Raw genomic sequence first — 61,081 nt, 5'->3', positions numbered from 1 at the left:
TTGCACACATTAAGTTAATTTCCCCTGGCCCCTAAATAATGGTCAACATGCCCCTTTGATATTTTTTTTTTCATATATTTTCTTCTTTTCGACCGGGGAAATCTGTTGGCCTTCATTTGAGTAGGTGGAATAGTAATATCTTAACTACTATAACATGTTACGTTGATTCTGGAGAAGGTCCTCAAGCAACCACCATATGCCCTTGTCTCTATGTTGGTCTCATTACTCCTATCTCATCGCCCTTCACCTATAATTCATGCAGCCAATGGTTTTGTACATATCGTTTTCTCTATATATATTCATGGCTACAAGCATTTACCAACAACACAAATTATTCACATCCTAAAGCATTCAAAATTCAAAATTCTCAAGACTTTTCTTAAAGAATTCTCTCTCAAATCAATATAGAAATGGGTTTCATTTACCTGGTATCAGAAAGTCATTATTTGCAGCAAATCAAGCATCTTTAAAAGCTGTGGATGTGCCAAAGGGCCATCTTGCAGTCTATGTTGGAGAGAAAATGAAGAGGTTTTTGATCCCTGTATCATACCTGAACCAATCTTCATTCCAGGATTTGTTGGGTCAAGCTGAGGAGGAGTTTGGATATAATCATCCCATGGGTGGCCTCAAAATTCCATGCGTTGATGTCTTCCAACGCATAACTTCTTGCTTGAATTGACAATAATCTCACACTTTAGGAGACTGACATAGAGTAGTGGAGACATTTTGTACAATAGGCATTTTGTCAACATCTAAAGATCTCCTTTTCTCAAGAAAGAGCGGGGAAAGACCATTAGAATGAAAAATTCATATTACTTAGAACATTTCTTTTTATTGTTAACACTGTCAATACTATATATACACATATACCCTTCAATATCAGTGTTCTAAGCAACAATACTTTCATAGGTCTCTCTCTCAGGATCTCTGCATGCACGCCTTACTGCTTTTCTCTTCTTCATGTTATGGGGTTTTGATACCTATATCTAATAAGCCATAACTCATAAGTCATAACCATATATGACTCATTTTTAATTCAATCGTAATTATTTTAATTTATACAAGTACAATGTACAATATTGTGTTCACGCAGGGGATATAATGATATACATGACCTATAGGAGGAATCAATGCTTAAAAAGATAAGTAGAATTGTAAACATATAGTATAATGGTGTCCAGATTTTATAATTATGCAGTAGGGTAAGATGCTTGCATAGCTATGCCACAGAGTCCTTCCTCAGAATCCACACCCCTTTGCATCCTAATGTAACCTTCTTCACCCCACTCAGTTCCCCATGAGTTCTTAACCAACCAATATTCAGTCCCATCATTACTAACACCATATCCCACAGCAGTGACACCGTGGTCCAACTCAGTTCCACATGAACCAGTGAAGACACCGCTCTTGTAAAATTGAAAGTCAGAGCCACTGGCATCAATGGCTACGGAAACTGGTTGATTGGCCACAGCTTTTTGCAGTGCCTTCTCATTGTTGGCAGGGACATCCTCATACCCAGTAATAGTAACAACATCGTTGGCTGCTTCATTTGCATTGCACTTTCCATCAACACCCTTATAGGGGTAGTTGGCTTCGGTATTGAGTCCATGATTTTGGATGACGAATTTAAAAGCATCATCCATAAGACCACCTTCACAACCTTGGTCCACACCCTTTGTGTCACAATCAACAAGTTCTTGTTCCGACAAAGATATCAATTTTCCAGAAGTCAGTGCATGAATTCCTTCAGTTGCTGCAACAGCAGAAAAGGCCCAACAACATCCTACGAAGTAAATCAACAGTTAGAAAATCCTTCAATATCATTTGAATTAGTAAATGAATTATCATACACTTACCACATTGACCTTGGTCCTTGATGGGTGTAACTGCTCCTTTTTGCCTCCAATCCACTGTGGATGGTACTGCTGTCACATTTTCATACTTAAAAGTGGTTGTCCTAATGATTGAGGAACACATATGCCCCTTGAATCTATTTCTGGGTGCAATGAACTCTTCGTTAGTGAGGTCTGCAAATTGATTAATGGCTAGCTTGTAACGTTTATTGGCAGCGTTGTTGAAAGCTTCAATGTAATTCACATTTTCCTTAAATATCCTGAAACGCTTTTCCCGTTCCTGAGGGTCCTTATACACCTTGCCGTAACGAGTCATCCATTGCTCATGCCTCTCATACATGGATGCATCTTGGAGACTGCGACATGTGACTTGAAAAGCCAAGAAAGCCATGCAGAGAAGCATTGCCAATGAAATATGACAGAAATGATTTTTGGCAACCATGGTAGCTAGCGTAGTGAGCGAGGCAATTATGGAACAATTACTTGAAGTTGATTAGTGAAATGTAAGATGTGTTGTGCTGGTACCCAAGATTATTTGTGGTATTTATAGTAAAGTGAACGTTGAATGGTAAATTAATCTTCTTGGTTTTCAACTCAAATCCGAAAGCATCTTTCTCTAAATGTACGTACAAATGAGAATGTTTGGAATATGACTCTTGTATTGTTTGCATATGCAGGTTAGGTACTCCGGACAAATTATTTGTCAAGTGTATAACGTAGAGTTATAACTGGCATACGGTGGCAGAGTAGTTTTCAAAGTGATGCCTTGTGTTGTGCGTATTGGAAATGTTTAGAATTACAAAAATCAAGCTTTGAAAACTGTATTGTCTCATGTGCATGCATATTTCTATAAGGCATACCGAATAAAAACGGCCAATAAATTTTAACCTGTTAACCATATTATGAATCTAAATTTTGGGACTTTTAAACTGCCACAAATTGTGTCCACCTTACGTCCTACTATCGGAGTTTTTTTTTTACTCAACTAACAAAGTTAGTGATAGAGGTTTGTTTTGACTCATTTTCATAAATGAACGTTTTTAAAACGAGAGACTAAAAGTGTAAAGGACAAATCAATAAATAGAGGGGCTAAAAATATGTTTAACTTAAAAACCTTTAATCTTGATCTTTTAGTAGTTTATTAGATGATAGTTGATAGTTGATAGTTTTAGAGAATTGTTTTAGAAAGAAGGTTATGTCACCAACCTCTCAATGGTGGTGAATGTTTCTACATTACTTTAGGTCTTTCTAGAGTTTTTATGATAGATTAGTATCATGATAGTTATAGGTTCTTCTATCTTATACATACACTTATAGTTCTAGATTGTTCTACCATATTAATACATATTATAGTTCTAGATTGTTCTACCATATTCATACACACTATAGTTCTAAGATATTCTACTATTTTCATACATATTATATTTAAGAATATTCTAGAAATTTGTAGCAATTTCAACACTCCTCCTTGATGCAAATTTCTATGACTCTGAACATAGTCCATAATTCTTCAAATCTTGGTCTCAGCAATGCCTTCGTGAATATGTCTGCAATTTGATCTTCTGTTCTGCAGTAATCGAGTTTGATCTCTTTAGTTGCTTCAGCTTCTCTGATAAAGTGATACTTGATTGCTATGTGTTTTGTTCTGCTGTGATGAACTGGATTCTTCGCCATTGCAATTGTTGATTTGTTGTCGCAGTTGATTTTAGTAGGCTCATCTTGTTTTTCTCCCATGTCTTCAAGTATCCAACGAAGCCATATAGCTTGACTCGTTGCTTCAGCAGCTGCCACGTACTCTGCTTATGCTGTTGATTGTACTACTGTAGCTTGCCTCTTCGATGCCCAAGAGAATATTCCCGATCCTAGTCAAAAAGCATAGCTAGAGGTACTTTTCATGTCATCTGCCGAACCTGCCCAATCACTGTCGGTGTAGCCAAGTAATTATGAGTTGGTTTCGGTAGTATACCATATACCGAACTCTTTTGTTCCTTGTAGATACCTCAAAATTCTTTTTCTTGCTCCAAAGTGTATTTGACTTGGGCTTTGCATGAATCTTGATAGAATACTTGTAGCATACATTATGTCAGGTCGTGTAGTTGTCAAATATAGGAGGCTTCCAATTAGACTTCAGTTTTTGGATGCATCAGCTTCTGGTGCTCCATCATTCTTCTGTAGTTTCTCATTTGTTATGAGTGGAGTAGCAACAGGTTTGCAACCATACATCTTGAATTTCTTAAGTAAGTCTTCTGTGTATTTCTTTTGCGAGATGAATATCCCTTCATTTCTCTGACTTACCTCTATGCCGAGGAAGTAACTCATCAAACCAAGGTCGGTCATCTCAAAGGTCTTCATCATGTCTTCTTTAAACTCCATCATCATCTTAGTATTGTTTCTTGTATAGATAAGATCATCTACATATAGAGAGAGTAAGAGAGTGTACTGACCTTAAGCCTTGATGAAAAGTGTAGGCTCACTCTTGCTCCTCCTGAATCCTCGATCCATGAAATACTGATCGATTTTGCTATACCATGCTCGAGGTGCTTGCTTCAAACCGTAGAGTGCTTTTCTTAGTCTTAACACTTTGCTTTCTTTGCCTTCAGACGCGAATCCTTGTGGCTGCTACACATAGATATCTTCTTCAAGTACGTCGTTAAGGAAGGCGGATTTGACATCTAGTTGATGGATACTCCATCCTTTTTGTGACGCAAGAGCTATTAGAGCTCTTATGGTATCAAGACGAGCTACTAGTGCAAATGTCTCATTGTAGTCAATTCTGGGTTTCTGTATGGTGCCATCAGGGTTGAGCTTTGTCTTATGGACCCACTTAACCCCAATGATATCTTTTCCATGGGGACGATTTACTAACTCCCATGTGTTGTTTTTCTCGATCATTTGTATCTCTTCTTCCATTGCCTTGACCCATACTTCCTGCTTTGATGCTTCTTCAAAGTTTCCAAGTTCAAGTATGGCCAAGTTAGAGGTTTCATATATGTACACCAAAGATCTTACTCGTCTTGGAGTAGACTCTAGTGATGATAGTTCTTGATCTTGTTGTTGTGGTGGAGGTGAAGGTGGTTCACCTGGGTCTTCTTCCTCAGCTTCTTCTTGAGGTAGTTGAGCGGGTATAAGAACGTTCTTCTCCACTTTTTCTTCATCCCAATTCCAAGAAGCGTACTCATCAACTTTAACATCTCAACTGATGACGAGTTTCTTAGTTTGCAAGTTGTAGACACGGTAGCCCTTAGAGATATTGCTATACCTATGGAAGATACCACGTATAGTCTTGTCTTCAAGCTTGTGCCTCTTCACGTCTAGAATATGAATGAAGCATATAGATCCAAAGACCCTCAGGTGCTTTGCTGATGGCTTCTTCTCGTTGCAAGCTTCAATTGGAGTCTTGTCTTTTACAGACTTAGTTGGACATCTGTTGAGTATGTAAACAACTGTGTAGACTGCTTCAGCTAAGAATGTGTTAGATAGTCTCTTCTCTTTCAGCATCGATCTAGCCATTTTCGTAACTGTGCGATTCTTTCTCTCGGACACTCCATTTTGTTGAGGAGAATATGCAACTGTAAGTTGCCGCTCAATGCCTTCATCCTTACAAAATCTTTCAAACTCGCGAGAGGTGTACTCTTTGCCGCGATTACTTGTTAGTACTTTTATCCGTTTTCCACTTTGATTTTCAGCAAGGGCCTTGAACTTTCTGAATACTCCGAAGACGTCTGATCTTTCTTTTAGAAAATATACCCATGTCATTTTAGAGAAGTCATCAATGAAGAGTATGAAGTACCTGTTGTTCTCAGGTGATGGCGTCCTCATTGGTCCACAGACGTTCGTATGTATCAGCTCCAATAGATCTTTCGCTCTCCATGCTCCGCTTGTTGAGAAAGGAAATCGGTGTTGCTTACCAAGGAGACATCCTTCACACACTTCATTGTTCTCCTTTATGCTTGGAAGATCTCTCATCATACTCTTCTCATGTAACAACTTCAAGGCATGTGTGTTGAAGTGGTCAAATCTTTGATTCCATAGCCATGAATCATCAACTTGTACCTTCATGGCAATGTTTGTTGCATATTTTAAGTTTAGAGGGAAGCTTCTATTGCTCTTATTCATCTTTACTTGGGCTATCTCAGACCTTTTATTTTTGTTGTCTAAGATTTTGGATACACCTCCTTCAAAGTGAAGTGTGTAGCCTCTCTCCATCATTTGGCCAATGCTTAGAAGATTTTCTTTTAGGCTGGGAACTAGTAAGACATCATGGATGAGTCGTGTACCTTTATCTGTCTCCATCATGACAGTGCCTTTGCCTTTTGATTCAACCACACTTCCATTTCCCAGTCAAACTTTGACTTTGATAGACTCATCAATGCTTTTGTAAATAGTCTCATCCTTGGCCATGTGATTGCTACATCCACTATCCAAGTACCAGCTTCCTCCCTTTTTTATTGAGTCTTGAGTGGCATAGAACATACATTGTTCCTTATCATGCTCCTCTGCGATATTGGCTTGATGCCTATTTTTGTTGGGACAATTTTTCTCTACGTGCTCGAACTTCTTGCAATGGTTGCATTGTGGCATATTACGGAACCAACAATTTTTCTCTGCGTGACCTTGCCTTTTGCATATATTGCATGGAGGATTTTTATCTGTTTTGTTCTTAAGGAAATTCCTAGAACCTTCTCTTCTTCTGGAAGTTTCTCCATAATTTTTCTTTCCTCCATTTTCTTTGTTTTGGGGCTGAAATTTAAACTTTGACTAGAAGACATTTTCAAGTGTATCTTCTTTATGCCTATACAGTCTTTGCTCATATGCTACAAGAGAGCCCACAAGTTCAGTCTCTGATAGAGTGGACAGATCTTTGGTTTCCTTAATCGTTGTCACGATTGGGTCAAATTTTTGGGGCATAGTAATTAGAATTTTCTCAACAATTTTCTTGTCAAGAATATCTTCCCCAAAAGCTCTGATTTGATTAACTATTTCTTTAACTTTAGAATAGTAATCTTTAACTGTCTTAGACTCCTTCATCTTCAATAGTTCAAAATCTCTTCTTAGAGATTGAAGTTTAACGGTGTGACACCCTCTACCCCTCACATATATACTAATAAAGGAACAAAAATTCAAATATTAATTAAAAGTATTTTTAAAACATTTTTAAATACAAATCTTTCAAAGGGGTAAAAGGCTTACATTCACTTTCTTCTACATCATATTCAAACTTGTCCAAATAAATAATAAAGTTATCTTGGCTCAAACAAGGTCGTCTAAGCTTCATACAATTAATATAGAACCTATATCCTTATGTCACATCCTATCAGAGCGTTGTGTTCCCTGTCCTCAAGCATGAGGTTCTTCATAGTCATCCACCTATTCATCTGCTCCCCCGAACACAAAGTTCAAGATCATCACAGGATCCAAACACAAACAGCAAACCGGGAGTGAGTTATCACATTCCTAACTACTAGAGAGAAACAAGACAACATATAGTAGCCAAATACAATTTACTTAGCATATCTCACATTATTTCATCACTTTGTCATTCAAAATTCACTTTTCAATCATCAATCACAATACACAAGAATCACAGACTCCGATCAAGACATAATAACACATCAATTTCATAATAAACAATTAGCAAGCGTATGCAACAGTTATGCTAAGACTCAAGCCTATATGCAATGTGGTACCATGTTAGTGAAAAACCTCGTCGGGCGCCTAGGAGTACATGACAAGACAAACCACACACAAGCAAGTCAAGTCACTCTCACTAGGTAATATCATAGGGAGACCAGTCAGGGTCACAGTGTTTTACGAGAATGCTCCAACCATATAGGATCAACATAGGCTTAAAGGAGCACTCAAACCATGTGACCCCCAAGGCCTACACTCCGAAGAGTCCGTCAGGGCCTCTCCCTCCTTATTCAGGTCCAACCCAGAAAACATTTTAGCATACAGACTCTATCTATGAATTGTACAAAACACACGACTCCTCAATTGTTCTCAAAATAGTCTTAACTCGTCGCCCTAAAAGGGACTTAACATTAACTCGTTCCTTAAAGGGACTTAACATTAACTTGTCGCCCAAAAAGGGACTTAACATTAACTCGTCTCCCTTAAAGGAACTTAGCATTAACTCGTCGCCCTTAAAGGGACTTATAGTCGTGTGATTGTACAATTCATAGTTAATACTCAACGCACACAACATCTCAATCACATACATACACAATTTATCATATACACTCGATCTCAATCCCAATGGTATAATCTAAAAATAGCATGTTATCACATCTCATGAATCATATTCACTTTACCTATGAACTATGCAATATACACAACTACTCAATTGTTTTCAAAATCATTTTAACTCGTCGGGTTCCCACAATGGATCTCATCACAATACTCGTCACCCTTAAAGGGTCTTATAATTGTGTGATTGCACAGTTCATAGTTCACAACTCAATACACACATCTCATCTCAATACACATGTATTTCATCATCCGTCACATGTTCAATTTATCACATAATCACAGTTTGAATCATCATTTCATAACCTCAACATAACAATTTATACAAAAGATTTTATCACAACATGGGGTGTAAAATCCCTGAAATAGTTTCTCACAATTCTATCAAAATCAATTAATCTAATTCATGGGTTAAACACAAACACATCAAGAACACTCAAGTTTATCAATCAATTCTCATCAGGACATCAATTGGTACATAGAACACAATAATATTGTATTTATAATCATAAAGAGAAAATTATAATTCAATAAACATCCCAGAATAAACCCAAATTTAGTTCTCTAAGGATCCCTACATATGTTCATTCTAACCCCTAATTGCGGCATCTCTAGCGGTTTCCTAAGATTCCTCCAGTTATTCCTCCGATTGATCTGATAGAATTCCCAAACATCAGAGAGACGGAGAAGAGATTGAAGCCTCCACTTGTACTGTCTTCATGCGATTCCTTTTTCTCCCTCTAAATATGTTATATCGAAAATCCCAACGGTGAAATCTGCGCAATTGAATTTCAAACAAGATATCCAAATTTCATGAAAATCCAACGGTTAACAAAACCATAATCGTAGTTTTACTGAGACCGTTTTGGATTTCTGTGGGAAAAGAGAAAGCTACGGTGCGAAGGATATTTCTCTTAGCTTTGATATGTGTTTGCAATTCCCAACGGTGAGAGTGCTCGAAATTGGGTTTCGAACGTGGTACTCAAATTTCACAACGATCGAACGGTGAATGAGTCTGAGATCATCGTTTTTAGGAGACAGGTTTTGTGGGCTGTGGGAAAAAGAAAGGGTTTTGGAGAGGAGAAGAGAGAAAACGAAAATGAGGGAAATAAGAGGCATCGTCAGTCTAAAACTGACCTAACATTGCTATTTATACCTAGGGTACACACAACTTATTATTACTCTATTTATTTATTTTTAATGTTTTATAAAAAGAAACTCTATTTTATTCCCTATCAAATGAATAAATCAAATATTTTTTTTCTTCAAACCATTATTTCTCATTATTTATTTCTTTATAAAAACATGATCATTTTTTTTAAAACTCTATTTATTTATAAATAAAAATTCTTTTTAAATTAGTTTATGAAAAATGGGATGTTACAAACGGCACGTACCTTAACACTTCCTTGAAACTCCTCTTGCAATGTGTTCCACGCTTCTTTGGCAGTCTTAGCTCCCATAATTCTTGGGAAAATTGAATTAGTCACCGCTTGATGCAAGGTGAATAACGCTTTTGAATTTTTCTGTTTATTTTTCTCCAACTCTTTTTCTTGAGAGCTGAAGTATCTGCAGGAACGGTAAAACCTTCTTCTATTATGTCCCATAAATCTTGAGATGAAAAATATGTTTCCATTTTAACACGCCAGAAATCATAATTTTCACAATTGAAGATAGGGACAAAAATAGTTGACGATTGAGTAGTGTTATCCATAGCTTAGAAAAAAATATTATTGGAGTGGGTTAATAATATAAAGGAAAATTTTGAAGTAGTTGGGAGGATTTTGGAATGGTAGGTAGGTAATATAACTACGTCCAATGTATGACCGAACGTAGCTCTGATACCACTGCTGATAGTTGATTAGATGATAGTTGATAGTTGATAGTTTTAGAGAATTGTTTTAAAAAGAAGACTATGTCATTGATTTCTTGGATGATCAATTACAACATACCAATTGCCTATTTATAGGCTCAAATCACCAACCTCTCAATAGTGGTGAATGTTTCTACATTACTTTAGGTCTTTCTAGAGTTTTTATGATAGATTAGTATCATGATAGTTCTAGATTCTTCTATCTTATACATACACTTCTAGTTCTAGATTGTTCTACCATATTCATACACATTATAGTTCTAGATTGTTCTACCATATTCATACATATTTATATTTAAGAATATTCTAGAAATTTGTAGCAATTTCAACACATCTACAAATTTTGAAGTTGCTTGGCTAGCTGTGAATGATGCCCATCGAATAGAAGGTAAACGGAAACCCATTTTTTTGCTTGATTGAAGGCAGAAAAACAATCTCAAATTTTCAAAGAATGAATCTAAATGCTGAAGCCTCAGGATTGCAATGGCATGTGTTGTTTGTGAAGCCAAAGGATAGTGTATATATAGTTTTTAAGATTTGGAAATCCAATTCCTAGAGAGAATGACTGTTAAAGGATGGGGGGCATACACATGGGTTTGTCTTAAGTGCCTTTATCAAGAATGATAAATTAAAGCCTTATCAAACAATGACCATCAAGCCCTCCATTTATTACCAATTGAGACGTGCCTAAACATAACGTTTTGTTTATCAATTATTTGATATTCCATATTTTCTGGCTCATGAATTCATAAGGCAAAAAATAGCAAGAGATCATTGGTCATTATATCTCTCGGGTTTGAGATTATAAATCTATTTCATTTCAAGCGGATTAACTAGTGAACGAGGGGTAGTATTATGTTAACTATTGATATTTTGACAAAATTTATCAAGGCAACACCATATGCCCTTGTCTCCCTTGGTCCCATGAGTCTTATCTCATAGCCTTCAGCCCTCCCCACAATAATTCAGTTATCCAACGATTTGTTAGAAATTCTTTCATCTATATATATTCATGGCTGCATGCATTAAGGACAAAAAAATCATTCACATCCTAAAGCATTTGAAGTTCAAAAACTTGTTTCTTATATACAAGTCTATCTTGACATTTCTCTTCCCAAGTCTCAACGCATACAACAATGGGTTTTCGTCTTCCTGGTACCAGAAAGGCATCATTTGCTGCAAACCAAGCATCTTCAGAAGTTGCGGATGTCCCAAAGGGTTACCTTGCAGTCTTTGTTGGAGAGAAAATGAAGCGGCTTGTTATCCCCATTTCATACTTGAACCAACCTTTCTTTCAAGATTTGTTGAATCAAGTCCGGAATCGATGAAGATGGTCTTCTACCATAAAGGGTCTGTAAATTAAGGTGACATGCTTATGATGAAGTGATGGGCTGAGTTGTACTGAAAGTTCGCTGGGTGGAAATTGGGGTACAAATGTAAGTATTGTTTCCAGCAAAACATTTCAGGTAAGCCTCAAGACTTCTGTTCACCAATACAAACTAACCATCGATATTCGAGTGGTGGACCATGCTGAATTTAAGAGTTTTGCCCAGGACTGAAGAAAGTTCTTACAAGACGATACTAAGAATTAGATTATATTGAAGGGCAATTATGTTAACTGTTTGACTCTTGAAACAAATTTTTTAAATTGTTGCTAGGATATGCTGTTATGCTATTATGCTGTTTTTAAATTTATCTTCTATTTTTTAGGCAACAACCCATAGGAGTTTTATCTATATATTTTAGCATCTCTTTGTAAAAGGTACTCTGCTTTCCAGATCAATAAAACAACCTTTCTTCTGCAGTTACAAAATACACTGAGTTCCTTTATCTTTTAACCCTTCGTATCTTTCTAAAAACAACAAATTGGTATCCTGAGCCTTATTCTGAGGGATCTGAGAGATTGAGAGAGCCCATACACATTCAAAACACAAACACACATAACCTGGTTAGAATGAATCCAGAAGGTTCATCCATTCCACTTACACTTCCGTTGTTTGATGGTAAAAGTTATCATCTCTGGGCTTTTAGAATGGAAGCCTATCTCAACGCAAGTGATTTGTGGGAAGTTGTTGAAGATGTGTACGAAGTCGAACCCTTGCCGGACAATCCAACGGTTGCTCAAATAAAAAATCACAAAGAAAGGATGCAGAGAAAGTCAAAAGCAAAAGCAACTTTGCTTGCAGCAGTTTCATCCACCATTCTAGTTAGAATAATGACACTAAAAACAGCCAATCAAATTTGGGATTTTTTGAAACAAGAGTATGAAGGAAATGAAAAGGTTAAAGGCATGCAGGTGCTGAATTTTATCCGAGAATTTGAGATACAGAGAATGAAGGAATCAGAAATGATTAAGAAATACTCTGACAGGCTTCTTGGCATAGTCAATAATGTAAGGCTCCTAGGTACTGAATTTTCAGACGCTAGAATTGTTCAAAAAATTCTAGTCACAATACCTGAAAAGTTTGAAGCCACAATTGCATCTCTGGAGAATTCAAGGGATTTGTCAAGCATTACATTGGCAGAATTGTTGAATGCACTACAAGCACAAGAACAAAGGAGGCTTATGAGGCAAGAATGGTCTGTTGAGGGTGCCTTTCAAGCCAAATCACAGAATTACAAAGGAGGCAAAAATAACAAGAAGAAGCAGAGCAACAACAAAAATGGCCAAAACAGCAATACACGTGTCTTTTCACCTTGTCCTTATTGCAAAAAAAAATAATCACCCACACAACAAGTGTTGGTGGAGGCCAGACATAAAATGCCACAAGTGTGGTTAATTAGGACATGTGGAAAGAATATGCAAGACTCAACAACAACAACAAGGAGAAGCCAAGGCTGCTGAAGATCAGCCTATGGAGGAGCAGTTGTTTGTAGCATCATGCTTTGCAACCAACACCACTACAGAGAGTTGGCTTATAGACAGTGGTTGCACAAACCACATGACTTATGATCGTGAGCTTTTCAAAGAATTGGACGAGACAACTATTTCCAAAGTTATAATTGGAAATGGAGCACTCATTGCAGTAAAAGGTAAGGGAACGGTTGCAATTAAAGGCCACTCAAGTTTGAAATTAATTTCTGATGTATTATATGTCCCTGAAATTAATCAAAACCTTTTAAGTGTTACTCAACTGCTGGAGAAAGGATATAAGGTGCTGTTTGAGGACAAAAACTGTGTGATTAAAGATGCAAACAACATAGAAATGATCAAAGTTCAAATGAAAGGCAAGAGTTTTGTCTTGGACTTGATGAATGAGGAGCAGCAAGCAGCTGTACACAAAGAGGATGATAATACAATGCTTTGGCACAAGAGATTGGGGCACTTTCATCATGCTGCACTACTTTTCATGAAAAAGAACAACATAGTGAAAGATATGCCAGAATTAGACGATTTACCTCCAACATGTGTTGCTTGCCAATATGGAAAGCAAACCAGACTTCCTTTTCAACAAAACAAGACTTGGAGGGCTTCACAAAAGTTGTAGTTAGTACACACAGATGTGGGAGGACCCATGAAAACACCATCATTGAATGGTAGTAAGTATTATGTTGCATTCATTAATGGTTATTCAAGAATGTGTTGGATTTATTCTATGAAGTTTAAATCTGATGTTGCTAACATCTTTGTGAAGTTTAAAGCTTGGGTTGAAACTCAAAGTGGATGCAAGATGCAGGTGATCAGGTCCGGTAATGGAACTGAATATACCTCTGAAAAATTTAACAAGTTTTGTGTAGATGCAGGCATTGAACATCAATTGACAGCACCATACACTCCACAACAGAATGGTGTTTTCAAGAGGAAAAACCGAACAATGATGGAGATGACAAGGTGCTTACTTCATGACAAAGGGCTACCAAAGGAATTTTGGGTAGAGGCTGCACCCACATCAGTTTTTTTGCTGAATAGGTTGCCAACAAAAGCTTTGCAGAAAAAGACTCCATTTGAAGCAAGGCACAACTACAAACCAAAGCTAACAAATCTGAAGACATTTGGCTGCCTATGTTTCTCTTACATACCTCAAGTAAAGAGAGACAAGCTTGACAAGAAAGCAGAACCTGGAATTTTTGTAGGTTATAGCTCAACTTCAAAGGCCTACAGAATCTACCTACCATAGAGCAACAAAGTAATCATCAGCAGGGATGTCAAATTTCTGGAGTCAGATAGTTGGGACTGGAAAAATGATAAGAGGTCCGAGTTTCAGGAGGAGAATGAAGATGTTGATGAAGAACCCATAAGAGGAACCAGATCACTTTCAGACATCTGCCAAAGGTGTAATGTTGCTGTGATGGAGCCTGAGGGATATGAAGAAGCTACAGCTGATCAGAAATGGATAAATGCAATGAAAGAGGAGCTTACAATGATTGAAAAAAATAAAACATGGGAGCTGGTGGACAGACCTAACCACAAGAAAGCGATTGGTGTCAAGTGGGTTTATAGAACCAAGCTCAATCCGGATGGTTCTGTAAACAAATACAAGGCAAGGCTTGTGGTTAAAGGATATGCTCAAGTGTTTGGTGTTGATTTTTCAGAGACTTTTGCCCCAGTTGCCAGGCTAGAAACCATAAGAATGTTGGTGTCTCTTGCTGCACAAAAAGGTTGGATTATACATCAAATGGATGTGAAATCAGCCTTCTTAAATGGATACTTGGAGGAAGAAATTTTCGTTGAGCAACCTGAAGGGTTCGTTGTTCAAGGGAAAAAGGAGAAAGTATATCGATTAAGGAAAGCTTTGTATGGTTTGAAACAGGCACCGCAGTCATGGTATAGCAGAATTGATGCGCACTTGGTGAACTTAGGCTTCAAAAAAAGTTTAAGTGAATCTACTTTATATGTGAAGAAGACTGATGGTGAAATACTTGTAGTATCTCTATATGTTGATGATCTATTGGTTTCGGGAAGCAGCGGGGAGCATATTGACAAGTTCAAGGAAGCAATGAAAGATGCTTTTGAAATGACAGACCTTGGAAGGATGACATTCTTTCTCGGTATGCAGGTGTATCAAAAATAGAATGAAATATTTCTTTGCCAAGAAAAATATGCAAATGAAATTCTCAAGAAATTCAACATGGAAGGGTTCAAACCAATTGCAACTCCAATGAATCAAAATGAGAAGTTTTGCAAAGAAGATGGAGCTGAAAAAGTGGATGAAAAGCTGTATAGGAACCTTATAGGTTGCCTAATGTATTTAAGTGCATCAAGGCCCGACATCTTGCATGCAGTAAGCTTGTTATCAAGGTACATGAACTGTGCTAGTAGAATTCATTTTCAGGCAGCAAAAAGAGTTCTTAGATATGTTAAGGGCACAGTTGATTTTGGAATAAGATACAATTATGTTAAAAACTTCAGACTTCATGGTTATTCTCATAGTGATTGGGCTGGATGTGCTGATGATATGAGAAGTACTTCAAGTTATCTTTTTAGCTTTGGTTTTGGAATTTTTTCATGGTATTCAAAGAAACAGGAAGTAATAGCTCAATCCACTGCGGATGCAGAATATGTTGCTGCAACTGCTGCTATAAATCAAGCTCTCTGGATCAGAAAGCTTATGAATGATTTGCATATGGAACAATAGGACAGTACACAGATATTTGTGGATAATCAAGCTGCAATTTCAATTTCAAATAATCCAGTGTTTCATGGCAAAACAAAACACTTTAAGATAAAACTCTATTTTCTCAAGGAGACACAGAAGGAAGGAGAAGTGAAATTAATTTACTGCACAACAAAAGAACAAAGTGCTGATATCCTAACAAAGGCGCTTCCTAAAGATAGATATGAATTCTTGAGGCAGAGGCTTGGTGTATGTTGTTCCAGAGTCAAGGAGGAGTGTTAACTGTTTGACTCTTGAAACAGATTTTTTAAACTGTTGCTAGGATATGCTGTTATGCTGCAGATATGCTATTATGCTGTTTTTAAATTTATCTTCTATTTTTTAGGCAAGAACTCATAGGAGTTTTATCTATATATTTTAGCATCTCTTTGTAAAAGGTACTCTGTTTTCCAGATCAATAAAACAGCCTTTCATCTGCAGTTACAAAATACACTGAGTTCCTTTATCTTTTAACCCTTCGTATATTTCTAAAAACAACAAATTACAACAACTAAAGCTACTGATTCTTAAAACCAATGAAATCTTTCTTTCTAAAATCTTTCTTATTTTAATTAAAATCATTGGAGGTGTTATGCCAAATTGAAAGCTGGTAATTAAAATGATTTGGCACCATGTGTTACCACAGAAGGCATTGAAAACTAGCTATACAGAGATGGGACTTCAACTTATAATGCCCACAGATTGAGAAGCACCATAGATACGCGTCTCATGTGACACTACTGAATTATATATTTCAATAAAAAGGTGTATGAATGGGGCCATGAATTTTAATTTTATGTGTTATTATAGAAAATAAAAATCCTTAAATTCCATCCCAAATTAATAAATTCAAGTTTCTCTTTGGTCCTAGCAAAATACTAGCTATTAACTTTTTCCTAGTCTGTGAGGTATCTGGGACGGGCTGCTATATGTTGTGGAATTCGGTTAGATTCTATCATATATTTTTTTTCATTCCATCAATAAAAGTCAATTTTTTTTTTCAGCAATAAACCTCAGTTCTATTTAAAGATAGAAGTAAACCACAAACATAAATACTTAGAAATTGAATTCGTTGTCATTACTCAAAAATATCTTTACAGGCTGAGAAGACACCAATTGTACAAAATGTCTCCACTAATCTAAGTCAGTCACCTAAAGTGCGAGACTTATTGTCAATTCAAGCAAGAAGTTATACGTTGGAATACATCTTCACTACAGGGAATTGTTAGGCCACCCATGGGATGTTCGTATCCAAACTCTTCTTCAGCTTCATTCAACAAGTCTTGGAATGTAGGCTGGCTCAAATGTGATATGGGAATCATGAACCGCTTCTGTTTCTCTCCAACATACACTGGGAGAAAGCCCTTTGGAACATCTTGTTGGTAGTTGGTTAGATGATAGTTGATAGTTGATAGTTTTAGAGAATTGTTTTATAAAGAAGGTATGTCATTGATTTCTTGGATTAATCAATTACAACATACCAATTGCCTATTTATAGGCTCAAGTCACCAACCTCTCAATGGTGGTGAATGTTTCTACATTACTTTAGGTCTTTCTAGAGTTTTCATGATAGATTAGTATCATGATAGTTCTTGATTCTTCTATCTTATAAATACACTTATAGTTCTAGATTGTTCTAACATATTCATACACATTATAGTTCTAGATGGTTCTACCAATATTCTATAGTTCTATATTGTTCTACCATATTCATACATATTATATTTAAGAATATTCTAGAAATTTGTAGCAATTTCAACACACCTCCTTGATGCAAATTTCTGTGACTCCGAGCATAGTTCGTAATTCTCCAAATCTTGGTCTCGACAGAGCCTTCGTGAATATGTCTGCAATTTGATCTTCTGTTCTGCAGTAGTCGAGTTTGATCTCTTTAGTTGCTTCAGCTTCTCTGATAAAGTGATACTTGATTGCTATGTGTTTTGTTCTGCTATGATGAATTGGATTCTTCGCCATTGCAATTGCTGATTTTTTGTTGCAATTGATTTTAGTAGGCTCATCTTGTTTTTCTCCCATGTCTTCAAGTATCCTACGAAGCCATATAGCTTGACTCGTTGCTTCAGCAACTGCCATGTACTCTGCTTCTGTTGTTGACTGTGCTACTGTAGCTTGCTTCTTCGATGCCCAAGAGAACATTCCTGATCCTGGTGTGAAAGCATAGCTAGATGTACTCTTCATGTCATCTGTCGAACCTGCCCAATCACTGTCGGTGTAGCCAAGTAATTCTGAGTTGGTTTTGGTAGTATACCATATACCGAACTCTTTTGTTCCTTGTAGATACCTCAAAATTCTTTTTCCTGCTCCAAAGTGTATTTGACTTGGGCTTTGCATGAATCTTGATAGAAGACTTGTAGCATACATTATGTCAGGCCGTGTAGCTATCAAATATAGGAGGCTTCCAATTAGACTTCGGTATTTGGATGCATCAGCTTCTGGTGCTCCATCATTCTTCTGTAGTTTCTCATTTGTTATGAGTAGAGTAGCAACAGGTTTGCAACCATACATCTTGAATTTCTTAAGTAAGCCTTCTGTGTATTTTTTTTGCGAGATGAATATCCCTTCATTTGTCTGACTTACCTCTATGCCGAGGAAGTAACTCATCAAACCAAGGTCGATCATCTCAAAGGTCTTCATCATGTCTTCTTTAAACTCCATCATCATCTTAGTATTGTTTCCCGTGTAGATAAGATCATCTACATATAGAGAGAGTAAGAGAGTGTATTGTCCTTGAGAGTTGATGTAAAGTGTAGGCTCACTCTTGCTCCTCCTGAATCCTCGATCCATGAAATACTGATCGATTTTGTTATACCATGCTCGAGGTGCTTGCTTCAAACTGTAGAGTGCTTTTCTTAGTCTTAACACTTTATGTTCTTTTCCTTCAGACACGAATCCTTGTGGCTGCTCCACATATATCTCTTCTTCAAGTACGCCGTTAAGGAAGGCGGATTTGACATCTAGTTGATGGATACTCCATCCTTTTTGTGGCGCAAGAGCTATTAGGGCTCTTATGGTATCAAGACGAGCTACTGGTGCAAATGTCTCATTGTAGTCGATTCCGGGTTGCTGTGAGTAACCCTTAGCTACTAGCCTTGCCTTGTATTTCTGTATGGTGCCATCAGGGTTGAGCTTTGTCTTATAGACCCACTTAACCCCAATGATATATTTTCCATGGGGACGATTTACTAACTCCCATGTGTTGTTTTTCTCGATCATTTGTATCTCTTCTTCCATTGCCTTGACCAATACTTCCTGCTTTGACGCTTCTTCAAAGCTTCCAGGTTCAAGTATGGCCAAGTTAGAGGTTTCATATATGTCCACCAAAGATCGTACTCGTCTTGGAGTAGACTCTGGTGATGATAGTTCTTGATCTTGTTATTGTGGTGAAGGTGAAGGTGGTTCACCAAGGTCTTCTTCCTCAGCTTCTTCTTGAGGTAGTTGAGCGGGTATAAGAACGTTCTTCTTCACTTTTTCTTCATCCCAATTCCAAGAAGCATACTCATCAACTTCAACATCACGAATGATGACGAGTTTCTTAGTTTGCAAGTTGTAGACACGGTAGCCCTTAGAGATATTGCTATACCCAAGGAAGATACCTCGTATAGTCTTGTCTTCAAGCTTGTGCCTCTTCACGTCTAGAATATAGTATATAGATCCAAAGACCCTTAGGTGCTTTGCTGATGGCTTCTTCCCGTTCCAAGCTTCAATTGGAGTCTTGCCTTTTACAGACTTAGTTGGACATCTGTTGAGTATGTAAACAGCAGTGTAGACTGCTTCAGCCCAGAATGTGTTAGGTAGTCCCTTCTCCTTGAGCATCGATCTTGCCATCTCCATAACTATGCGATTCTTTCTCTCGGACACTCCATTTTGTTGAGGAGAATATGCGACTGTAAGTTGTCTCGGACACTCCATTTTGTTGAGGACAGTCCACCCTTTGCCGCGATCACTTCTTAGTACTTGTATCCGTTTTCCACTTTGATTTTCAGCAAGGGCCTTGAACTTTTTGAATACTCCAAAGACTTCTGATTTTTCTTTTAGAAAATATACCCATGTCATTCTAGAGAAGTCATCAATGAAGAGTATGAAGTACATGTTGTTCCCATGTGATGGCGTCCTCATTGGTCTACAGACGTCTGTATGTATCAGCTCCAATAGATCTTTCTCTCTCCATGCTCCGCTTGTTGAGAAAGGAAATCGGTGTTGCTTACCAAGGAGACAACCTTCACACACTTCATTGTTCTCCTTTATGCTTGGAAGATCTCTCATCATGTACTTCTCATGTAACAACTTCAAGGCATGTGTGTTGAAGTGGCCAAATCTTCGATGCCATAGCCATGAATCATCAACTTGTACCTTCATGGCAATGTTTGTTGCATATTTTAAATTTAGAGGGAAGCTTCTATTGCTCTTATTCATCTTTACTTGGGCTATCTTAGACCTTTTATTTTTGTTGTCTAAGATTTTGGATACACCTCCTTCAAAGTGAAGTGTGTAGCCTCTCTCCATCATTTGGCCAATGCTTAGAAGATTTTCTTTTAGGCTGGGAACTAGTAAGACATCATGGATGAGTCGCGTACCTTTATCTGTCTCCACCATGACAGTGCCTTTGCCTTTTGATTCAACCACACTTCCATTTCCCAGTCGAACTTTGACTTTGACAGACTCGTCAATGCTTTTGAAAATAGTCTCATCCTTGGCCATGTGATTGCTACATCCACTATCCAAGTACCAGTTTCCTCCCTTTTCTTTTATTATGTCTAGAGTGGCGTAGAACGTACATTGTTCTTGATCATGCTCCTCTGCGATATTGGCTTGATGTCTATTTTTGTTGCGACAATTTTTCTCTACGTGCCCGAACTTCTTGCAATGGTTGCATTGTGGCATATTACGGAACCAACAATTTTTCTCTGTGTGGCCTTGCCTTTTGCATATATTGCATGGAGGATTTTTATCTATTTTGTTCTTAAGGAAATTCCTAGAACCTTCTCTTCTTTTGGAAGTTTCTCCATAATTTTTCTTTCCTCTATTTTCTTTGTTTTGGGGCTGAAATTTAAACTTTGACTGGAAGGCATTTTTAATTGTATCTTCATTATGCCTATATAGTCTTTGCCCATATGCTTCAAGAGAGCTCACAAGTTCTGTCTCTGATAGAGTGGACAGATCTTTGGTTTCCTCAATCGTTGTCACAATTGGGTCAAACTTTTGGGGCATAGTAATTAGAATTTTCTCAACAATTTTCTTGTCAAGAATATCTTCCCCAAAAGCTCTCATTTGATTAACTATTTCTTTAACTTTAGAATAGTAATCTTTAATTGTCTCAGACTCCTTCATCTTCAATAGTTCAAAATCTCTTCTTAGAGATTGAAGTTTAACGGCACATACCTTAACACTTCCTTGAAACTCCTCCTGCAATGTGTTCCACGCTTCTTTGGCAGTCTTTGCTCCCATAATTCTTGGGAAAATTGGATCAGTCACCGCTTGTTGCAAGGTGAACAACGCCTTTGAATTTTTCTGTTTATTTTTCTTCAACTCTTTTTCTTGAGATGCATTAAGAGCTGAAGTAGCCGCGGGAATGGTGAAGCCTTCTTCTACTATGTCCCATAAATCTTGAGATGAAAAATATGTTTCCATTTTAACATGCCAGAAATCATAATTTTCACCATTGAAGATAGGGACATAAATAGTTGACGATTGAGTAGTGTTATCCATAGCTTAGAAAAAATATTATTAGAGTGGGTTAATAGTACAAAGGAAAATTTTGAAGTAGTTGGGAGGATTTTGGAATGGTAGGTAGGTAATATAACTACGCCCAATGTATGACCGAACGTAGCTCTAATACCACTGTTGGTAGTTGGTTAGATGATAGTTGGTAGTTGATAGTTTTAGAGAATTGTTTTAGAAAGAAGGCTATGTCATTGATTTCTTGGATTAATCAATTACAACATACCAATTGCCTATTTATAGGCTCAAGTCACCAACCTCTCAATGGTGGTGAATGTTTCTACATTACTTTAGGTCTTTCTAGAGTTTTCATGATAGATTAGTATCATGATAGTTCTAGATTCTTCTATCTTATACATACACTTATAGTTTTAGATTGTTCTACCATATTCATACACATTATAGTTCTAGATTGTTCTACCATATTCAATAGTTCTAGATTGTTCTACCATATTCATACATATTTATATTTAAGAATATTCTAGAAATTTGTAGCAATTTCAACACATCTACAAATTTTGAAGTTGCTTGGCTAGCTATGAATGATGCCCATCGAATAGAAGGTAAACGGAAACCCATTTTTTTGCTTGATTGAAGGCAGAAGAACAATCTTAAATTTTCAAAGAATGAATCTAAATGCTTAAGCCTCAGGATTGCAATGGCATGTGTTGTTTGTGAAGCCAAAGGATAGTGTATATATAGTTTTTAAGATCATTTGGAAATCCAATTCCTAGAGAGAATGACTATTAAAGGATGGGGGGCATATACATGGGTTTGTCTTCAGTGCCTTTATCAAGAATGATAAATTAAAGCCTTATCAAACAATGGCCATCAAGCCCTCCATTTATTACCAATTGAGACGTGCCTAAACATAACGTTTTGTTTATCAATTATTTGATATTCCATATTTTCTGGCTCATGAATTTATAAGGCAACAAATAGCAAGAGATCATTGGTCATTATATCTCTCGGGTTTGAGATTATAAATCTATTTCATTTCAAGCGGATTAACTAGTGAACGAGGGGTAGTATTATGTTAACTATTGATATTTTGACAAAATTTATCAAGGCAACACCATATGCCCTTGTCTCCCTTGGTCCCATGAGTCTTATCTCATAGCCTTCAGCCCTCCCCACAATAATTCAGTTATCCAACGATTTGTTAGAAATTCTTTCATCTATATATATTCATGGCTGCATGCATTAAGGACAAAAAAATCATTCACATCCTAAAGCATTTGAAGTTCAAAAACTTGTTTCTTATATACAAGTCTATCTTGACATTTCTCTTCCCAAGTCTCAACGCATACAACAATGGGTTTTCGTCTTCCTGGTACCAGAAAGGCATCATTTGCTGCAAACCAAGCATCTTCAGAAGTTGCGGATGTCCCAAAGGGTTACCTTGCAGTCTTTGTTGGAGAGAAAATGAAGCGGCTTGTTATCCCCATTTCATACTTGAACCAACCTTCCTTTCAAGATTTGTTGAATCAAGCTGAGGAAGAATTTGGGTATGACCATCCAATGGGTAGTCTCACAATACCATGAAAGGAGAATGAGTTCCTAAATGTCACTTCTAACTTGAATGACTTGTAAAGCATGCTAATGGAGACAAAGATAGATTAGACAGGGCAAATTTGTACAGAAGGAATTTTCCTTTGTTTTTTGAGGATTTTGTATTTTGTTTCCTTTTATAATTCTATTGGAAGTTTAACCTTGTTGCCTGAATGAGAATACACTCAAGACATTGTCTAAACACTTTTTTCTTTTCCCAAATCACAAATACATCAGTATCTTTGTCAAATTTAAGTTGACATATATCAGGCTACCAGCTTATACCAGGAATTAAGTGCAGAGATGATAGAACGGGACGGAATATACTAAATTAACACAAGATATATAGTTATTGTGTGGTTCTAAAAGAAGGAACTAGAAGAGCCACTTGTTATAAATAAATTAAGCAACAGATGACTAAAACTGTATCAGGACAAATGTGTTATGGATTGAAATACATTACAGAAGCATTAACAACGAACAACCACTATCAAGGTTGATCGGCGTCTGCAACAGAATTACTTCACTTAATCCCTAATATAAGCTGATAGCCTATATATATATGTATATATATATATATATATCAACTTAAATTTGATAATGATTATGTTTTATATATTAAAATTAATTAACATTTGGCAAAAGCAAAAAGTGTCTAAACAATGTCTAGTGTGCACTCTCATTCAGGAAACAAGTTTCAACCTTTCAATTGGATTATACAAGAATAAATAATAGAAAATCCTTATAATAAACAAAAGTTCCTTCTATACAAATTTGCCTCATCTAATCTATCTAGGTATGTATTAGCATGATTTACAGCTTATTCAAGTGAGAGGTGACATTTAGGAACTCATCCTCCATGCATGGTATAGTTAGATTATATGAACCACGATGCAGACCATGCAGATCACCAGCTTCGGCCCAAGAGGAATATCCATAAACCAAGCTTCTAGAAGGATTACATGATATCTTAACTAGCATGAATGAATATTACATTAGGAATATTAATATTGCTTGCTGTTAGTAACCGTATTTGTCACGTAGCACATACCATGCATATGCTTGAATATTCTAGACAGCACTAATCATTAGCTTTAAATACTCTCTTTGATATGAAATAAAGCAAGCAGAATATATTCAGTTCACTTTCTCTCTCTCGCTTTATCGCTTTCTTCAAGGAGACTCCCCTTCGGTCTCGAATACGAAGGATATTATCCATCATTGGTTTGACCTGCCGACCGGCGACGCCATGGCCGAACACCATACACGTTCCAAGACTACCGACCGCTTAGAAGAGGCCATCAGTCGCCTTGCCCAGAACCAGTCCACCCTTACCGACGCTCACCATGACCTCACCCTTCGTCTCGATTCCATCCAGGACCAACTCCTTGAACTTCAACTTCACCTACCACCCCACACTCCCCCTAAGCCACCACCTACCCCACCTCATCACCCCCCATACTGCCATACCCTTAAGCTTGATGTGCCGCGCTTCGACGACCAAGACGCCATGGGATGGATCTTTAAGATCTCCCAATTTTTCGACTATCATCAGACCCCTGAGGAGGAACGCATCTCTGTTGCTTCTTTTTATATGGATGCTCCAGCTTTGAGCTGGTTTCAATGGATGCACCGCAACCATTTGATCACTTCCTGGTCTTCCTTGCTCCACGCGCTCGAGACTCGCTTTGCCCCGACATTTTATGATGACCCCCAAGGCACACTGGCCAAGCTTACTCAACGAGGCTCGGTGAACGATTACCTCCACGAGTTTGAACAGCTCGCGAACCGGGTCACAGGTCTTCCCCCCTCCTTCTTGCTTAGCTGTTTTACTTCAGGTCTCACGCCGGAGCTCCGCCGGGAGGTTCAGGCTTTGCAACCAGTCTCTCTTCCCCAGGCCATCTCTCTGGCCAAACTCCAGGAGGAAAAGTTGGAGGATCGCCGTCGCTCCTACAGACCATGCCCCATGCCCACCACCCCAACCCACCCAACTCCACCACCCCTTCTCCCACTACCCCTACCCACCACCACTCATCTACCATTGCCGCCATCCAAACAACCCCTTAAGCACCTCACACCTGACGAGTTGGCCCATAAACGTGCCCTCCACGCTGATGCACCAACCACCCCCGCGGACACCTCCTTCTTACAACTCCGCCGCCTCATTCAGACCCACTCAACCTCGGCCTTCTTCCATATTTCCCTGAGCCCCACCTCCCCACCCAGCCTCGACACTCCCTTAACACACCCTCTCCCCGCAATCCACCACCCTCTTCTTCGATATTCTCACCTATTCCAGACCCCCACATCCTTACCACCCCCGTGACTAATTTTCCACCAAATTCACCTCCTCCCCAACTCAGACCCCGTGAATATACGCCCGTACCGCTACCCTTATTTTCAGAAAGCCGAGATTGAATGTCAGGTGAATAAACTTCTATCGACCGGCCTCATAACCCTCAGCCATAGCCCATTCTCCTCATCGGTGCTGTTGGTGAAGAAGAAGGGCGGTACCTGGCAATTTTGCGTTGATTGTAGAGCTCTCAACGCCGTGACCGTGAAGGACCGCTTCCCTATCCCCACCATCGATGAGCTGGGCACCGCCACCTGGTTTTCTAAATTGGATCTCCGGCAGGGCTTCCACCAGATCTTAATGGCGCCACAGGACACACCAAAGACCGCTTTCCGCACCCATCTAGGTCATTACGAATACAAGGTCATGCCGTTCGGCCTGTGCAATGCACCGTCGACCTTCCAAGCCACCATGAACGAGCTTTTGGTGGGCATATGGGTTTCGCTAAGACCATCCATCGTCTTCAAGCTAGCTTTCATTGGCCCAACATGCGCCATGACGTTCGAGACTTTGTGCGCAAATGTACCACGTGCCAGCTTATTAAATACGAGCCCAAATGCCCAGGGGGTTTACTCCAACCAATCCCGATACCCTCCTCTCCATGGGAAGATCTAACTCTTGACTTTATCACGAGCCTTCCCCCTTCACATGGCTACACCACTATCCTTGTCGTGGTCGATCATTTCACCAAAGGGGCTCACTTTGGCACCCTGAAGCCAGCTTATTCCGCCCATAAGGTTGCCACTCTCTTCCTTAATATGGTATGCAAACTCCACGGTTTTCCCCGCAGCCTCATCTCGGACCGTGATCCCATCTTCATTGGACAATTTTGGCGCGAACTCTTCACCATTGCAGGCACCCAACTATGCATGAGCACTTCGTATCATCCTAAAACCGATGGGCAGACCGAGGTTCTCAACCGCACATTGGAACAGTATCTACGTTGCTTTGTCCATGACACTCCTTCTCGGTGGTTCACGTACCTTTCCCTTGCAGAATGGTGCTATAATATGTCCATCCATTCCTCCACAGGCATGACACCCTTCGAAGCTACCTATGGGAAAGCACCACTTTCAATCAGTACCTATGTTCCCAGGACGTCTTAGGTCAAAGCAGTTGACCACGAGCTTTCTACACGTTAGGAACTCTGGGATCTTCTCACCACGTGCCTTCGTAAGGCCCAGCTACACATGAAGACACAGGCAGATCACCAGCGCCATGACGTCACGTACAAGGTTGGTGACTGGGTTTACCTCAAACTACGCCCATATCGCCAAACTTCAGTATCCAGGACCACTTTCAACAAACTTTCGAATCACTACTATGGTCCCTTCCAGATCGTTGAACCCGTGGGCACCGTAGCTTACCGATTGGCCCTTCCCCCTTCCTCTAAAATCCATGATGTTTTCCACTGCTCCCTCCTCAAGCCTCATCATGGCCCCATCAACCAAGTAACAGACCCTCTACCACCTAACGCCAAAGACAATCACCCATTGATCGAACCCCTACGCATTCTCGAGTCAAAATGGGATGACACCACAGCCCCACCTTCCTTACTAGTTTTGGTCAAGTGGCACGGGTTACCCCAGGAAGAAACCACTTGGGAAAAATAGGATACAATGAACGCTACTTTCCACCTTGAGGACAAGGTGCATTTTCCAGACAGCTGTATTGATACGAACCACGATGCAGACCATGCAGATCATCAGCTTCGGCCCAAGAGGAATATCCATAAACCAAGCTTCTAGAAGGATTACGTGATATCTTAACTAGCATGAATGAATATTACATTAGCAATATTAATATTGCTTGCTGTTAGTAACCGTATTTGTCACGTAGCACATACCATGCATATGCTGGAATATTCTAGACAACACTAATCATTAGTTTTAAATACTCTCTTTGATATGAAATAAAGCAAGTAGAATATATTCAGTTCACTTTATCTCTCTCGCTTTATCGCTTTCTTCACGGAGACCCCTTCGGTCTCGAATACGAAGGATATTATCCATCATTAGACCGCCAGTTGGATGATCATATCCGAATTCTTCTTCTGCTTGACTAAGTCTTGAAATGCAGGTTGGTTCAAGTATGATACGGGAATCATGAACCATCCAATCTTATCTCCAACATGGACTGCAAGATAGCCTTTTGCTACTTCAAGCTTCTTGGTGGCTCCTTGGTTTGTAGAAACTGTAGCCCGCCTAATAATACCGTGTATGTGGAAACCCATAGTTTTCTGTTGCTCTACTCAACAAATAATATACTGATGATAAAGGTCTTTTATATGAAAGAAATGTTTGAATTCTGATACTTTAGGAATGTGATGACTTGTGTTGCTTAAGAACCCAAGAAATAGTGTATTGAGGGACAATACACTATAGATGACATGGCATTGTCTATTGAGGGACAATGGATGACATGGCATTGTCTCACCTTCTGAGATAGTGGCCAGCAAAGATCCACCTGAGAACCTAATAATTGTTCATGCATTTTGATATAGCTAAACCAATGGTGGATATGCTTCAGAAGTCTCAGTTTTCACATGCTTCATCAAATAATTGTAAGCTGACAGTTCTATTGATATATATATATATATATATATATATATATCAACCATGTACCAACAAATATTAGAGTGACAGATAGCAACCAGTAAACCTTAAGCAGACCAGATTGACAGCTCTGAATAAGTTTTTGGAGGTAAGAAGAAAACCAATACGGAGTACATGATCGTGAGACACTATCAACCAAATTTTTAATGTACAGAAAATTCTAACCAGCCCCAGCCTAGAGTTTGCACACGTTAAGTTAATTGCCCCTGCCCCCCTTAATATTGCTCAACATGAACCCCTTTGATATTTTCTTTCATATATTCTTTCTTTTCGAGTGGGGAAATATGTTGGCCTTCATTCACCAAACATGTTACTTTGATTCTTGAGAAAGTCCTCAAGAAAACACCATATGCCCTTGTCTCTAAGTTGGTCCCATCACTCCTATCTCATAGCACTCCTTCACCAAATAATTCATCCAACCAATGGTTTCGTACATATCATTTTCTCTATATATATTCACGACCACAAGCATTTAGCATCAAAACAAATCATTCACATCCTAAAGCATTCAAAATTCAAAATTCTCAAGACTTTTCTCTCTCAAATAAATACAAAAATGGGTTTTTGTTTACCTGGTATCGGAAAAGCATTATTTGCAGCAAATCAAGCATCTTCAAAAGCTATGGATGCGCCAAAGAGCCATCTTGCAGTCTATGTTGGAGAGAAAATGAAGCGGTTTGTGATCCCTGTATCATACTTGAACCAATCTTCATTCCAGGACTTGTTGAGTCAAGCTGAGGAGGAGTTTGTATATGATCATCCCACTACAAGAAATTTTCCATGTAGCTACAGGCATTTTTACCTACGAACATAATTTAGTGTAGTTAGAACTCAAATAAACTTGTACCTACATGTGTTTTCTGTAGGTAAAAGTAAAATGACATATACTTATCCAAGTTTGATGTAGGTAAAAAAAAAAAAAAAAAAAACTTATACTTGTCGATGTTTAGTATCGGTATAATCTCTAAAAACTTTACCTACGAACACTTTTACTTATGAATACAATTAACTGTATATTAAATATATATAATTTATTATTTTAAAAAATTATATTTTTTTATTGATGTAAATATGTTTTGATTTTAATTTTAATATGTATAAATAATTATTAAGATTATTTATTTAATTTTTTATTTTATAGAAAAATATAAAATTTGTAACTTAGTTATAAAATTTTATTTATTTAAATAATTTTTTTCCATAAAAACATTTTTAAAATTATATGCTAACTAGCCCTTCTAACTATAGTCTCCTTTCATATTTTTATATTTTATTTATTATATGAAAATGAAAAAAAAAGAACAGACACACTCTCTTTATTCTCTCAAAAACCAAAATCATTCTAACCCTTTCTTAGGATGATGCTCTCTCTTCCTAATCCCTAACGAGGCATTTCATCTACAATCTTTCCATGATCGTGAGTTTGTTTCTCCTTTTCTCTCTTTTAGTGTTCAAATGTTTTTGGTGATTTATCTTCATTTGATAGGAATTTACTTGGTTAGGGCAACAGAAGTCCTGGTTTCGGCATTGCCTTTTGCTACTACTAGGTTTGTTTTCTTCATTCATGGTTTCTAGATTTGAAATTGATTTAATGGTTTCGTTTCAACATTATGAAGTGAATGCATGTTTTTAGTGTTATCATGCGCTATTTGCTTATGATGATTGTCGCAACGTGCCCTTTTGCGGGCGTGCGAGGCGAGGCTCACGGGTGCGCTTTCCAAAGGAGGAAAGATGCGCGGAGTCGCCACCAACATTTATTTGTGGAAAACGTCGGAAAAACCGAAGGAAACCGGTCAAAATGAAAATTCTAAGTTCGGGAGTTGTATTTACGTTTGAGGAAGGTAGTAGCACCTCTTACGTTTGTCTCGAAGGACAACAACCTATTTTTTAGAATTGTGGAAATTGTGTTATCTTAACTTTTATTTTCTTTTTATTTTTGAGGTCGACAAAAAGCGGGGCTCTTGCTCCTACGTACCCTCCATCAAAGAGGAAATCAGACCTACGTAGTTCTTTCTTAAGAGTGAATCAAGCGATTCTTTTTACTTGAATTGTGATCATTTTTAAGGCGTTGGACCTTAAAAATGATCCTTTTTACTTGGTAAGAAACTGAAATGATAAACTTTCAAACCCTTTTTAGTGACTTTTTTGTGGACGAGCTTGACTAGGCGAGTTGATTTTAGCCTTAGTTTCACTTTAGTTATTAGTTAATTCGATTAAGAATGAAAAAATCCCAAAGAGAAAACGTCCGATTGATTTTCGCTTCATTTTACTAAAAGACATTTTTATTATTATTATATTATTATTTTACCTCTTTTTTGATTTCCAACGTAGTTACGGCACGACCGAACGGTCGGAATTAATTTTAACAGAAATTAACGGATGATACAATTTAAATGATTGGTGGAAATTTATTTTATTTTTTGATTAGGCGAGAAATGACTTAAATAAATGACTGGAGCACGTCAAAAAGGGGGTATGGAAAGTAAATGAAAACGAGAATAAAAATACATCAAACAAAATGTGGACCACCACGGGTACATAGAATGAATTGAAAAGCTCGGTTTGGGGTACTTACCAGTTGAAGACCGAAGAAAATGAAGAACGAACGATGGATGTCGAAGAACGGTTGAAAACCTTTGCGTAATTACTCACGGAAACGTTATGGAAGCGCCTCGGCTTGGATTTTCTTCACGGAAACAATTTTTCTCAGCAAATTTAAGAGAATACAAAGTGCCAAGAAGGCTGAACCCCTTCTCCCTTCATTCCTCCCCCTATTTATAGCAAAATAGGGGAGGAGCTTGCCACCCAGCTCGCCCAGGTGAGCAAGGTTGCTTCCTCCCGAAGCAACAGCCTTATGGAGGAAGAATCTGGAAGGCCCAAGTGGGCCTGATTGTTATTTGTACCCCCCTTTTTACTAAATGCACCCCCCTTTACCTTTTTTGGTAATTCATTTTCCGTAACGTTACGAAACTTTACGAATTTCGTAACGATACTTATTTTCCTTCCGCAAGGTTACGAATCCTTACGGATTATGTATTTACTCTTTTTTAGCTTTCGAAGAAGTTACGAAAACTCACGGATTGCGAAAAACAGCTCCTTTCGATTTCCGTCACATTACGGAATTTTCACGGATCGCGTAAGCCTGCTTCCTTTTGATTTTCGGCACGTCTCGGGACTTCACATATTGTGCAACAAAGGGTGCCAAGTATCTCGAAGCGGCCAATCAAAGGTTGTATATCATCAAATAATAATCCCCGGACGAAATTAGGGTATGACAGTTGCCCCTCTTTACTTACCTCTCATCGGAGATAAGAGGAAAGCAAAGATAAGACACTGATTTCGTCCGTCCTGCCCTTTCCGTGATGACGACTCTCATCTCTACTCCTTTTTTTTTATGCACAACACAAAACAAAATACAAACAACAACAAGAACAAAGAATATAATATACATATACACATATACAGAAAATAATAGAAAAACATATTTCCCAGTCACTAGAGGCTCCGCGCTTGATAACGGAGGACACATGAACAATGCTAGGCAATGAATTCATGGGTCTCCGAATAAGATTGGAGAATGGAGAATTGGCGAACAGCGCTAGGCAATCAATTCGTGGGGCTCCAAACTCGATGGTGGAGGACACATGAACAGCGCTAGGCAATGAATTCATGGGTCTCCGAATAAGAGTGGAGAATGGAGAATTGGCGAACATCGCTAGGCAATGAATTCGCGGGGCTCCATACTCGATGGTGGAGGACACATGAACAGCGCTAGGCAACAAATTCATGGGGCTCCGAAAAAACTGGAGAATGGAGAATTGGCGAACAGCGCTACGCAATAACTTCGCGAGGCTCCAGACTCGTCGGTGGAGGATGCATGAACAGCGCTAGGCAATAAATTCATGGGGCTCCAAAAAAAGTGGAGAATGGAGAATTGGCAAACAACGCTACGCAATAACTTCGCGGGGCTCCAGACTCGATGGTGGTGGACACATGAATAGCGCTAGGCAATGAATTCATGGGTCTCCGAATAAAAGTGGAGAATGGAGAATTGGCGAACAGCGCTACACAATAACTTCGCGGGGCTCCAGACTCGTTGGTGGAGGACACATGAACAGCGCTAGGCAATGAATTCATGGGTCTCCGAATAAAAGTGGAGAATGGAGAATTGGCGAACAGCGCTACGCAATAACTTCGCGGGGCTCCAGACTCGTTGGTGGAGGATGCATGAACAGCGCTAGGCAATAAATTCATGGGCTCCGAAAAAAGTGGAGAATGGAGAATTGGCGAACAGCGCTATGCAATAACTTCGCGGGACTCCAGACTCGATGATGGAGGACACATGAACAACGCTAGGCAATAAATTCATGGGGCTCCGAAAAAAGTGGAGAATGGAGAATTGGCGAACAGCGCTACACAATAACTTCGTGGGGCTCCAGACTCGAAGGTGGAGGATACATGAACAGTGCTAGGCAATAAATTCATGGGGCTCCGAAAAAAGTGGAGAATGGAGAATTGGCGAACAGCGCTACGCAATAACTTCGCGGGGCTTCAGACTCGAAGGTGGAGGACACATGAACAGCGCTAGGCAATAAATTCATGGGGCTCCGAAAAAAGTGGAGAATGGAGAATTGGCGAACAGCGCTACGCAATAACTTCGCGGGGCTCCAGACTCGTTGGTGGAGGATGCATGAACAGTGCTAGGCAATAAATTCATGGGCTCCGAAAAAAGTGGAGAATGGAGAATTGGCGAACAGCGCTATGCAATAACTTCGCGGGACTCCAGACTCGATGATGGAGGACACATGAACAGCGCTAGGCAATAAATTCATGGGGCTCCGAAAAAAGTGGAGAATGGAGAATTGGCGAACAGCGCTACACAATAACTTCGTGGGGCTCCAGACTCGAAGGTGGAGGATACATGAACAGCGCTAGGCAATAAATTCATGGGGCTCCGAAAAAAGTGGAGAATGGAGAATTGGCGAACAGCGCTACGCAATAACTTCGCGGGGCTTCAGACTCGAAGGTGGAGGACACATGAACAGCGCTAGGCAATAAATTCATGGGGCTCCGAAAAAAGTGGAGAATGGAGAATTGGCGAACAGCGCTACGCAATAACTTCGCGGGGCTCCAGACTCGATGGTGGAGGACACATGAGCAGTGCTAGGCAATAAATTCATGGGGCTCCGAAAAAAGTTTGTTGGCAGGACCAAACGGTCCACCGATTTTTTCCACCTAAAAGGCAAACATGATTTTTGCAAAGAAAAATAAATCATTCGCGAGAGCACCATATCTTAGAAAAACAATATACTTATGCCAAGGGTAATCTTCCTTGTACTCGAAAATGAAAGGTAGGATGTCAACTTTTAGCTTTTGAATGAACATTCAGAGGAAACATCGGGTTAAGCTGAAACTAGGAATAAATCACTCATAGTGTATAAAAAACTCACACAGGCAAGTGTTTTACCCTAATCCCAAACCATAACTGCACCACGACTTTATTTTGCACACGATTTCCTATCGAATCAAAGATCGCACGTACGATCACGGATCAATAGGATTTTCTCGAGGGTAGTGTTTTTTGAGAGGAAACTGGGTGTTCTGGTCTTTTCCTCTTTGCTTATGTGAGGCGGGATATCGCCAGTCGAGAATGATTTTGAGTGGCAATCTGAAAGGAAGAACCACCAAAAATGGGTTTTCCTTTGCCGGCAGTCACCTACCTTGCCGAATATTTATCTGGCTTGAAGAATTTCTGTCCTCTTTCTTTCATTGATCGAGAATTACTCTGTTTTCCTCTGATCTTTCCCTTTTTCACTTCCTTTCGATCTTCGATCGGGAATCCTTCTTTTCCTTTCTTTTTTATTGTTCTTTTCTTGGTTTTTATCTTTTTTCTTTTTCTTTCTTTCCATTTCTTCCTTTTCTTTCTTTTCACTTCTCCTTCTCCATTCCTTTCTTTGGGAAATCGGGTTTTAGCATTCTATTCGCTCTCCCTTGAGGAGATTCCGCTGTCCTTTGCTTCGAGGGAAAGGATGAGGATTCTTTTGATAGGCCAAGGTTCAAAAAATTCTAAGGTTGTGTCTCAGTGGGGGCTTTTATCGTGGGAGCCCGATCTTGATATCTGGGGTAAAACAAATTTGGGTGTCAAGGTGTCAGTCTCGGGCCGAACCTCCATATTATTCCACAAGGCACGCGTGACAATGATGATTTGAAAACAATGTGCAAAATTAGTCATGGCTACAGCCAGGTGGGCACTCAAGCATCCCGTTTATGGCATTGTGATACTACGGTTGGGAATTTACACAAATAGACCCAACGTTTCCAAGTTATGTTCTTTCATCAGTTCAATGAATTCATCCATTCTTATCTCGGTTATTCAAGAAAAATAAACTCTTGGCGTCAGTCCCTTGTTTCCAAAAGATACGTTTGCTCTCTACGAATGATTTATATTTCTTAACTATACATGTCGACCTTCACGGTCTTTCTTTCTTTTTCCTTTTGTTTCATTTTTATATATTCACAAAATTACACACCTATGGTCCTCTATGAAGAAATTTTCTTTGTATATCTACACTCTTGTACATAACTAACTCTTTCTGTATATGCATTGGAACTCTCTCTCTTCACGTCACACGGTCAAACCCTATTTACATTCAAAGATCTTTTTCGTTTTTCTCCAACGCACACTTATGGCTCATACAAAAGTTTCTTTATATATACTCGTTCACACACACAAGAATCCCTCTACGCGTATTTTTTATAAAAACCCTTCTATGCACATTTTCCTTTTTCTTTATATACGCAGACATTTTATTCACTACACTTCTCTCCTTTTTTATCATGATTTTGGTTCATTTTATTTTTAGGACGACTTTCCTAAATGAAAAAATTCTACGCGATTCCGGAATTTCTACAAACACTATTGACAACAACGAAACAAGTACTGACGTAACAACTCAAACGATATGTATGTACAAAACAAAAGTCAATCAACACGAAACAAACGTTAGTCCCTTAGTCAAACAAAAATAAGATGATATGTAACAGGAAAAAATGGAAACAAAAAAGAAATACGGATCGAGGGATCTCCTAATCATGTGGCTCCGCTCCCTCCTAAGAAATCAAGTAAATCGGTCATCTCCTCGTCCTCGTGGGCCTCATTTGCCTCGTCGGGAGCCTCTGCTGGTGCCTCTCCTGCCCGGGCCTCAGGCCAATCTCCGGGCCATGCGACCTCTGCCCTGAACTGATCCGGAGTAGGGCATGGAAAAGAAGTAAAACCCTGGCTCTGCAGGCTGAGGCTCAACTGGTAAAGACAATCATGGGTCTGTACATGCGCCCGGTGGTTGGCCACCTGCTGGCAAACCAAATGCCGCAAATACTGCTCCGTATCAAATGATCCAGCTGGGCCAGCCTGATGAGGTGGCGGCGCGTCTGCGGCCTGCGGAGCATCCCCCTGGGCCTGTCTCTGCGTGCAATACTTCTCAATAAAAGCTTGGGTGATGGGCGGCTGAATCACCTTGCTAGGTGCGACGGGGACTCTGAACGAATGGCAGAGTCCTGTGATCAAAGAGGGAAATCCCAGGGCCCTGTTGGACTTATCCGGGTGCAGAGGGTGCCTGGTAGGCGCCATACCTGCAAATAAATAGTTGGCATCAGCGATTAACTGAGCCACGTGAATGCTCATCCGTGTCAGGATGGCGTACACCAGCTGACACTTCGGCAGGGGGAGGTCAGAATTATGATCGCTGGGCTGGATGTTGCTGAGCAGCAAAGTCATCCAGATCTGAGTCAGGGTAGTCATGTTGGTGCGCATGATCCGCACCCGTCTTCCAGCAGCAGTCCGGGCAAAATCCTGCCCCGGTATACATAGCAACTGGGCGATGGCCTCCTCATCAAACCTGTCGGACCGGTTCCTCCTCTGGCCATACTCGCATTCCTGGCCCTCCTCCAGCACTAAAGGGTATCCCAGGAACTGGCTGAGAGCATCCGTATCGAACGGGATCCACTGACCCCTCACCCAGGATCGCATATCTCGCATGCCCTCCTCTGTAGGCCAAGCATTGGCATAAAATTCGAGGACTATGTCTGGGTCGAACTTGGCCATGGGGGTAACCAGTGATGCCCACTGCCGGCGAACTATCTCCTCTTGGACGTCGGTATACTCGTCGTCCCTGAGCTGGACGCGTCGCTCCCGAAGAAACGACCATCCCTTGATGGCCTCGAAGCACTGTTGGTGCTCAGCGCTCCTAAAACGGTGGCTGTCATATTCGGGAGCGGAACTGGTTCCTTCAGCCGCTTTATCCTTCCTGGATCTCTTTGAGGCAAGCTTCCTTGGGGCCATCTCCTGCGAAAGCCAACATTTGGAAGTTAGTTTTACAAGATAATGCTTATCTTAACGCAAAAAATGTCATGCTAATCCCTCTGATTTTAGAACGAACTCATGTAATCTATTTATGCACACGCGTACGTGTGGAATATCCTACCATTTATATCAACATAGAGGCCATCCAACACATTCTAATTGTCACACACATATATGCATTTGAAAAGAACATACATTCTTACGCTCAAGGCATTGCGTCAAAATTCACACCTAATTTATATCCTAAACATTTGCTATTACAAACTACCTACATATATTTTAAATATATATCATACAAATTTTTATTGTTTCACTCACATTTATTCATATTGGCAAGCTATTTACATTATGCACACACTTGCATTCAAAAGGGAATTTCGTGCTATCATACATTCATTTAGGAAGCGACCTCAATATTCATTCACCCTTTGCAAAGAATTTCATGCCCCTTTTATTTACCTATACATACATACTATTGCAAGGTGTTTTTCATATTACTTAGGTGCAAAGTATCAAACATGGGGCAGCCCAAATTCGAGCAAAAACTCTCACAAGCAAGTCCTAATTTTCATGCTTTTCTAATTCTAAAACCAAAATTTGGATTCCTAGCGATGAGTATGTCTTCTTGCATTGAAGCTAAAAAGTTTGGGTTCCTAAGCTTGAAATTGCATTCGGGCACCTATTTTGAATCTCCTATGTTGTCTCTACATATATAAAACAGTCCCACCATCCCAATTTCGCAAAATCATATTCATATATCATTGGGGCATTTCACCGAGCACTTGGGGGGCGCATGTTTGGACACAAATTGCAAGAGAATGGGGACAATGTGGCATGCCCCATTGCTTCAGAATACAACATAGGCCTAATGCCTTCTCACACAAACCCTCAACTCAACAAAACAAGCATGGATTCAGATGCGAATTGCTTCACGAATTTTGCAAAAAATGAGCAACTAAAGCACCAAAACACATCAATGGAGAGCCAAATAACCAAGGGAAATTGCACTTACTCGTGGGGAGTGAATTAAAGCGTGAAAAGGGAAGCAAAAACTCAACAATGGAAGCTTGGGGGCTGTTGTTCTCGTAGTTCTCGTGAGCTTGGGGGTTTTTGAAGTGAGGGGGAAGAGTTTTGGGTGAAGAAAATGTTCCCCCTCCACCCCTTTATATTTTCGTACAGGGGTTGCTCGCCCAGGCGAGCTAACCTGTACTTTTTTTTTTTGGAGAAACATTAACCATGCCTCCCCCCCTTACGGGTTAGCGTTTGCCTACTCGAACCTACTTAAGTTAGAATCAGGCGTCGATTACTTTATTTAAAACAAATAATAGTAATAAAATACTGTGAATTCAAAGGATACTGGGCTGCCATGCAGCGACGTTCTCTGCTTGTCTAGCGCCGGGAAGGGACAACGGTCGGCCGTGACCCTATCCTCCATTTGCCTCCATCCCTAAGTACCTGCAAGTAGGAGACAAACAATACGCGGCCAATCATGACCGGCCATCGTCTTACCTTGGTTGATTTCTGCCATTGACTTGTCTTGACTTCTGACCGTGGCCTGAGACGATTCTGCTCCATGCTACCACAAGATATGCATGTGCATGTGCATGTATGAATGTTTCTAATGCGATGATTTTCTTAGTGAAGGCTGGTTAAATTCAATTTTAAATAAGCGTTTGGGGCACCCCATGAACCGAGCGAAGAGGACTCGGGTTATAACAAACTAAAACACAAGGTTTGAAACCAAAGGGAGGACTGAAACCTCGCCCATCTTTTCTTTTCAATGAAACGAGACAAATACAGTGAATGGGAATCCCTAGAGGAACCCAAGAAGAACGAGAAAAACTCAGAAATAAAAACATGCAACGGTCCTCTCAATTGCCCCAGACTTCAAGCATAATATCGTTTAACTACATCGGAGTTCACGGGCGAGGGCAGCTCCTCGCCATCCATGTGGGTGAGTATCAGAGCACCCCTAGAAAAAGCTCTTTTCACCATGAAAGGTCCTTTATAATTCGGGGCCCACTGGCCTCGATTATCCTTAACAGCGTGGGACATCTTCTTCAGCACGAGGTCCCCCTCGTTGAACTTGCGCAGGCGTACCTTCTTGTCGAATGCGTTCTTTATCCTTCGTTGATACAGACGCCCATGGCTCATGGCTGCCAAACGCTTACCTTCAATAAGGTTAAGATGGTCGTAGCGTGCTTGAGCCCATTCTGACTCTTCTAGGCCTGATTCCGCTATTATCCTCTGAGAAGGAACCTCCACCTCAAATGGGAGTACTGCTTCCATCCCATAAACCAAAGAATATGGCGTTGCCCCAGTAGAAGTTCGTACCGAGGTTCTATATCCGTGCAGGGCGAAAGGCAACATCTCATGCCAATCTTTGTATGACACTGTCATCTTCTAAACAATCTTCTTAATATTTTTATTCGCAGCCTCTACAGCCCCATTCATCTTCGGCCGATAAGGGGTGGAGTTATGATGCTGGATCTTGAAATCCTCGCACATTTCCTGCATCATCTTGTTGTTCAGATTGGTGCCATTGTCAGTAATGATTTTCCTAGGGAGTCCGTATCGACAAATCAGCCCCCTCTTGATGAATCTGACTACCACACTCCTCGTGACATTAGTATAAGAAGCCGCTTCGATCCATTTGGTGAAGTAATCTATCGCCACAAGAATGAAGCGGTGACCATTCGACGCTTTGGGTTCGATGGCCCCAATGACATCTATTCCCCACATGGAAAAAGGCCAAGGAGCGGACATAACATTCAGAGGATGTGGCGGAACATTGACATTGTCCGCGTATGCCTGACATTTATGACACTTCCTTACATGAGCGCAGCAATCGCTTTCCATAGTGAGCCAGTAATAATCGACCCTAAGGATTTTTCTGGCCATAGCATGCCCATTGGCATGTGTCCCAAAGGAACCCTCATGGATCTCCTCAATCATGAAGTTCGCCTCTTTGGCATCTACGCATCGTAGGAGGGTCATGTCATGGTTCCGTTTGTACAGGATGGTACCACTTACAAAGAAACCAGTAGCCAATCTCCTCAACATCCTTTTGTCATTGTCAGAAATCCCTGGTGGGTATTCTTTGTTCTCGACATATTGTTTGATGTCGAAATACCACGGTTTCCCATCCCGCTCTTCCTCTATTGCATAACAATATGCCGGCCTGCCCTGAGATTTGAATTCTATGTACGGCAGATCCCCGTGTGGGGCAAGTTGAAACATGGATGCCAGGGTGGCTAATGCATCAGCCATTTGATTCTCTTCCCGAGGTATGTGGTGGAAAGAAATGTCGTCAAAGTACTTGGCTATCCTCAAGATGTGAGTTTGATAGGGTATCAACTTCGGATCCCTAGTTTCCCATTCTCCTTTCAACTGGCGTATCACCAAAGTTGAGTCTCCATACACCTTGAGTAGTTTTACATCACAATCAATGGCCGCCTGAACCCCGAGGGCGCATGCTTCGTACTCGGCCATATTGTTGGTACAATCAAAACCTAGCCTAGCCGTGAAAGGAATACACTGATCATCCGAGAATACAAGGATTGCCCCTACTCCGTGGCCTAAAGCGTTAGATGCCCCATCGAAGCAAACAATCCATTTGTCTATGTCCTCGTGCGTCCGCTTCTCTTCAAACAGGGCCATGATATCTTCATCTGGGAACTCGGGGTGCATCGGTCGATAATCCTGGAGGGGTTGCTAGGCCAAATAATCCGCTAAGGCACTTCCCTTTACCGCCTTTTGGGTGACGTAAACGATATCGAATTCAGATAATAGTACCTTCCACCTAGTGATTCGTCCCGTGAGGGCCGATTTCTCAAAGATGTATTTCACGGGATCCATTTTGGAAATAAGCCACGTGGTATGGCTGAGCATGTACTGCCTAAGCCGATGTGATGCCCATACTAGAGCACAACACGTCCTTTCCAGCATTGAGTAATTCATCTCACATGCGGTAAACTTCTTGCTTAGATAGTAGATGGCTTGCTCCTTTTTCCCAGAATCATCGTGCTGACCCAACACGCACCCCATAGACTCGTCCAACACGGTCATGTATAGGAAAAGAGGTCTTCCTGTTACCGGTGGCATGAGCACCAGGGGGTTTGCGAGACTCTGTTTGATCTTCTCGAAGGCCTCTTGGCAGTCATTGTTCCACAGGACCGCCTGGTTCTTACATAATATCTTGAAAATGGGCTCACAGGTAGGGGTGAGTTGCGAGATAAATCTCGCGATATAATTCAACCTGCCCAAGAACCCCCGAACCTGCTTCTCCGTGCATGGTTCCGGCATTTCAAGGATGGCCTTCACTTTCTCAGGATCTATCTCTATCCCTTTCTGACTTACGATAAATCCTAGCAACTTCCCCGACTTTACCCCGAAGGTGCATTTGGTTGGGTTTAGTTTTAGTTGGTATTTCCGCAACCTTCCAAACAGCTTACGCAGATTGAAAAGGTGTTCGTCCTCGGTTCGAGACTTGGCAATCATGTCATCTACGTAGACCTCTATTTCCTTATGCATCATATCATGGAACAACGCCACCATGGCACGCTGATAGGTTGCCCCAGCATTTTTCAGCCCGAAGGCCATCACTTTATAGCAGAACGTCCCCCATAGGGTGACGAAAGTGGTCTTCTATACATCTTCGGGTGCCTTCTTTATTTGATTATACCCCGAGAAACCATCCATAAATGAGAAAAGGGCGAACTTGGCTGTATTATCTACCAATATATCAATGTGTGGCAGGGGAAAATTGTCTTTAGGACTGGCTCGGTTCAAGTCCCGGTAGTCTACACACATTCGAACCTTGCCGTCCTTTTTCGGGACTGGGACAATGTTGGCCACCCACTCTGGGTACCGAGCTACAGCTAAAAACCCGGCATCAAATTGCTTCCTTACTTCTTCTTTAATTTTTAAAGACATCTCGGGTCTCATACTTTGTAACTTTTGCTTAACCGGGGAAAACCCAGGATTCAAAGGCAACTTATGCTGCACAATGTCGGAATCCAGACCGGGCATGTCTTGATATGGCCACGCGAAGACATCTTGATACTCTTCAAGAAGGGTTATCAAGCCTTGGCGGATAGGCGCGGTCATACCGGTTCCTAGCTTTACTTCTTTCTTTTCCTCTGTGGTCCCCAAGTTTACCAATTCGGTTTCTTCTTGGTGAGGCTTCATTTCACGTTCTTCCTGAGCGACCAACCTCTCCAACCCTGGTGAAAGGATGCCCTCTTCCTCTTCCTCGTTTATCGTTTGGCTTATATCTCGATCGAAATCGATTGTCAAACCCTCGTTGTTAGGATCCTCAAAGAATTGACCCTCATATCTATACCAAACAAGACAAAACATGCAAAATGATATGAGAAAAGGTGGAATTGCAAGAACAGATGAAACAAGATCTCTTTGTTTTATTTAATAAGGTAGGTTTCACAAAACAAAAGAGAAAGGAAATCTATAGGCTCTAATTACATTGAATCAGTGGCATAGACTTCCGACTGGCTTATCACGCGCCAGTTCCCCACTTGAGAATCGGGATGGCATGGTTGTACAAAACTTGGCGGGTCTTGAGGGAACTCCTCTTCTACTGCGGCCACCTCCTCCTCGGACACCGTTCTGGCACTGGTGAAACACTGGCTAATACGGCCGGGCCATACCCTATCCGCCCGAAGTCTTGACGACACATTCCTCCTCCCCGGCATCCCGGGTTCATACCCTAATCCATATTTGTATGGATTTCCCTTGATATCGACCACGTCGGCATTTCCGAGGCCGTCCTTGCCTAGACCCATTCCAGGCTCAAATCCGTTCTTGAGCATAACACGCGCCACCATTATGGCCGCGTTGGAGAGAGAAGGTAGCAACGGACTTGGTTCCACAGAGGCGCAGCTCACAACCTCAAAGGATTGGAAAGTCGTTTCCAATGATTCTTCCGCCGCTTCTACGTATGGGGAGGAGGAGGGGCAGCTCACTAACATATCCTCTTCACCCAACACTATCACTAAAAGTCCACCCACTGCGAACTTCAATTTCTGGTGAAGCGTTGAAGGGACCACTCCCAGGGCATGAATCCAAGGTCTTCCCAAGAGGCAGCTATAGGCGGGATTTATATCCATTACTTGAAACACCACATTGCAAGTGTGGAGGCCTATCTGAATGGGAATGTCGATTTCCCCCATCACTTCCCGCCGAGTACCATCAAAGGCTCGCACCACCATCGAGCTCGGTTTTAAACGTGACACACTAAAAGGAAGCTTTTCCAAAGTGGTCTTCGGCATTACATTTAAACTCGATCCATTATCGATAAGCACCTTTGCGACAACATGGTCCATACACTTTACCGACACATGAAGAGCCTTGTTGTGTCCTCTCCCCTCTACGGGAATCTCTTCTTCCGCAAACGCGATATAATTGTTGGTGGTTATATGATTAACGATGCCTTCAAAACCCTCCACTGAGATATCGTGGGCTACATGGGCATCATTGAGGACTTTTATCAACAGCGTACGATAAGGCTCGGAGTTTATGAGCAGTTCAAGCAACGAGATCCTTGCTGGAGTTTTATTCAGTTGCTCGACTACCTTAAACTCGCTTTGTTGGATGAGGCGAAGGAACTCATGGGCCTCTTCCAAAGTCACCGTCTTCCCTTGAAGACCTTCTTTCTTTTTAGCCCCTCTTACCATTGGAGGATCTACTTCTTTCGAGGGGGTGGCTACGTCTGTGGGCTCTTGGACCATGGGCGCTTTCCCCTTGGAGGGCAACTCCGCCGGGTGAGGGGAAGCGAACACCCGACCACTGCGGGTTACGCCACTGAGGCCGGTGATGTTGGTCACCTTAGCTGACAGGGAGTCAACTTCGGTTGCAACTCTTTCACTGAACGCGGGAGGGGTATACTTCCACGGAACGACCTTATTACTTTGATATGCAAATGGCGTTGGCTTGGGCGCTGTCCGGGGGTATATGGGTGTGGAGCCAGTCCCTTTCCTAGTAAAACATATCACTAGGGCCTTGGGGGTTAGAGGAACCTTCTTCTCTTCCGACTGCATGCAAATTTGTGGTTCTTCCCTCCCTCCTATGCACACTTCAAGTTGCCCGCAATCCATGAGCCGCTGAAGCAATTCTTCTACCGCGGGACAGGTTTCCATGTCGTGCGACTCCCTGAGGTGAAACAAACATTCGTCCCTTTCGCCTCCGCCACGGGAGACCATACATGCCGCTTGCAGCGATTGGTAGATAAAACATCTGGAAGTAGCCACCTCTCCTAATCTCCTTGCCTGCGATGGCCCACCCTCTTGGATGGCATTTACGCTAGCCTTTCCATGACTAGCTAGTGGGTTAGTTTTAACATTTGGGCCTTCCTCTTGAAACGATAGCCAGCCGGCACTGATTAGGTGCTGCACTTTATACTTGAATGGGCGACAGGAGTCAATGCTGTGTCTGGGAGCTCCACTATGGTACTCACATTTGGCACCCGGGTCATACCACTTGGGGTAGGGTGGCTGGAAGACCCTCCCGGGTATGGCTACCACCAAATGATTCTCCAATAATGAAGGCCATAATTCGGAGTATGCCATGGGAATAGGAGAGAAGTTATCTTTCGGGAGTGGGCTCTGTGCATTATTATAGCTCGTGTCGGGGGCCGTATTGTTGACTGGCCGGGGCGTGGCTGGAGCTGTGCATTGGGCTGGCGTTCTCTCTGCCGCGTGCAGTCCTTTTACTTGAGTCGGGAGGGAACTCCCGGCTCAGATTGAAAAATTTGGGGGATTGGGCTGGTATGAGGTTTGGATATTTTGGGGTGCTTTCATCCACGTCGGGGCGATGGTGACCGCGTGGGCGTCTCCTTCCTTTTTCCTCGCGCCTACTACTGGGGCTCTTCTGTTGTTGTTGGGGGCCACATTGGAAGCATATTCGAACTTGCCTTTTCGTAGTCCGGATTCAATCCTTTCTCCGGCGAAGACGAGATCCGCAAAGTTAGCTGGCATGTAGCCTATCATCTTTTCATAGTAGAACGTGGATAACGTATCTACCATAATTGTGATCATCTCCCTCTCTGTCATGGGCGGTACGACTTGGGCTGCGAGATCTCTCCATCTTTGGGCATATTCCTTAATGGACTCATGCTCTCGCTTAGTCATACTCTGAAGCTGGTTCCGATCGGGAGCCATATCCGTATTGTACTGGTACTGCCTAATGAAGGCAGTTGCCAAGTCCTTCCATGATCGGATCTGGGAAGCTTCCAGATTGGTATACCATGCTACAGCTGCTCCGACCAAGCTGTCTTGAAAGAAATGGACCAACAACTTTTCGTCAGCAGAATACGCCCCCATCTTTCGGCAATACATCCGGAGATGCCCTTTTGGACATGTCGTCCCTTTGTACTTATCAAAGTCTGGTACTTTGAACTTGGGAGGGATGACGATGTTGGGCACAAGACATAAATCCGCTAAATCCTAGAATGGGTAATTGCCGAGGCCCTCGACTGCTCTTAACCTTTCTTCAAGCGCCTCAATCTTTCCCTTATCTTTCACGAAGGGAACAGATTCTTTTACGGGTGTGGGTGAAGCCGAGACATGACGGACTATGTTTGGTTGGGGTAGTTCATGGGGGGATGGATCTTTGAGATGGAGCAGGGGGCCGAGATGGGTATCTCCTTCCTCATCGTCTTGCCCGGGATAGTCGTCATAAGGTGGGAGTTGCCCCTCGAAGGTAGGGGCTTGGCTTAAATCTTCTGGGGTGGCACGGGGAGTGAAGTCTGGAGGCAAGCCATAGGGGTAAGCTTGCGGGCTATACCTTCGACCAAACACTGCCGTGATTCTGTCTCAGCCCAGATTTAAGGCGGGCTGCAGCACCGGCTCCGCTTCCCTAACTGTACTGGAGGCAGTTGCCGTGGCTTTATCCTCTATAGTTTTCTGGAGTTTTAACATGACCTCCGAGATGGAATCCATTTGATCTTTTAAGGCCGATAGATCGGCCTTCATCTGTTCCTGCACGCCCTCTTCATTATCCATTTTTCTGGATCGAGTGTTATAGGGGTGCCTTTGTGCTTTCTTAGTTATGATGAAATTCCTAAAGAAATAAACAACGGTCAGTATGCCACCCCAAGGTTTTTTAGATAACATGATGAGTTCAGAACTTCTCATTTTATAAAAAGAAGAAAGCTTTCATCTAGCCAAGATTATACAAAGGAGTTACAAGAGAACCTAACGGTTTCTAATTATATGGGCCATCAAATCTATCATGTGTTGACAGTAATTGATTAGCCCATGAATCTCCTCAGGAGCTGTACACACTTTGGCCATGGCTTTTGCTTTGGCTAATAGACGCGGGAGGTCTTGACTTCCATTCAAGGTCAAGGCGAACCTATCCATCCACATAGTCGCTTCTTGATGCAATGCATCAATCACCCTCCCTCTTGCTTCTTTTTCGGCGTACACTTGTGCAAAATCCTCCGCTAGCTTTTGTTCATGGGTCACAGACTGGTTCAACTCTTCCTTGTATTGCCTTATGATAGCTAGCATGCTTTGCTCCATGGCTTCCAAGTGTTGAGCCAAACTCCTCTTGGACCTTGCACACGCAGCTAACTCTTCTTTTAAGATCATGCCATGCACCCGTGACCGGTCTCTTTCCTCTCTTCGGAGTTTGAGCTCATTGTTGCTACCCCACAATGCTCCTCGGAATTTATTTCGGCCATGTTCCTCCTTGCGGGCCCTTTTGGTTTCTTGTTCAAGGGCTCTTGCAGTGGCCACATTTTCCTCTTGTAACTCGGTGCACTCTTTCCGGATGTGTGTAGCGGCTGATTTGAACTTCTCCTTGGCGAGTCTTGCCTTCCCTAGCTCTAATTTTAGAGCTTGGACTTCTTCATCTTCCTCCGGAGCTTCAAAGTTCTCCTCATTGATAACTTTCAATTTGGAGAGCCAATCTAACCCTCGCGTGTGAACTCTTAGCCATCCATGATAACCACCAATGACGCCATTTCGGATGCCTCTAAGCTCCTTGTCTTTCCTCAACGGACTTCTCCACGCCTTGTGGACTCTTTGTATCACCTTGAGACTTTGCGCGCCTAGATCCCTCACAAGGAAAGGCGAGAGACTTTCTTCTATTGGCGCTCCCCTCATGGGGTACCCTAGCTGTCTTATGGCGAGTGCGGGATTATAATTAATACAACCCCTAGTCCCTATCAATGGAACATTAGGGTAGTCCCCACACGAGAAAAGAACTTCTTCCTTGCCTTCCTTCCAACGAGGAAACCAATTGATTGCGTTGCCTCCTATCCCAGCCAAATGTTGGTCCCAATCGACTCTTCCTTTTTCGGCACATGAGCGATAACTTTGAAGCGGAGATGGGTGTCTTGTGTCTTGCTGGAATAGGTGTGAAACCAACCACACACAGAGAGCGGGTAAACAATAGACAATCCGTGCACTATTTTTCTCACACCTCCAGTCAAAGGTGTCAAACAAATCTGCCAAGATAGCCACCACTGGACTCTCCTTGCTATGGTGATATGCGAGGAAAGCGTCAATGGCGGCTAAGTCCACCAAACCATCAACGTTTGGAAAGAGGACAACCCCAAAAATCAACAAAGCTAATATATCCACAAACGGGCCCCACTTCTCTTGGCTCGCCATATCCCTTGCCTTGCCTTCCAAGTATTTCCGAGGTAGGCCCACTACGCCGTTCCGAGTTTGTTTCATGCGATCCATCTCTTTTGCCGAATCTCCAATCACAGCTGCAATCTTGCTCAAGGAGGGAAGAAACTCGGAGAAAAGATACGGTTTTCTCCCCCCAAGAGGGCATCCTAATATTTCCTCAAACTCTTCAATAGTCGATACCATTTGGAAGTCCCCAAACGTGAAACACCTCAACGGCTGGTCATAGTATTGGGCGAGGGATATGACAGCTTCCGTAAATACCTCCGCTGCGGTCAAATCTAGAATCTTCCCGTACACTTTGCGGAAGGCTTGCCTTTGGAGAGGTCCCATCAATCGTCCCAATTCCTCGAGGCTGGTGACATCTAGACTTTTAGCCTTGACTTGATAAAACCTTTTTCCGTTTTGATTTGTCCCCATCATTAACCTAAAAAAGGGGTGTATCAAGACTCCGACATGAATGATGCAATGCGTATGCATGAAATGGAAAGAAAACAACACAGATGGGTAATTCACACATACGAGACCGCAGAGATCCAATTTTAATGCTACGTTTAGGGCATGATGGCGCCTCAACGTAGTATTAAAAAGGTTACGCATTACTCTGAAGAAACCAAACATCACTAGCAAAACTATAAACTAGTGCTATTTATCAAAAGATGCATGAGAACAAATGGCACGGAGCGTGTTTGCTCTTTGCCCCTATTTTGGGAACCTATAGGACAATATCTAGGGGTCTCTAATAACTACTCCCCAACAATTCATAACTCACACAACTGTTTTCTAGAGGTATCATCACTCAAGATAACAATATTGTGGCGGTATGGAATACAAGCGACAACACATTATAAAGAGAGAAAGCTCTAGACGAGGTTTCACTATTATCAAGCAAGTCGGAGACCTAGCATGATGATAGATTCACCTCCACTCCTTAAATTCCCATGAACCCAGGTGTAGGGCCCCCTTTTTTACTCAAACCCGTGGGTGCTTAGAATGCAGTGTAAAGAATGCGAAATAGACAACAGTTATTTACATTTTACACAGTTCAACAAATGCACACACGAAGTTTCACAAATCCACAATTCCTTAAAATAGGCCTAACTCACAAAAATAGTCCCTAGTGGATTCGCCAACTGTCGCAACGTGCCCTTTTGCGGGCGTGCGAGGCAAGGCTCACGGGTGCGCTTTCCAAAGGAGGAAAGATGCGCGGAGTCGCCACCAACGTTTATTTGTGGAAAACGTCGGAAAAACCAAAGGAAACCGGTCAAAATGAAAATTCTAAGTTCGGGAGTTGTATTTACATTTGAGGAAGGTCTTACGTTTGTCTCGAAGGACAACAACCTATTTTTTAGAATTGTGGAAATTGTGTTATCTTAACTTTTATTTTCTTTTTATTTTTGAGGTCGACAAAAAGCGGGGCTCTTGCTCCTACGTACCCTCCATCAAAGAGAAAATCAGACCTACGTAGTTCTTTCTTAAGAGTGAATCAAGTGATTCTTTTTACTTGAATTGTGATCATTTTTAAGGCGTTGGACCTTAAAAATGATCCTTTTTACTTGGTAAGAAACTGAAATGATAAACTTTCAAACCCTTTTTAGTGACTTTTTTGTGGACGAGCTTGACTAGGCGAGTTGATTTTAGCCTTAGTTTCACTTTAGTTATTAGTCAATTCGATTAAGAATTAAAAATATCCCAAAGAGAAAACGTCCGATTGATTTTCGATTCATTTTACTAAAAGACATTTTTTTTTATTATTATATTATTATTTTACCTCTTTTTTGATTTCCAACGTAGTTACGGCACGACCGAACGGTCGGAATTCATTTTAACAGAAATTAACGGATGATACAATTTAAATGATCGGTGGAAATTTATTTTATTTTTTGATATGGCGAGAAATTACTTAAATAAATGACTGGAGCACGTCAAAAAGGGGGTACGAAAAGTAAATGAAAACGAGAATAAAAATACATGAAACAAAATGTGGACCACCACGGGTACATAGAATGAATTGAAAAGCTCGGTTTTGGGTACTTACCAGTTGAAGACCGAAGAAAACGAAGAACGAACGATGGATGTCAAAGAACGGTTGAAAACCTTCGCGTAATTACTCATGGAAACGTTACGGAAACATTACGGAAGCGCCTCGACTTGGATTTTCTTCACGAAAACAATTTTCCTCAGCAAATTTAAGAGAATACGAAGTGCCAAGAAGGCTGAACCCCTTCTCCCTTCATTCCTCCCTCTATTTATAGCAAAATAGGGGAGGAGCTTGCCACCCAGCTCGCCCAGGCGAGCAAGGTTGCTTCCTCCAGAAGCAACAGCCTTCTGCAGGAAGAATCTGGAAGGCCCAAGTGGGTCTGATTGCTATTTGTACCCCCCTTTTTACTAAATGCACCCCCTTTTTACTAAATGCACCCCCTTTACCTTTTTTGGTAATTCTTTTTTCGTAACGTTACAAAACTTTACGAATTTCATAACGATACTTATTTTCCTTCCGCAAGGTTACGGATCCTTACGGATTATGTATTTACTCTTTTTTAGCTTTCGAAGAAGTTACAAAAACTCACGGATTGCGAAAAACACCTCATTTCGATTTCCGTCACATTACGGAATTTTCACGGATCGCGTAAGCCTGCTTCCTTTTGATTTTCGGCACGTCTCGGGACTTCACATATTGTGTAACAAAGGGTGCCAAGTATCTCGAAGCGGCCAATCAAAGGTTGTATAGCATCAAATAATAATCCCCGGACGAAATTAGGGTATGACAATGATTTTAGAGGTTTTGCTACTTGAATTTTCTGCTCAATTGGATCTATAACTGATTCTGTCGCAGTGGTCGAGGCTTGGTCTTGAGAGGGTTGAACTCGGGATGGGGAAGCCTCTGCATGTGGGGGGGTCCACGATAGAAAGTGCCTTAGTATAAAGTATAAACCCTAGTAATTGTTTTTCTTGGAGTTAGACAGAGAAGGTTCCCTTTCCAGTGACAGGCGATAGCTGCAAGCAACTCAACCTCAAAGCTTAAGAAATGGCGGCGAAGAAGCATGACGCCGGAGACACCAAAAAGAGAAAGCGACTCAATACTGAAACTCACGAAGATCCCAAGGCTTCGAAGCTCGTTGCCTCAAAGAAGCACAAACTAGACTCCGTTGCTAAAGACAACAAGAACAAGAAGACGACTCCTCCTACCGGCCGAGAACGTCGTCTTCATTCCAAGGTTTCTCTCCTTAATAATTAGAATATCTATGATTTCGCTTTGGATCGTTCCAGGATTTTTGCAATTTCTTTTTTTGTTTTATGCCAATTAATTAATTGTTGAGGCATTTGGAGATTATTTGTTTTGATTGATTAGATGAGATTATGATTGTTTCGTATCAGGAACTAGCAGATGCTAGAAAAAAGAAGAGAAAGCGAAATTTCACTCTTGAGCAAGTGAGACATTATTTTTTATTTATTGTTTGTTCTTTCATCAGTTGAATAGAGTGTTGTAACCTTGATGGTTGGGAATTCACCAGGTGGTATTTAATTTAATTTTGAATAGGAGCTTGCACGTCTATGGGAAAAGATGAGACGTCATGAGATTGCTAAAGAGGATAGAGCTAAGTATGTTCCTACAACAAGACATTAAGGGCTGATATTTCTTTGTTTATGGCATGCTAATCCTTTTTATTTTTCATTTAATTCTTTATACTATGTCTTACTTGGTACTTTTATATAATTGAAGGCTAGTGACTGAAGCTTTGCAAAAGATGAAGGGGAAGATTCCAAAGATTGCAAAAACAAATGTGTGAATTTGTAATACATTTGCTAGTTATATTTAGCCTTATCTCAAGATCGTAAAGTGATACCGTTGTCTTCATTCTGCAGAAGTTCTCTTGATGTTTAAGAGAAAAATGGGGTAATGAAAATGGCTTATCATGTTTAAGCACCTCTCCAATACAAAGAAGTTCTCTTTTTTGAAATTATTTTCTGCTCCTTTCTCCATTCTCATCAGTGGAACTTCTTGTTGTTTTTCCAAGGCAAGTGTTTTTTTCTCTCTTGTTTTTGGTGTTTGCTCAATTCTGTTTTTGCTTTTTTTTAACGGGTATTCCATTTTGCCTTCTGGGAATTCCCAAGTCCTTCTTATGCATAAAAGCTTTTTCTTTTTTATGTTTCTTTGCCACCTTTAAAAGCCTTTTTTTTCTTTTCATCATCTTGTTATGTTCCACTGTTCCTACATGTTTTGTTATAGATTCAATGAATTGTATGAGCTCAAATTCTGAATTGGGAGATGTTCTGGATAACTTTAAGTAGATTTTTTCATACCTTTGGTTCCTCTGTTTTGAATTTTGATACCCGTTGTAGTACAATGCATGATTAGTTTCTTAATGTAGAAGCAAGGCTTCATGGTGAGTGTGATTCATAGGTGTTTTGATGATGACAATGATAACAACAAAAGATGATGACAAAGGTGATGAACAAAAAGCTCAAAGATCAAAGAACAACTCAAGTGATCAAGAACAAGTCAAGAGTTCAAGAATCAAGAAGAATTCAAGACTCAAGAAGAAAGCATAGAATCAAGAATCAAGATTCAAGATTCAAGATCTCAAGAATCAAGATCAAGATTCAAGACTCAAGATTCAAGAATGAAGAAAAGACTCAATCAAGATAAGTATTAAAAAGTTTTTTCAAAACTTTGAATAGCACATGAGTTTTTGACAAAACCTTTACCAAAGAGTTTTTACTCTCTGGTAATCGATTACCATATTGTTGTAATCGATTACCAGTAGCAAAATGAGTTTGAAAAAGTTTTCAAACTGAATTTATAACGTTCCAATTATTTTCAAAAGGCTGTAATCGATTACAATGTTTTGGTAATCGATTACCAGTGTCCTTGAACATTGAAATTCAAATTCAAAGGTGAAGAGTCACATCCTTTCACTTAAAAGCTTTGTGTAATCGATTACACTAATTTGATAATCGATTACCAGTGACTGTTTCTAATAAATCAAAAGATGTAACTCTTCAAAAAGGTTTTTGACTTTTTCAAATTGGTTTTAAGTTTTTCTAAAAGTTATAACTCTTCTAAATGGTCTTCTTGACTAGACATGAAGAGTCTATAAAAGCAAGGCTTTGTTTTTCATTTCAACAATCTTGAACACTTATTTCATACAATCCTTTGCAAGCCTTGAATCTCTTTGAACTTCTTCTTCTTCTTTGTAACAAAAGCTTTCTGAAGTTTTCTGGTATTCTAAACCTTGAAAACTTGTGTTATTCATCTTTTCATTCTCTTCTCCCATTGCCAAAAAGAATTCGCTAAGGACTAACCGCCTGAATTCTTTTTGTGTCTCTCTTCTCCCTTTTCCAAAAGAACAAAGGACTAACCGCCTGAATTCTTTTTGTGTCTCCCTTCTCCCTTGTCAAAGAATTCAAAATGACATAGTCTGAGAATTCTTTTGATTCTTCCCATTCCCTAATACAAAAGTGTTCAAAGGACTAACCGCCTGAGAATTCTTTTGTATCCCCATTCACAACGTATCAAAAGTTTAACAGCCTGAGATCTTTGTCTCAACACATTGGAGGGTACATCCTTTGTGGTACAAGTAGAGGGTACATCTACTTGGGTTTGACTGAGAACAAGAGAGGGTACATCTCTTGTGGATCAGTTCTAGTGGAGGGTACATCCACTAGGGTCAAAGAGAACAAGGGAGGGTACATCCCTTGTGGATCTTTGCTTGTAAAAGGATTTTTACAAGGTTGAAAGAAATCTCAAGGATCGCAGGTCGCTTGGGGACTAGATGTAGGCACGGGTTGTTGCTAAACCAGTATAAAAACTCTTGTGTGTTTGTTTTCTTCTTCCCTACTCTTTTACTTTCCGCTGTGCATTTAATTTTCGCTTTTACTTTCTGTTAACTTTTTCTTCTACTCCTCATTCTCTTAACAATTTAGTAAAAGCCTTAAAAGAGTAATTTTTTAATTAGTAAAGGTTTAGGAATAATTAATTCAACCCCCCCTTCTTAATTATTCTGAGGCCACTCGATCCAACACTTAATTTTCATGATTGCGGTTTTAGGTGACTAATAGTTTTGTTGATTCCAATGGTTTTGTTCTCATTGGTCATAAATATAAAACCTTACATTTCAAAGCCTTTTGCCTCCGAGGGAGCCAAGAACAAATGTTCTAAGGTTCTCAGTAACATACTACAATCGTGAAGCATTCTGAACAACAAGTAGAATACTAGAATTTCCCTCAAAAGTAAGAACAACTGAAAAAGTAAATGTACAAAGTCACTTGAGTTCTATAAATCATGCATTCTAAAGATTTTCTAAGCTTCAAAGTCTTCAAAACTTTCGTGCCATATCTTGTAATTGTTGTATTTTTCTCTTTTATCTACCTATAAAGTGAAACTTATTATTGGTCTCAAAAAATAATGATTTTATCTAAGGTGTCAACTAATTCTGTGAAATAGGGATTTTGAGTGTTGTTTTGAACAGTTAAGGGCTGAATCTGTAAACTAGCACTGCAACACAGGGATAAAGGTACTCAAAAGTCAAAACGTTTTCTTTTTAATCTTATTAAGCAACTAATTCCTCTAAATAAAATTATTAATCTTATTAATCTTTATAGGCTTATTAGATTATAATTATAATAAGGAAATCGATACCAGGTTATCTTATTTATGACTCATTCACACTAATAGGTGAATTTATTATGTTCTCTTGATGTTTGTGTTCTTTGTTTCTTCCTCCCCCCTAAAGCTCTCTCATTTCCAACATATTTTTTATGAAGGTAGTTGTCTCTCTGGCAAATTTCTATTTTCAGCTTGCGATTGTGAGACTTCTCGTGTTCAGTGATTAGAATTACATAATTTATAAGATTAAAGATTTATCAGGTCCAAATTTTGCTACACTCAGTTAGGTGTCAGTCTTTCCACAGGTGTGTAAGCCTGTAACCCAATATGAGTGTAACCACATTAGCAAATAGTATATAGTGCCAAAGGAAAGCAAATTGTACTTTTTCTTGACTACGATGGAACTCTTTCTCCAATTGTTGCAGATCCAGATAAGGCTTTCATGACTAGAAAGGTTTTCCTTTTGTTCCCATTTTTCTCTTGTACTCATATCCATTAAATAAAACTTATGTTTGTGATTAATCCGAGACTTTGTTTTCTCAAATTAGATGAGAGCAACACTAAAGGGTATAGCAAGACATTTTCCCACAGCAATCGTGACCGGAAGGTGCAGAGACAAGGTACATTTTCTTCAAAGAAAAATAAGTACAAAAAGTGACATGGAAGTGATTAAATGATTCTTTATTTTTCTTCTCTTGAGAGATTTAATTGGAGTTCTTTCTAATTTATTTTTTTCAGGTATATAACTTTGTAAAATTGGCAGAACTTGGCATGGACATCACTAGTCCTACAAAAAGTCCAAAAGCAAGTGAGAGAGAGTTTCTGAAACTAATCAGTGTGTTGAAGATTCTATCTTTTGTTTCTTTCTGGTTTTGCCATTTGTTGCTTTCTTTCAGGGTAATAATAATAATAAAGCAGTGCTGTTCCAATCCACGAGTCAATTCCTGCCAATGATCGATGAGGTTCATTTTCTCTTTTTTCTTTTATCTAAATGCAAACCTCTAATTCATTTCCTCCCAAATGGGCCTGTGGCAGCACATCAGATATTAACAGCGTCGTACGTTATCAAAAAATAATTTTTCAGGTGTACAAGATCTTGTTAGAAAAAACGAAGACTGTCCCAGGGGCCCTAAGGTTGAGAACAATAAGTTTTGTTTGTCCTTGCACTTTCGTTGTGTTGATGAAAAGGTACCAGTCAACTTACCATGTAATTGCTGAATCAATAGAATTACCAAACCCACACACACGCCAAAAAACTTAAATTGTTCGGTAACCATTTTTTTTTTAAAAAAAATTACTCTGTTTTTTCCTTAGAGTTGGGCAGCGTTGGCGGAGAAAGTTAGATTGGTGCTCAATGAGTATCCACAACTCAGGCTAACCTAAGGGAGAAAAGTGCTAGAGATCCGTCCAACCATCAAATGGGACAAGGGCAAGGCTCTTGAATTTTTGTTAGAATCATTAGGTGAGTAGATAACTATATATATTAATTCATGCAAAAATAGCCTTACTATGATATCTCACCTACCTATGCTACATATATAAGTCATATATTTGTTCTGATTCACTATAATAATACTATTTGCATATTTCTAGGGTACAAGAATTTGAATGATGTATTCCAATCTATATTGGTGATGATCAAACTGATGAGGATGCTTTTAGGGTAACAAATGCTGCCACGCCTAGCTTGCTAGTTAGTTAGTTAAAAGTATATATATTGCTATTCTATATATTTCATTTTCACCTGCATATGTTTATCAATTGACTTGTTAACATTATGGATATAATATAATTAACAGGTTTTGTGCAGTAGGGGTCAAGGAATTGGGATTCTTGTTTCTAGAGTTGCAAAAGAAACAAATGCTTCCTATTCCTTGCAATGCAGGTCAAATTCCTTTCTCTAATGAATATTTTTCTTTTTTATATTTAATTATAAAATATTACTTTACTTTTTATTTTATTTTATTTTTTATTTTTAAATTTTTTTATAGGAAGCAGAGACAACTATAAACAATAAAATTTATTTTGTGTTTTCCATAAAATAATGTCTTTTATAGGAAGCAGAGACAACTAATGTAAAAAATCATAGTAATGCCAAGAAAAAATTATAGTTTGTGGTTGGGCTTCAAAAACTACTTTGGGTAACAGCTAAGAGCATGTTTTGAACTGCATCAAAAACTCCAAATATGTTCTCTAGATGTGTGTTTCCAAACATGTATTTAGTATAACTTTCCCTTTGTGGAATTTGTGTGATAGTACTTATCATTCATTGTTTTCTTTTTGTCTTGTCTAGGTTGCAAGTTGGAGGAGTGCAACTTTTGATCTGTAATAAAGTGGGCAAGTGGGCTACTGGAAGTCTTATGTTTGCTACAGGATCATCTAAGTTGTCATTCTGGGTTCTGATTTGTCTAAGTTGGGATCCTATGTTATTATTATTATTATTATTATTATTATTATTATTATACGGTTTTTACCTACAGTTAAAGATGATAGGTACAAATTAAAGACTTTTATCTACACTTAGAAGATGTAGGTAGAAGTTAATGACTTTTACCTACACACTATAAATAGTAGGTAAACCTTATAGTGGCAGACAATTAGCCGTCATTATACGCCCTCTCAAAGTTGACGGAAGAAATGTCCGTAGAACAAAGTCTATCATACTTTTACCTACGAAATTTTTATTTATAGTGACAATTTTTGTCTATAGGTATATGTCATTTTTCTTGTAGTCCCATGGCTGGCCTCACAATTCCGTGCAGTGAAGATGTCTTCCAATGCATAACTTCTTGCTTGAATTGACAATAATCTCACACTTTAGGAGACTGACGTAGATTAGTGGAGACATTTTGTACAATAGGCATTTTCTCAACATCTAAAGATCTCCTTTTCTCAAGATAGAGGGGGAAAGACCGTTAGAATGACAAATTCATATTCCTTAGAACATTTCTTTGTGTTGTTTTGTTAACACTGTCAATACTATATATATATATATATATATACACATATACCCTTCAATATCAGTGTACTGAGCAACAATTCTTTCATAGGTCTTTCTCAGGGTCTCTGCATGCACGCCTTACTGCTTCTCTCTTCTTCATGTTATGGGGTTTTGATTTTGATACCTTTATCTAATATGCCATAACTCATAAATCGTAATTATTTTATACAAGTACAATGTACAATATTTTGTTCACGCAAGGGATATAATGATATACACGACCTATAGGAGGAATCAATGCTTAAAAAGATAAGTAGAATTGTAAACATATAGTATAATGGTGTCCAGATTTTATAATTATGCAGTAGGGTAAGATGCTTGCATAGCTATGCCACAGAGTCCTTCCTCAGAATTCACTCCCCTTTGCATCCTAATGTAACCTTCTTCACCCCACTCGGTTCCCCATGAGTTCTTAACCAACCAATATTCAGTCCCATCATTACTAACACCATATCCCACAGCAGTGACTCCGTGATCCAACTCAGTTCCACATGAACCAGTGAAGACACCACTCTTGTAAAATTGAAAGTCAGAGCCACTGGCATCAATGGCTACGGAAACTGGTTGATTGGCCACAGCTTTTTGCAGTGCCTTCTCATTGTTGGCAGGGACATCCTCATACCCAGTAATAGTAGCAGCATCGTTGGCTGCTTCATTTACATTGCACTTTCCATCAACACCCTTATAGGGGTAGTTGGCTTCGGTATTGAGTCCATGATTTTGGATGACGAATTTAAAAGCATCATCCATAAGACCACCTTCACAACCTTGGTCCACACCCTTTGTGTCACAATCAACAAGTTCTTGTTCCGACAAAGATATCAATTTTCCAGAAGTCAGTGCATGAATTCCTTCAGTTGCTGCAACAGCAGAAAATGCCCAACAACATCCTACGAAGTAAATCAACAGTTAGAAAATCCTTCAATATCATTTGAATTAGTAAATGAATTATCATACACTTACCACATTGACCTTGGTCCTTGATGGGTGTAACTGCTCCTTTTTGCCTCCAATCCACTGTGGATGGTACTGCTGTCACATTTTCATACTTAAAAGTGGTTGTCCTAATGATTGAGGAACACATATGCCCCTTGAATCTATTTCTGGGTGCAATGAACTCTTCGTTAGTGAGGTCTGCAAATTGATTAATGGCTAGCTTGTAACGTTTATTGGCAGCGTTGTTGAAAGCTTCAATGTAATTCACATTTTCCTTAAATATCCTGAAACGCTTTTCCCGTTCCTGAGGGTCCTTATACACCTTGCCGTAACGAGTCATCCATTGCTCATGCCTCTCATACATGGATGCATCTTGGAGACTGCGACATGTGACTTGAAAAGCCAAGAAAGCCATGCAGAGAAGCATTGCCAATGAAATATGACAGAAATGATTTTTGGCAACCATGGTAGCTAGCGTAGTGAGCGAGGCAATTATGGAACAATTACTTGAAGTTGATTAGTGAAATGTAAGATGTGTTGTGCTGGTACCCAAGATTATTTGTGGTATTTATAGTAAAGTGAACGTTGAATGGTAAATTAATCTTCTTGGTTTTCAACTCACATCCGAAAGCATCTTTCTCTAAATGTACGTACAAATGAGAATGTTTGGAATATGACTCTTGTATTGTTTGCATATGCAGGTTAGGTACTCCGGACAAATTATTTGTCAAGTGTACATAGAGGCACTAACTGGCATACGGTGGCAAAGTAGTTTTCAAAGGGATGTCTTGTGTTGTGCCTATTAAAAAGTTTGGAATTATTATAAGAGTAACCGTAAATATTAAATTTAGTCCTTGAATTTGTAAGGCGTTAATACTTTGATCCCTGAAAAATAGAAAATAAAATTACCCCTAAATTTTCAAAAAATACATTAAATTCATCTCACAATCAATTTTTTTTGTTAATCCAAACAGCTAATCCTGTGTGGCACTATTGAACCTATTTGTCATCCTAAATTTTGTTATGTGTTACTGACGTAGATGGAATAAATTGTGATCAAAATTTCTGAGGACTATTTTTTCAATTTGGAGAATTGTAGATAATTTTCTTTTTGTCTTTCTCTTTCTCCTCCTTCATTCTTCTCCTTTCCTTTTTCGTTGCATCTTCTCCCTCTCCACCTCCATTGCACCTTCGCACTCTCCCCCACCATGGCGTTTAAGTTTCTTACCACAAACCCAACCCCACCCCCACACAATTTCATCCCCCCCCCCCCCCTCTAAAATCATGTAGCAACAAATTCATCAAGATGTCAAGCACAGAGATTATCACAAGTTTGATAATTTATTTTAACCGTGACGTTTAAGCTACAAGAGAAATATGAATTCGCATGCGTGAGAGGTGGATCGAACCAAAAGGAGAAAAAAAGAGAACAAGAAAAGGGGCTTCATGCTTAATTTGATTTTTTCCTCTTTCCTTTTTCCTTGTTTGTTTATAGGGTTGCAAGTCTCCAACGAGATGAGTCTTTTCATGGTGGTTCGTTATGGTTTGTTGTTGTTGTTGTTATTTGCAATGGAGGTTTGTTGTTACTGTTTACAAAGATAGTCATTTTGTTGCTATTGGAGAGTTTTGAGGTGACTCCGGTGGTGATTGATGGATTTATAGTGGTTTTTACCTTTCAACGAGAGGAATCTATGAAGGCATGATTAACGGTAGTGGTGACAACCTATGGTGATGATGGTGATTTTAATTTAGTTGGTCGAAATTTTGGTGATAATTTTCATGTCAACAATACACACAACAAAATTTAAGAAGACTAATAGGTCCATTGATGTCACATAGGCTAGGTTAATTAGCCCTTTGGGTTAATGGAGAAAATTAACAATAGGATGTATTTATCACACTTTTTCAAACTTTAGGGACAAAATTATATTTTTTTTCAAAAAGAAACATACCGATTAACTAAATCCAATCCAGCAGAATTTGAAGGAGATTAATAAATTTAAAAAATAATTGACATTTTATAACGCATATGGTAAATTATTAAAAAGAAAAAAGTTTTCTGAAACAAATTAATCATTTTTAATATTTTCTTATAATCATTTAATGTTTAAAAATATTATGTAGACATTTTCTTGTATATTACATTAGTCCTCTTAATATTTGAATACTTTACCGTCGCATCTCATAATATATATTACACTAATAACTCCTATAAAAAAGGTTGCTGTATGTAATATCCCGAGTGAATCCAAGGCCCTGAGGGTCGTCCCAAGGTGCGACGACACTGAAAATTTAAAATTTTTTTATAGTTTGTAATAGTTTTTTCTCTTGATTTTATAAACAAATTGGAAGTTGTTATTTATTTCATGTTTTTCTTTTTATTTAATTTAAAATGTGACATGTTATTAAAAAGTGCCAATCTTTAAATTAATTTCATAACATTTTACAAGCATAGATTCATATTCAATGAATTTTAAACTCTATGATATATCAACCTATTGAAAAAACACAAAAAATTAAAATTATAAAGGAAATCAAACTAAAATTAGTATTTTCATAAATGACAAAATATATGTAAACTTTAATATGAAATGATATTTTGTAATAATAGATGATAATGATGGAGTTAGAGAATTTTCTTTAGGAGACCAAATATAAAGAATAAATTAAATCATAAATATAATTAGTATTTTAAAAATATATATTCCTGCAAGTTTTTCCAAACTCGATAAAATTGGACGGAAGTATGAATTCATTCCAAAAATATAATATCACCTCTTTCAAATCATTCTTATCTTTTTTGCGAACCGAAATAAGGAGAATCAAACCTATTTCCGATGTACCCTTTGTTATGCCTACTTTATATATACATATTTATATGTATCTAATTTTTTTCGATATATAAATTGAATAATAGACAATAACATAAAAGTAACTTAAATTATAAAAAAAATATGATATATTTTTTCCATATTTATTTAAATTATGTTATTTGTTTAGTGAAATAAAATGTATATTTTTTTATGATATTACTTGAATATTTTTAAGTACTTAAATAGTAGAGGGCCTTATTTAGTACTTGCATGTTTTCATCTTATGCTCCGTTTTGTTGTGACGTAGACTTAATTAAATACTACTACTATCTAGAATCTACGTTCCATTTACTATTGAGTAAAAAAAGATTCACGGCAAATATATATTATTATATGTTTTTGTATAAAATGTATATATTTGATTTGGAAGAGTACGACTTTTCATTTAGCATTTTGCCTGCACGAAGTTGATTAAGTTTTCAAACCTCCATTATTATAATTCCTAACTTTTCCAATACGTTATATTTGAAGCATCTACGTTATATTGAAATGTACTTTGGCACGGTATATTGAAGCATCTACGTTAAACTTGACAAGTAATTTGTCTATAGCACCAATATACGGAAACAAGGCTCTAATCCAGAAAAAATGTGGCAGGTACATACAAGAGAGAAACATTTGTTTGTCTTTGAGATTTGAGTTGAAAACTAAGACTAATTTAGAATTCAACGTTAACATGCCTATATAAAGACCACAAATAATCATGAATAGCACGGCAGAGCACATCTTTCACACATTTCACTAACAAGTCTGAACTAATTGTTCCAATTATTGTCACATTACACTACACTAGCTAGTAGCTACCATGGTGCCAAAAATCAATCTA

The 61,081-nt window shown here is 39.6% G+C and overlaps 5 protein-coding genes and 1 pseudogene across 5 annotated transcripts; 4 read left to right on the top strand and 2 right to left on the bottom strand.

The window, feature by feature from the left end:
• Positions 1-1,190: 1,190 nt before the first annotated feature.
• Positions 1,191-2,295, bottom strand: LOC100801364 (senescence-specific cysteine protease SAG39). The gene is made up of 2 exons (XM_006606954.3): positions 1,857-2,295; positions 1,191-1,783 (listed from the first exon to the last, which is right to left on the bottom strand). The coding sequence occupies exons 1-2, from the start codon at positions 2,293-2,295 to the stop codon at positions 1,191-1,193; spliced, it is 1,032 nt and encodes a 343-aa protein (XP_006607017.1).
• A 12,746-nt stretch (positions 2,296-15,041) lies between these two features.
• On the top strand, positions 15,042-15,548 carry LOC121174509 (secreted RxLR effector protein 161-like). Its single transcript, XM_041013724.1, has one exon. The coding sequence runs from the start codon at positions 15,042-15,044 to the stop codon at positions 15,546-15,548; it is 507 nt and encodes a 168-aa protein (XP_040869658.1).
• A 7,068-nt stretch (positions 15,549-22,616) lies between these two features.
• Positions 22,617-22,847, top strand: LOC113001008 (auxin-induced protein X10A). The gene has a single exon (XM_026127649.1). It carries the CDS (start codon positions 22,617-22,619, stop codon positions 22,845-22,847), a length of 231 nt encoding a protein of 76 aa, XP_025983434.1.
• A 27,016-nt stretch (positions 22,848-49,863) lies between these two features.
• On the top strand, positions 49,864-50,841 carry LOC102664549 (pumilio homolog 24). The gene is made up of 4 exons (XM_006606955.2): positions 49,864-50,052; positions 50,214-50,267; positions 50,377-50,438; positions 50,560-50,841. Exons 1-4 carry the CDS (start codon positions 49,864-49,866, stop codon positions 50,624-50,626), a joined length of 372 nt encoding a protein of 123 aa, XP_006607018.1. The 3' UTR covers positions 50,627-50,841.
• Positions 50,842-52,912: 2,071 nt separating this feature from the next.
• Positions 52,913-55,647, top strand: LOC100802950 (probable trehalose-phosphate phosphatase J; annotated as a pseudogene).
• Positions 55,648-56,743: 1,096 nt separating this feature from the next.
• On the bottom strand, positions 56,744-57,848 carry LOC100800823 (senescence-specific cysteine protease SAG39). Its single transcript, XM_003556968.4, has 2 exons — positions 57,410-57,848; positions 56,744-57,336 (listed from the first exon to the last, which is right to left on the bottom strand). The coding sequence occupies exons 1-2, from the start codon at positions 57,846-57,848 to the stop codon at positions 56,744-56,746; spliced, it is 1,032 nt and encodes a 343-aa protein (XP_003557016.1).
• Between the last annotated feature and the right edge of the window lie 3,233 nt (positions 57,849-61,081).

This window comes from Glycine max, unplaced genomic scaffold (assembly GCF_000004515.6).
Source record: "Glycine max cultivar Williams 82 unplaced genomic scaffold, Glycine_max_v4.0 scaffold_121, whole genome shotgun sequence".
Classification (NCBI taxonomy): Eukaryota; Viridiplantae; Streptophyta; class Magnoliopsida; order Fabales; family Fabaceae; genus Glycine; species Glycine max.
This window is presented reverse-complemented; position numbering and strand designations above follow the sequence as displayed.

Bases quoted from the DNA above. Each gene is read 5' to 3' on its own strand.
- LOC100800823 (XM_003556968.4), bottom strand. From the start codon at position 57,848: ATGGTTGCCAAAAATCATTTCTGTCATATTTCATTGGCAATGCTTCTC. The intron at 57,337-57,409 runs GTAAGTGTATGA...TTTACTTCGTAG, and splicing joins CAAGGACCAAGGTCAATGTG to GATGTTGTTGGGCATTTTCT.
- LOC102664549 (XM_006606955.2), top strand. From the start codon at position 49,864: ATGGCGGCGAAGAAGCATGACGCCGGAGACACCAAAAAGAGAAAGCGA. The intron at 50,053-50,213 runs GTTTCTCTCCTT...GTTTCGTATCAG, and splicing joins AACGTCGTCTTCATTCCAAG to GAACTAGCAGATGCTAGAAA. The intron at 50,439-50,559 runs GTATGTTCCTAC...ATATAATTGAAG, and splicing joins GCTAAAGAGGATAGAGCTAA to GCTAGTGACTGAAGCTTTGC.
- LOC113001008 (XM_026127649.1), top strand. From the start codon at position 22,617: ATGGGTTTTCGTCTTCCTGGTACCAGAAAGGCATCATTTGCTGCAAAC.
- LOC121174509 (XM_041013724.1), top strand. From the start codon at position 15,042: ATGGAAGGGTTCAAACCAATTGCAACTCCAATGAATCAAAATGAGAAG.
- LOC100801364 (XM_006606954.3), bottom strand. From the start codon at position 2,295: ATGGTTGCCAAAAATCATTTCTGTCATATTTCATTGGCAATGCTTCTC. The intron at 1,784-1,856 runs GTAAGTGTATGA...TTTACTTCGTAG, and splicing joins CAAGGACCAAGGTCAATGTG to GATGTTGTTGGGCCTTTTCT.